The sequence below is a fragment of the Aythya marila genome (assembly GCF_965140915.1).
Source record: "Aythya marila genome assembly, chromosome: 1".
Lineage (NCBI taxonomy): Eukaryota > Metazoa > Chordata > Aves > Anseriformes > Anatidae > Aythya > Aythya marila.
Window position 1 is genome coordinate 79,684,955 of NC_139042.1, and position 72,089 is coordinate 79,757,043.

The 72,089-nt window shown below is 41.2% G+C and overlaps 1 protein-coding gene across 2 annotated transcripts; it reads left to right on the forward strand.

Annotated features, from left to right (window-relative positions):
- Nucleotides 1–6,896: 6,896 nt before the first annotated feature.
- GRPR (gastrin releasing peptide receptor) lies at nt 6,897–32,276 on the forward strand. 2 transcript variants are annotated; one of them, XM_082764670.1, is made up of 4 exons: nt 6,897–7,254; nt 7,346–7,844; nt 27,296–27,647; nt 30,870–32,276. In XM_082764670.1, exons 2-4 carry the CDS (start codon nt 7,426–7,428, stop codon nt 31,260–31,262), a joined length of 1,164 nt encoding a protein of 387 aa, XP_082620796.1. In that variant the 5' UTR covers nt 6,897–7,254; nt 7,346–7,425; the 3' UTR covers nt 31,263–32,276. The 2 variants fall into 2 exon arrangements, with proteins under 2 accessions (XP_082620796.1, XP_082620795.1); XM_082764669.1 differs by having other exon boundaries at nt 6,897–7,844.
- Nucleotides 32,277–72,089: the final 39,813 nt, after the last annotated feature.

Here is a 72,089-nt window from a genome sequence, read left to right on the forward strand (position 1 = left end):
GCCACTAGTGACTGGCCTCCAACTGGACTTGGCTCCATTCACCACGACTCTTTGGGCCCGGCTATCCAGCCAGTTTCTAACCCAACGAAGCGTGCGCCAGTCCAAGCCAAGAGCAGCCAGTTTCTTGAGGAAAATGCTATGGGAGACGGTGTCAAAAGATGTTTGCTTTCACCTTCCAGGAACTCCTGACCAAAGTGTCTGTCATGGAAATGCCCTCCAGAAATAAGAAGGGTACAGAGGACAAACATGGGGTATGTACCCTTTCTAAAGCTGCTGTCCTCATCCTTTCTAGGCCAAAAGTCTCTAACTCTTTCTTTTTTAGCCTGATGTAGCTTAAGTTGTATGCTATCCTTGGCCAATTAGCTATTTAGGATAATACGCTTCAACATACACTTAACCCAAAATCTTGGCCTTCCCTGATTTATTCAACTAACCTCTCTTCTCCTCCCTACTTTTACCCTTCTGAAGCATTTCTGATGGCTTCTTTTCATCTTGCTCAGATGTCTGTGGGGTTTCAGGGTACTCTTCCCTTGGTACTCTTCTTTTCCACTCTGAGCAGTCTATAACCACAAACTCATCTCTTCTCTTCCTGCAGGTGACTCTCAAATCTCTCCAACTTTGTCTTGGCTCCATCTGTCAGGACAGGAATCTTCCCCTGTGATGTTTCTTTGGTAGTGATCAGTTGCCAGCAGAAGCTCAGCATGCTTAGCAGAGATCTTTTTTTCTCTGCACCAAGGTCACTCTGCTGCCATCTTTCCTGATTGCTTATCAGTCAAGCCAGCTTTCTATCTGTTTGTTTCTCTGCATCTATCTCTTTTGAAGGGGGGAGGAGAGAGACTGTATATAGGATGAAGCTTTTTCTATCTCTTTTACAGCTAGGGTTTTGTATTGGGTTTACGTGCCAAGGTTTTGGTAGTGGTGGGCTTCATGTTTGGCCTCTGTGAGCAGAGGCCAACAGCTGCCCCTTGTCAGACCAGAGCAAGCTCCAAAAAGGACCCACTGCTGGTCAGAGCTGAGCCAGGGAGCAACGCTGGGAGGGCCTCTGGGAGAGCAGATTTAAGAAAAGGGAAAAAAATTGCTGTGTGACAGCAGCTGGGAGAGTAAGGAGAGAGAAGCAGCCCTGCAGGCTCCCAGGTGAGTGCAGCAGGAGGGCAGGAGGTGCTCCAGGCAGACAGCAGCAGTTCCCCTGCGGCCTGTGGAGAGGCCCCTGGTGGAGCAGGCTGTCCCCCTGCAGCCCATGGGTCCCACATGGAGCAGATCTCCATGCTGTAGCCCATAGAGAGGAGCCCACGCAGGAGCAGGGGGTCTGGGGGGAGCTGCCGCCCACCCGTGGGGGACCTGTGCTGGAGCAGTTTGCTCCTGGGGGATGGACCCCGTGGCACAGAGCCATGTGGGAGCAGTGCTTGAAGAGCTGCTGCCTGTTGGCAGCCCCCACAGGCTCAGCTGGGGAAGGACGGCATCCCGTGGGAGGGACCCCATTGGGAGCAGGGGCAGGGAGGGACCTTGAAGGGGCAGCGGAGATGAAGTGTTAGGGACTGACCACAGCCCCCATTGCCCATTCCCCTGCACCTCTGGGGGGGGAGGGGGGAAAGAGAATAGACAATAAATTATATTATCTCTTTATTCTGAGTCTGTTTTGCCCATGACAGTAATTGCTGAGTGATTCCCTTGTCCTTATCTCAACCATGAGCCCTTTTTTATTGAGTTTTCTCCCCCTTTTCTTTTGAGAAGGGGGACTGAGAGAGTGGTTGTAATAGAGCTTAGCTAGTCATCTGTCTGAAACCACCACGGGTGTTCAATATCTCATATCTTCCCAGCTACAGCATTGTTTTCACTGATCTTAAAAAATGCGGTTGTGCTCTTCCAATATATGCAGAGGGCTGATGCCAAGGTCATTTCCCTTTCTCTTCACTCACATGACACTCTTCATGCACCTTTTCCTGTTGGTCCATCCTCAAGAGCATCTCATACATGTATTCTCCAGTCCCTCCTCATCCTACATTTGCAAAGCATGGTCTAGCTCCTTCCTCTTGCTGGTCCAACACACAGCCTCTGTCTCGCTTACCGCATTAGATGCCATGACGTTTTTGCTTTATCAAGCCTGGCAGGAGATTCCTGTAAATAAGTCTCCATGCTCTCTCCTTCAAATCCTTCCTTGTCTGTGTGCACATATCCTAGGTGCTATCCAGTTCAGACATCCCCTCCAGCCGTGTCTGTTTTTGATGACTTTGTGTGATGATGTAATCCTGGGAGTGAGTACAGGATTTATGAAGTTCAATAACAAACTGAAGGAGTTCTCTAATTTAGGATGAGTAAGCTGTTTTCAAAGGCACCGTAGGAGTGCCTCACATTCTGGGATTTGCATCTTCTGCTTGATCAAGGAGCAAACCTGACAATGCTTCATTTCCCTATTTACACATGCAAGAAATCAGCATGTAGTATACACTCAAGAGACTTCTGTACCATGGGTTATATTCAGTTTCCTATGACCTCCAGTTATGCAGGTATGAGCCCAGATCATTGTTCGAAAAATATACATTTCAATGTAATTATCTGGCTGTAAAGCTCTACTGTAAAACAGATCTCTGGAATGGACTTAGTTAGAAAATTAACCTTTTGTAAACTGTTACTGTTAGCTTCAGTGACTAAAACAGAGAGGTGAACTGAGACATGGAGCATGATGTGAATGGGTCAGGGTAACAGCAGTAAAAATGAAGACCTTACTTGAACAGGTCATAGGAAGGATATTCTCCACCACTTTGTTCCCTCTAAGAGATAGTTTGCTGAAGGGAAATATTTTGGTAAATCAATGGATGAGCTCAGCAAGGAACAATCTCTTGTCACTGCTCCTAGCCCCAGTGATCCAGTTCTCAAGGATCACATAGAGCCCTAAGTCCAGAGACATCCTTTCTGACACTTCACTGTGGAAGGCAGTTTATCCTTCTTCTCCAAGGAGATGCTCAAGAGGCTGCTACAAAGGAAAGTATTACTAGTAGCAAAGTAATGAACATGACACCCTGAGCAAAGAGCCATGCTCTCCAGGGGATGACCCTCATCACCTCCTCCTCTGTGGTTTGGAGCATGTTGCTGGCTTGAGCCAGCCACAGGGTCTGTGGGGTGGCCACAGCATCATCCTTTGGCATCCATCACCAGAGCATCTCCTGTGGGACCTCACAGCATCTGAAGTCTGTGAGGTTTCTTAGCTGTTTGGAAGGTGTCCCACATCTTAATTTCTCTGGGGGAATTTCCACTCATCTTAAAACCTTGAGACTAGTTTAGTGCTGTGCTTGTTGCACTAGATTTTCAAAAAAAAAAAAAAAAAAAAAAGAAGCCAATTTAGATATGAAGAGTAAATGATCGGCGTCTTTCAAAAGATCTCAGTACACTGGGTATTTGAGCTCTTTGATAATCTGCCTGTGGCTGTCACTGTGGCAGCTGCAGCTTGCTGAGTTCCTTTGAAAAACTGGTCCCCATGTACTTCTCTCAATGTGGATTGCATTTGTTTAAAAATTTGGCTCCATTTCTGGGTGGTGAGTTCATGAACAGTGTAGAAGCCTAAAATTCATTACTTTTCAAATAGGTTTAACTGCTTTTGAAAATTTTACTCAAAGACTTTTTTTACAAATTTTGTGCACAGTTAAGGAGAAAGAAGTTTGTCTCTTTGCAGCTATCATTTAGAGGCTGGATAAAGGTTGAGAGCTCACAAAATCATTTATTGAAAGTATCTGTGGAATCTCTCATTGTCCAGCAGAAAAACATTACAATGCAGGACCAGGCTTGGGAGACCTGCATTATTCTATTCACAACTCTGCCAACAGCCTGTTAAGTAACATCGTGCCAGTCACTTTTTGTCTGCATGCGCCTGAAGGTTACCTACAGTGAAATATGGGTAATGATGTTTACCTTGCTTTGGAGAGAGGTCTGGGAGCTTGAAATGAACACTACAGAAGAGGTGCCTATGCTCATTTGAAGGCCCAAACGTTTTGTCTGCTCAGGGAAGATAAAGCTAGACAGCATTCATTTTATGATGAAAAAAAGTTTAATAATTAACAAAACTTCTCATATGCAAATTATGACAAGACAAAGTATCTCTAGGAAACACGTTCAACATTTCTAAGTTACTTATGGGGAAGTAGGCTAGGCAAGAGTGAATAGAGCCTGTGTTGGTAGCATGAATAGAGCATGTTGGTAGCAGTCATGTAACCCAAAGCAGTCTATTAAGTCTGGCATAAACAATGAATGCTTTTGTAATCTAAACTAAGTTTCAGGCTTCACATAACTCGTTTTTTGTTTGTTTGTTTGTTGGTGGTGTTTGTTTGTTTTTCTATATGTATTTTCAATTTCTCATTCTCTATGATCAAAAGAGGCTGTCCTAAAACCTGAAGCCTGGTTTTATTAAACCCCCCAAACTAGAAATCTTTTACCTTAGACTCGAAATGTGTCCTGGAATGAAATAGCTACCCTGAAATGACAAAGGTGAAGTGGATCCTCTCAGAGAACATGAAAGCCTCTTCCATCACATGTGAAAACACCTGGGACATGCTGCTCTGCCTACACTCATCTGAAAAGAACAGAAGAGTGACACAAATCAAAGTCTGGTGGAAGATAACAAGTGGTTCCAGCAGTGTTTTCCCTTTCCTGTCTTTGTTCACCCCACAAAGTTCACTATGTAACAGTATGAAAAATGTCAGCACATAGTAATTTAAACTGTGATGAATCATGACTTAGTGGCTCTACTAGTGGGTTTTTGGCAAATGAATCATATTGTTGTCCATCTGGAAGACTAAAGGCTCATGGTGAGAGCTGGAGCTGTTATGGCTCTCAGTTGTGGGTTTACAAATCCCAGAGATTCACAGAATTACAGAATGGTTTGGGTTGGAAGGGACATTAAAGTTCATTTAATTCCAGCTTCCCTGCCCTGGACAGGGACACCTCCCAGCAGACCAGGTTGCCCAAAGCCCCATCCAGCCTGGCCTTGAACACCTCCAGGGATGGGGCAGCCACAGCTTCTCTGGGCAGCCTGTGTCAGTGCCTCACCACCCTCTGAGTAAAGAATTTCTTCCTTATAGCTAATCTAAATCTACCCTCTTTTAGTTTAGAGCCACTATTACTTTTCCCATCACTATGCTTCCTGACAAGGAGTCCCTTCCCAGCTTCCCCAGTCCCCCTTTAGGCACTGGAAGGCCACTGTAGGGTCTGCCCTGAACCTTCTCTTCTCCAGGCTGAACAACCCCAACTGCCTCAGCCTGTCTTCCTAGGAGAGGAGCTCTAGTTCTTTAGTCATCCTCACGGAAGCACACATTTTTCTGTTGTGAAGCCCCTCTGACTGGACTCCCAACAAACCTGGGGGAACTCCTGGGAGAGGGGTCCCACCGCACACTGTGGACGGGCTGCTTTAGTAGCCCCATGGTGTCTCTCCATGCCTTCAACACGTGTTCTGTTGTACCAAACACCGAGCTGCTTCCAGCTGGGCTCTGCCCAACCTGGCATCCTTGCACAGGGCTGGCCCCAACGCACTGAAGCACTTTCTCTAGTGCACATGGATCCGGCGCAGTAGCTCTGTGTCCTCTTTTATTTATTTATTTATTTATTTATTAACATTGGCAACCTAAGGACTATTTTTAAAAGCAGATGAAAGGAATACCAGAAAATCTGGCTTGTTTTCCATTCCCTTGAGCTCTCAGCACAGCACTCTCTCGGGTGCTTGGTTTGAAAACATATAAGTAGCCCTACTTAAAGTTAAGGGTACACATAAGTCCTTTGTTGACTGAGAGTGAACAGCAGCAAAGCAGCTGAAAACACTGACCTGGGTCACAAGAATTAGGCAGAAAAACAGCTTCTGGAGCTTCCCTCTTATGATCCCATTCTGGGACATGGCTCCCAAGTGCCTGGATATTTTCCAGATCATGTTTTGAAATATTTCCCTTCTCAGCAAATCAATTATCACACTTTTGTTGTCCAATGTCTGATTTGAATCACCATCTCCTTCACTTCCAAGTACTTCTAGCAGTTGATAAAACATTCTTTTTGCCTGCAAAAAAATGAGCACTTGCAAGGGGAAATGTAAATTACAGCTTCATTTAATTTTGCAGGCTGGATTCCAAATTAGCTGTATTTTTCTGCAGTCCAGAAAGTCCTTGTATATAATCATAAATAGCCTATCTGTTATAAAGCCATAAGGCATCAGTGTTGGTTCTGTCTTAATTAAGCTCTAAGAAAGAGCATTTTCAGACTTTTTATAATCTGAGTCAGTCTCTCTCTGCTGCATCTAAAAGTGTGTTACCTGTAGATGCCATTATGATGGGTACCTCATAAATAGCAATGATCGCCTTGAACAGTAAACTTAGTCCCTTGCTATTGTTACCTCCAAATTAAAACATAAACAAAAAATGTGCAGAGTTCAGTCTTCCTTGGTTAACTGCAGGTGCATGGTGTTAATACGCATTTGCCTGCTTTAACTATGTTGCTGATTTTATCTTAATTGGCTTTATTCGGTTCATTTACCCTGGGGGATGAATCTGGCTCCATATCATTATACTCTTTCATTGAAACAATTGAATACTGGAGTACAAACAAAGTAAGCGTGCTCTCATTTAAGAGTGCCCAAGAGCTTTTCTGGTCACATTATTTGCAGTATAAAACAAACTTTTATTTTTATTTTTATTTTTGGCGAGGCAGTGAACCTCATCTCACGAGGTACTAACATCTAAAGAGTTAACGGAGATTTTTTTTCCCTCTTTTTTCTCCTACCCAGGCAGTGATGAGATTGTCCAGTAGGTGGCTGGCATTCCCCGGCACTAGCCGGCGGCTCCCACGGAATGACTGCGATCATTTAAAGCAATCCTGCTCTCATCATGGGAAGCCGGGGAAGAATTGACGTCCGGAAGATCCTGCCTATAGGATCCGAGCCGTCAGAGGAGCCGTGCTTTTCCCTCACTTTAAATCCAGCCGAGGAGTGCAGGTGCTGAAAGCCAGGAGATATGGGGAATGCAGCATGACAGCAACTACCAAAAGTTCTTGCTGGCTGCAATTCCCTTGTTTCAGACTCCGTTCTGCTCGGCAGACCTGGAGCTGGGAAATTAACTAGCCTTGATTTTGAAAATGCCTCCCACTGACTGGGCTTTGAATGTGAAAAATGACCTTCCAGAGCTGGGGAGCAGCTAACAGCAAGACAAGACAATGAGAAAAAGACAAGTTCCAGGATTCAAACTCTGGTAAAAGATGTACTCCATTCAACTTATAGAAGCTGTACTGGTAAGCAATGTGCAGTGGCTTTTTTGTTTTATTTATTTTAAAAATGTTTCACAAAGTGAAATGACTTTTAAACTTTTCTGACTGTTTAAAGAGAGCAAACGGCAGCAAAATCAAAGGAAGAAATTTTATTCAAGGATTCTCAAAAAGTTGTCTTCTGAGAAAAGTAGGACAATGGCATCTGGAGAGTGCCTTCTGCTGGACCTGGAAACAGAAAACTTCATCCTCTACAACATTTCTGTCAACCAGAGTGCAAACCTCTCCATCCTCAGCGATGAGTGGTTCTACCCAGCCTTCCTCTATGCCATCCCCACCATTTACGGGATCATCATTTTGATAGGCCTTATCGGCAACATCACTTTGATTAAGATCTTCTGTACTGTGAAATCCATGAGAAATGTCCCTAATTTGTTCATCTCCAGCTTGGCTTTGGGAGACCTGCTGCTCTTAGTGACTTGCGTGCCTGTGGATGCCAGTAGGTACCTTGCTGATGAGTGGCTCTTTGGCAGAATTGGATGTAAACTTATCCCCTTCATACAGCTCACTTCTGTAGGGGTGTCAGTCTTCACTCTCACTGCTCTCTCAGCTGACAGGTAAGCCTGCTGCCGTAGCTTTGAAAACTGCATATTTCCAGTTCTGTAAAATGCAAAATTATGGACATCTATTTTAAGGTCACAGATACATTGCTTGTATGTGGCATTTTTAACCTAACATTGGAAAAAGAAAGAAGTATCTTAAATTTCTGGTAGTTATGAGCACAAAACTTGAGGAAGAAACAAGCTGAATGCAGGTTACTTTTTCTGGGTTAAACTGTGCAGTTTAGCAACTAGTTAAACTTAGCTAAAAGAAAGCCAAGAACAGATCAAGCCCAGGGAGGAAAAATAGCAATTCATGAAAGATGCTCTACTAAAAGACAGCATGTCCAGATTTGCAAAAAGATAATTGATCCATACTTCATGAAGTGTGAAGGCGCTGGAACAGCAATTTAAAGTGCAGTTAGAATCAATTTTTTCTAGTGGCTTGCTTCCTTAGGGCTAACACCATATGAGGCAATATTTCATGAAATATGTTCAAAGTACTCAAATAAAGATGCCTGAAGTCAGGCATCTCAGTTCGCTGTAGTCAGTACATTTCCCTTGATTAAGTGGTTTGCCCCATAGCCAACCAAAATTGATCTGTGCTGCTGGTTTGGAAACTTTGTCTTCCAATAAAATTTGGTGAATATAACATGTAATAGCTATGCTACTTTAGACTTTATGAAAAAAAAAAAAAAAGTTTTTCTACAGATGATAAGCTTCTAATGAGCCAGCTCTGTTTTGTATTTCTGTGAGGATTTGGAAAATTATCTCAGAGCATTCAGATTTAAAATCAAAAGACCTTGAAATCGAATGTTGTTTTGAAGAATGAAGCCTTCCTTTATGAAAAGATTTTAAGTATTTATTAGACTGTTGGCCTTCATAGAAACTCTTATGCACATCATAGACGCCAGGATATCTTGTTTCTAATTTTGATGCTTCACAAAGAGACCAAGGAATACATTGTCACACAGGAAATTTCAAAGAAATAATATTTCATATGAGAAAAATCCTTATAATTTCTTCTGCTCAAAAGTAGGACCCAGAAACCATCTTTCTTGGTCACAAGGAAGTGGAAATAGCCTTGTTTTAGGTAGTGCCTTGCATGCCATGCTGTGTGTCTCTACTTTAAAATATCAGACTGTTTATGCTCAGTTTTCAGGGTTGTTCACATGCACATTTCAATATACCTTGTGGGATTTCAATAAAAGCAGATCACTCCACTGTGTTTCAGAAACAGAGAATGGTCAATATGTTTTGTATCACAGCAGTTCAACTCCTCTGCGATAGTTATGTATAAAAATAGCACTGCCTGCCCCAGTAGCAGATAACAAACATGCCTATGTGCAGACAAAAGTCTTCAGAAAATTTACTGTAAAAGCACTGGGAAAATGGGAAAACTGCACAAACTCTTTTACTAAAGGATCACCTACACTTTCACCCTTGAGTTTCTTGTGACAGCTGGAACCCTGCTCTGGAGAAAATGTTAGGAAAATAAGTATTTCTCCAGGGAATTCATCTTTCCTAAGCTCTGGCCAAAGTTGTTTTTAAAAAGTGTCAGGAAAAGAAAAATGCATCATAAAGAAGATTATCTTAGAGAGATTTCTTGCTGTCTGATCATGTCACATAAAGTAAACAAGGCAAATGTTTTTACTGAACAGCACATCAATAGTATTTTTTTGCCTGAAGTAAGTCAACATAGCAGAAAACAGCATCAGTACCAAGCTTGGGTTTTAGTGACTTTAAATTCCCAACTTTGGCATTGTCTGAATCTGCTTAACCATCATGCTGCACTGGTAATCAAATTTTGTAACACTTTTCCAAGCCACTTAGCTATTAGGGAGATGGGCACGTGTGTGCGAGAAGACTTTATGTTCCTGTCTTCAAGGGACAATTTTGTTCTCTTTGAATGCACCTCTTGTTCAGTGTAGAAGGAGATAATAATAAAACATTTATCTTTATTAGATCTATGAATCTTAAATGCTGTGCACTGGACCACAATCAGGACTTAAATATTATGTTTACTAAAGTTTTCATTTTGGTATATTAGCAGCAGTGCTAGGATAATTTTCTTATGGAATAATATGGTAATATGGTCTACAGTTTGCCAACTCACAGATCATTGGTCTATCTATATTTTCTGAGAACTGTCACCCCAAACTCTAGTACACAGTATTAATCATGTCAGAATCATTAAGAAAATAAATTGTACAGGGAAAACTTCCAAGACATTCTTTGGCTGTGAGCAGCATGGTGATGCCTGCCCGAGTCCATGGAGGGACCATCAGCCCAGAACTCTGAGGTGGCCACTAGGACAAGGAAATGCTAACCCTGTAGCCTGGAGTGGTTCCATAGCAGACTGATTCCGAGGTCAGATGTGGCCTTGCAGGAATTGTAAGCATCAGCTCAGCCCTGCAGGGAGATGTCTGAGGGTGTTGTGGTCAGAGGAGGGTAGCAGGAGGACTCAGGAGTCTGGGGGGTGATGCTGCTCAGGCACAGCTCGTCTCCCTCAGCTTTTGCTATCTGAATGGAGGAACCACTCGTAGCAAGCAAGGGACACCTAGCCAGCAAGGTGTCCCATAGTCCAGGGAGAAAGGTACCTCCAGAGGAGATAAGATAAACCACCGTGTCAGGATACCTCACTCCCTCCTTGTGTACAGACAAAGTCTGGCTGTTTAACATGAAACCAACCTGAGACTCTCACATGAAACATGCAAATTTCCCTGTTCTCATGAATCAAAGCCAAGGACCTTCACAGAGAAAAACCTCCAAACCCATCTGATGTGAATAACACTTCATAGCACTGATTCCAAGGAAAGGGAGACTTGTCAGTGCACCACAGACTTTTGTCTATAATTCATTTTTCATTTTCTGGGAAAAAGAAAAGAAAAAAGAATGCTCAATTATAGTTGGCTTCTATTAACAAAAGCTAGTAGGAACAACTGTAGGCATTGCTGATGGTGTTGTGGTAATGCCTAGAGACCTGATATCTCTGGGATCAGAAATCTGCTGTGCAAAGAAAAAGCAGTGTGATACAGTAGGGTTGTTCCTATAGAGGTGCCCATTGAAACACAGTATGAAAAGCAACAGGTGGATATGATGAGCAAATACACTGTGGCAGAGAGTGGTAAGGAAAGTCTGCTAGAAGTTACCACAATGCCACAAACCATCTCTGCTGCTTTACATCCCCTTCTAAAGACCAGGGGCCCAGTTTTAATATGTTGTGTTCAGCCCACGCCATGGATGCAGGCGTGTACCTTCCTGAGATACACTTTTATTCTCTCCATCTCCACTTCATCATGTGTTAGGCAGGGTTAATAACCTCGACTCTGTCATCTCCTGGTGACTGCAGATGCTGAGCTAAGTGCCAGCCTCCACCACAGAGCACTCAAAGTAGCTCCGTGGTTTGACCTGCCAAGACCCAGAGGTTATACGGAGGATTGGTTGCTCACTTGTAAACCTTTCTCAGAATAAAACAGAAGGACAAACTGCCAGTTTCATCTCTTCCTGCAGCAGGAGTCTCCCAGGCTGTGAAGTGCTCTGTGTGCACATGCACACGTGCAGGCTTGAACAGGTTTGGTTACATAGGACATAGCCATGGGGTCCCTAGGTGTTCAGCCTGGCTCTGTGTTCAATCATCAGATTGCATCAGGCTAAAGTTAAATTATTTGTGTGAGGTAGAGCGAAATAGATTTAACAATATTAGAAAAGTATTTTCTTCCAGACCACTCTGATGGCTGCATGGTGTCCTCATCTGTCTGGCCACATTTGCAGGAGCAGTGGGAGCTGCCTGTGAGACTTTTCCTTTGAGTCTGGCAGATTTACAGAGCAGCCAGGACAGGGTTAAGCCTGTGGTGTGCTACAGCCACCCTCCAGGAGCAATAAGGCACCAGGGCTGAGTATACAAGAGTAAGGAAACAATCAGTCGATGTGTATGTATGCGTGTTTATGTGTTTTAGAAGGGCTGCAGATGAGGCTGGCAGGGAAAGGACATCTGTCTGAGCTGCTCTTCTGCTCTGTCAGAACAGCAGATTTCTTCAGCTACTCTTCAGCTCATCCCTGCAAAGAGGGAGCTTGAGTTTGCTTGTCTGCCCTCCTCCTGCAAGGGACTCAAGGTACAGAGGCAGCCTGCACGAGCGATCACACCTGGGCTGAGAGCCCAGGCAGAAAAGCCAAAGCTGGCTCAGCAAGTGACAGAAAATTAAGGAAAATCTTTGCACAGTAAGAGGAAAAGCAGCCCATTTAATTGCCCTTGTCATGGGAGATGTCTTTATTTAATTGACTGTTTCTCCCATGACTGACAGGGTTTAGACATTTGCATTTAAATTAGGCAAGCTGTCAGGCACTGATCATACTTGCCCACTGTTTTGCTGAGACTGTAAAAAAATCAAAATGCCCTGGTGCTCATGCAGTGAAGCCTTCCTGAAGTAATGTTGCTTTTACAAGTACACAACAGAGCAAGTGTAAAGCGTAATTGGAGTTTGCAAGTGGAATCTTTACCTTAAGCACCTTGCATTATCCAGACTTTAGTGCTGGAAAACTGCAGGAATGCCTGACACCCTGAGCTGCTGCCAGCCAGTCATAGGAGGCAGTGACATTTATCGTAGAGAGACACATGGGGTGCCATTATGAATATGAGGTTAGGTGGCTTACCTTGGTGAGACCAGCTGCAGATGACAGGAATTGTAGTAACGCGGGAGCTCTGAGACCTGAAATAAGGGGATTAACAATGGCAACCACTCTTGCAAATGTTGAGCTCAGTGTTTGGATGCAAGCATGGATGCAGGGATACAGCAGTGCATCCAGCTGCCCTGGTCCCCTTGGAGTGGGTCACAGCCACAACCTTCTGATGTTGCTCTTAACTCACACATAAGTTTGTTTATGCAAGAAAGAGAGACCCACACAATCCTCTCTCTCCCCCACCCCTCCTACCCCCCAGTAAATAAATAAATAAATAAATAAAAATCAGTGGTGGAAGGAAAGAAACTAACAGAATTTCTAGAAAGATGTCTCTGAATACACGAAAAATATTTGTTTGTTGGACTTATCCCTTTTGTGCTTTAGATGTTTCCTGCTCCCACTACTAATAATACATACAATAGCAGAGAAGGAGTAACATCTACCTGTCAGTTCATCTGTTTTATTTTACAATGCCAGATTATGTCTCCACAAGAGGATTAAGTGTGCCACCTTGAAATAAAACTATGAAAAGCCAAACTGATTTCCACAGAGTTGATTTACAGAATGATGCTTTTCTTTAATACATCATTTACAAAGTGTCAGGTCCACAATTACGAATTCATTCCAGGCAGTCCAGTTACAGCATTGATGAAATCCCCTCAGGTCATTAAGGCACTATTTGGGGACAATTTACTGTAAGTTAGTGTGCAGCCTCAGGAAGGTTTTGAAAGGGTGGCTGAGAAAGCCACTCTCTGAACTACCAAGACAACCTGAGTCTGGTCAATGAAAACTGGCAGAATGCTACCCTCACATGTTCATTCTGGATCCACCAACGTGTCTCAGTAAGAATATCAGTCTTTCCAAACCAGAGAAGAAGTCCTGAGGGGCTTCAAACGCCATCCCAAAGCCTTCCTGCCCACTGAAGCACTAGGCAGGCACTACCAGGTCTGAGCTGCTGGCATGGTGGCCCTGCCGCTGCTCTTCCTGTGCTGATGGCAGAAGGTGCACTCAGGAGATACAGGTATCTCTTTCAGCCCCTGCTCCGAGTTTTAGATACTGTGTCAATACACTGTGTCAATACAATATAAACACTCTTAACACCCTTGGTTTTAGCTCTCATTTCCTAAGCTCTTGCGTCCGTCTTTACCAAGAGAAACAGATCAACAGCACAAACTTTCAGAGTATCTTGATTAGCTGGAGCAGATGGCTAAAACATGATAGATGCAGTACTATAGCCAGGAGCATTAGAGCTCCCATTCATATCAGTGGGACCAGCGCACGAATCCGAGGCTAGAGTCAGTGCTAATGTGTTGGAGACTGTCAATATTTAAGCAATCAAAAGGAAGAAAAGTTGGATTACCTGTTGTTTACATTTCAGTAAAACCTGAAAACCCCAATCAGTTGTCATGGTCTCGTGGTATGAGGTGCTGTGTGCACCGTTAGCAAGGAGAGCAATTGACTGCGGAGAATTTGCCAGTCCCATCAGCTCAGGCATTTGTACGTGGCATTCAGATATGGGCAACAGCCTGGCCAAAAAGAGGAAAATGGATTTCAGCTGAAAAAGCTGGCCTGCATGTGCAGTGAAAAACCCTATACCTGCTCTGCTGGCAGGCAGCCTCTGCAAGAACCTGTTTTCTTTTTATTTTGAGAAGTGACTCAAGGGTTAGCCCTGCAGAGACCCCTCAGGTTGCCTCTCACCAATTCTGCACCCACGCACCCAGCTCACCCATGCCATGTGAGCAGCTGGGGACCATGGAGTCCTGCCCGAGCTCCTATCAGCAGGCTCTTTGGTTTGCCCCCACACCATCTGATCAAGTAGAGAAGGGAATTTTAGTGTTCAGACACCAGCCTGTGTCCTGGACACAAACCAAAGTGATGCTTGAGCCCATTCCAGTGGTGAGGCACCAAAAGGCGTCCTAGCACCAGCCAAAATGTATGATGTAGAGAAAGGCAGAAAGCTGGATTCCCTTGCAGAAAACTGCCTTCCTGAACCCAGGCTAGTGATCAGTTTGACCAGAGTGCAGAAAACTGCCAAGAATCAAAGGGAAAAGCATTGCCAAAGCTCAGTCCACACTGTCCTCACCTGCCCTCTGGTTACAGTCTCTGTGGCTCCTTGGTAAGGCAGGATGAAAAATACTACAATGGCACTGTAAGAGTCAAAACTATTTCTTCATACCTGCAGACAGCTCTGAAGCATGAGATTTAGTGATGGCTGGTCTAGTGGCCTGGGAGAACCAGAGCTGCAGATGCTGGGCCAGAACCAATGGCTCCGGCCATTCAGTTCAGCTGCTTTTCTTGCCCGCCCCCCCACACACACAGAGGCTGCTGCGTATCTCATATCATTTGTATTAAAACAGATCATTTCAGTGACACTAGGCAACTTTAAAATATTCTAAGTAAAGGTGCCCTTTCCCTCTCATTGGTCTCCAATATTCTGTTATCCTCACTGCTTGGAAATTGTCATATTTCAATCTAAATTTGTCTGACCTCTGACCATTGCATCTGTCTATGCCTTTCTCAGCAGGATGGAAATATCCTTTACCTCTGCTTATCTACTCAATATGAAAATGCCTTCATAGAATCATAGAATCAGAATCATTAAGGTTGGAAGAGACCTTCAAGATCATCTGATCCAACTGTCACCAATGTCACCCACTAAACCTAAGTGCCATGTCCAACCGTTCCTTGAACACCCCCCGTGACACTTCCTTAGGCAATCAAGTCTCCTTAGAAGACATCATTCAACTACACTGGCTTAAAGCTGTATTCTCTGATCCCATCTCCTCTTTGCAGGCTGTTCTGGACTCTTCCTGGTATTTATTATTCTTCTTAAAAGCATATGGTACCACAGACAGATGATTCACCATGAACCTACAGTGCTGGAGGCACCACAGACACCATCACTTCCATGCTACTATTAATCGAATTAATAACAACAGTCAAGGATAGTGTTCAACTATTTTAGGCTATTTTTTATACTATTTTTTAGACTATTAGCCCCAAAATGGAGCTAAAAGTTGATATGGAGGTAATGGCCTTTTGGGAACCTGTCTTTGATGAAGCCAAAGAAAAGACATACACATCATATAAGCATCATATAACATAGCTGACAGCTTTATACTATGGTACTAGCTCAGGTACTGATTGCACTAAAGCCATGACACCATAAGAATGGCATGGGACATTTGATTGCCAGGTGTATAAGAGACACTCCGAAGTCTTGGTCTCCTTTCCTTGAAAGCTCCCCCCCCCCCTTTTTTTTTTTCTCCATAATCTGCTCGCTTGGGTCCTACATACACTGCACTCGTATGAGTTAAAATGGTTTCTGTTAGACTATGGGCATTTATCCCAATGACTCTGACATATTTTTTTGCAGTCTGCTCAGCCACTGTGCCATCTGCAGACTTTCCCAGCAGAAGCTTTATAGCTTGCCCAAGGCACCTGATAACCACAGTAAATAGTACTGCAGCTAGAGCAGGTTCCCAGGACCCAGCCTAGAAATGGTTCCACACACTGCTACAATTTTACCAGCATGTTTGGGGTTGCCATGGGGTTCGGGGTCCTCACCTGGCCCAGCTCCCCTTCTTGAGGCAGGAAATCTATTTTTAATCTATTTTTAACTCTTGTTCCACAGGAGAGGGGCAGGGATCACTTGGGCATGGATGGAGAAGGGAGGAGCATGCGTGTCTGGGCACACTCTTGGGCATGTCTACATCTAACAAGGTCACCCATGCCAGCATGCCCAAACAGGCTGCTAGCTTGTATGCCAGCAGGGCACACACCCTTCTTACATCACCTACAACCTTGTGACAACAGAGAAAAAAAGAAAAAAGAAAGAAAAAGAAAAAAAAAAAAAACAAAAAAAAAACAAAGACTAACCTTGCCATGCATTAAACAACATGAACTAATATTAATTGTCATCTGTTAGTACTATTAGCCTCTCCATTATCCTATCTACTACTGGTCTTAGGTATATATATATATATAATTCTTGCACTTTTCGCAGTCACAACTTCCACCTTTTTAAACTTCACAGTTTTGGAGCCAGTTCTCCAGTTCCTGGGAACTTCTCCAATTTTTCAAGATTTGTAAAAAAAAATAAAAAAAAATAACACTAGTTATTCCCCAGCTGGTTCCTTTAATACTCTTAGGTGCAAATTATTCAGGCCTGCTGGTGTGAAAATATTTTGGGCTTGCAGATGTTGGCTCACATCCTCTTTAATACAGCTGGTGACTTTTCTGCTACATCTAGAGCACTACACACAAGCTATGGACACCTCCTCTGCATTTGGGCTTAAATATCTAGTGATTGCCTTTCACCTTGTTTCCATCATTGTTTATATCTTCACTGTTTACGTGTATGCCTGACATAATGATTTTTTTTTGTTCCCGATGTATTTAAAAATGGACATTTGTCTGTCACACAGTGACCTTTGATATTTTGTTGGCTCCTCCAGCTTTCCTTATCAGACACCAACATTTTTAAACTCCAATATTTGCTGTCATTTACTTTTGCTTGTTTTCCCATCTGTTGCATATTGATTTTTTTTTTAATTACTTCTTTGAGGTTCTAGCACAACTCCTCATTTTCTCTCACTGAAGTTAGCTTTTTGCCCTGCATGTTTTTTTCAGGGCAAGGTGTGGCAAAGGAGGAAGCTGGTGGTCAGCTACTAATGTGTCATTAGCATTTCTCACTTTACATTTGCATTCCCAGTCCATTGTACTGGCAGCTGCTTTTAACTTCAAGAACCCTGTTTCTTTTAGGTTCCATATATATATAGTGTTTTGTCCTTTTTCCACAAAACAAAGATAAGGTGCCATGTCTGTGCACTGTAGTGTAAGTGCTACAGTGTAAGGAACTGTTAAGCTGTAGGTCAGTGATGAGCTCTTCTTTCTCTGTCAGAGCAAAGCACAATATTGATTTATTGCACATCACAGGCAGGACTTCTGGGGCTGAGAAACTGCCATTTTTAGAAACTCCAATGAATTTTTATTGCAGGCACTGTAAGATATTCAGCAGTTACCTCATGTGTTTAGGTTAACCACTGTTGCTCCTTTTGTGCACTGAAGGCTGTGCTTTCCAGAGAAATCAGGCTGACTGTCTAGTGAGATGAAGGGTCTGCATCTGAGGCCCCAGCTTTAGTTTCCCTGTTAAAATTTTAATTCCATGCCCTCAGCCCTACACCACTGACAACCCTGGAGACTTGTCCTGTTACAGCAAATCCTTAGATGGAAAGCATCACCAGCAGCCCTGGCATGAGCAAACCATGCTGGTAGTGCCTGATCCCACACCATGCAGTGTGGGCACCAGCACATACCCTTTCCCATAGCGGGTGCCGAGCACTCAGAGACCTGTGCAGCAGTTAGCTGGCACCAAGGAGCTTCTCCAGCTGGAGCATTGGCTGCGTTAGGGAGCTCACCAGATTTGAAATCAAAGGATGTATTTCAGTGCATAGGTCCCATGCCTCCCTCAGACAGGAAGCAAATGACAAGGCTGACCCAACCGAAATCTTTGACTTGAGATCAGGGTTTCATTCACAGGCTTGAATGAAGGTCACCTGCAGAAAATAAACACTCCAGGTGCTAAGGGGTCTTTCTAATAAGAACAGCATTGCCCATGGCCATCCACTGTTTACTCCAGTGACCTTTACATCTGTTGCTTCCCATATGTATAGTTAATTTTTGAAATATCTTGTGTTATGGGTAGTCATGACTAGGAATAACACAGTCATTACTAAATAGTTACTGTGTAAGCCTTCTTCCCCCCAGTGTGTATTCTCAGTGTCGACCCCAATCACTCCCGGATTGAAATTCCCATTCATCCAGATTTCAGACCAATGTAGCAGTGTGCAGGTACATGGACTGAAACTGGAAAACATGCTTCAGAAATTTAGAACTACACCACTCCATTCATTGCATCCCGTTTCTTTCTGTTTGAATGTTAATTAATGGAAAGAGAGAGAAAGTAGGCAGTACCTGCCAATGTATGTAAGACTAGCCCGTCAGAGATGTCTTTGTGCCCATGTGCAATTTACTAAAGATTTTAATAACAGATGTTCACCCAAGAGTCATGCATAATAACAATAATCTTATCTAAGTATGCAGAAAGCAGATAGACCCAAAATAGATTGTCGTAGGGTGCTGATGGCTTAGACAGTCTAACAATTTTGTGAATTTATTCAATTATTTATCTTCGGAGCTATAAATATTCATAACGTTCATGCTGGAAACAATGAGAAAGTTTTGGACGTCACATTTCTCATAAAGTTCTTCCAATATTTAGTAAGATTTTTTCATTGCTTTCAAATTCAGACTTCACACTCAACAAGGCTCCATGTGCTTCATTTATACAGTCTTTGCATAGCATCAACTTTTTCTCTGTTGCTTGAGGCTTTTTGCATAGTAATTAAGCCAGTCCTTCATATTATGTGGGCAAAAATGATAATGTGAACATAATTACAAATTTTTAATGAGAAGATTTTCATTCAGTCTATTCACAGGCCAAGGCCGGATCAAGGTGCACATGTTAAACTTAAAAATGGGGCATTTTTTCTCCCTCTTTCAGTTACAGGTTGGAGCAGAAGAAATATGTGGACATCCTGACTTAGAGGCAGCTCTTCCATCATTACAATAGGAAGTGGTTGCAATTTCAGAAGCTTACTTAATAGATCTGGGAAGAACTCAGTGTTTTCATGTCACAGCAATTTAAATGACCATTTTTGTAAGGCTTCAGTCAGTTCTAACGAATCCCTGCTTTTTATTTAAGTTTTGGGTTCACATTCGCTCAACATCTCAAAAAAAAGCTCAGTTTAAACAGATAAAAAAGTTTGTAAGTGGACTTCTACCTTCAGAGAAAAAACGGAAAGTGGGTCTGAAATATGGAAAACTTTTCTGCCAGCCTGATGCAGTCTAAGCAGTGTGGTTGGTAATGAAGCAAAGGCAGGCCAGGTTTTGCAAATTTAATTTGTTCTTGGCCACAGCGGTACTATTATTACAGCAGACACAAGTGATTTTGTCTGAAATTAAGATCTACCAACCTCCTCCTTTTAAAAATACTGCAGGAGGTGGTATCTCTGAGCATAAAATAACCTGTCTCTTCATTTGCATCCCATATCTACCAAGTATAAAATGAGGACTGTATGGAACATCTATATTACTTGTAATTACTGGCATAAGAGAAGAGGGAAAAGCATTAATACAAAGCAATCATAAAAGAGGAAAGCAAGCTAAAGCTGCCTACAGCGCAAGCTTTTCCACAGAGCATGAAGTTACCTCACAAAAAAAAAAATAATAAAATAAAATAAAAGGAAAAAAAAAAGTGAGACATATGGAGCTAAATTAATTTAAAATCCAAGGGAAGCATCAGATTTTCTTCCTGTGCTTTTGTTGGTTTAATTTAATTTTTGTGGCTGATGTAACAGGCAGCAAGTAAGTAGATGAAGGTGGCAGGAAAAGAAACATGAAGGATGCACTGGAGATGCCATTTTAGGAATAAGCCCCTTTCTCCCCCATCGTGAGTGTGAAAGCAACCTTTCGGATCTCTATGCCTAGGAACATACAGGCAATATGACTCTGAGGGCAAAGTCCATTTATACTTCAGCTGATGTGCTTTTTCTTGTCTCAGCTGTGGAGCATAAAGATGGCTAGAATATTTTGCACCAGCACAGAAACTGCATCTAGGAAGCTGACATCCATTGGGGATCTTAACTGCCTTTTTCGTGATAAAGCTACTTCTGTGTTTATATTTGAAGTTGTGCCTTTGGGGCTAAGTGTACAGTATTAACCAATGTTTGCATAAAGTTTTAGAGTACATTATGTGGTGTTATCGTTAGTAACATTATTATTAACACAAGGATAATGACACAGTTTCCCAGTTTCCCTGACTTATTAACCTCAGTGGGAAAAGTATTTACCACAGAAAAACCTTGTGTGGGTGTCACGCTTTGGTGGTTTATGGTCATTTCAGTAGTTTCAGTTGTGAGAAACAATTGCTCAATGAGCTCAATAGAGATCCTAAGAGACAGATGTAAGATATTTTCCAGAATTCAATGAGAAGTACACGCTTTGTCGACTCCTGACCATCTGTTCTTGCATATTTTTTTAGTTCTAACTGTTAAACTTACGTAAGTCACAAATTGAATCACTGGGATTAGGTTAAGAAGTGATTGTGCATTACTTGTTATTGAATTCTCGCATTGAAGATGCCATACCAGGTCCGGTTTCATTTCCAAAACATCTCTGGCCCAAAACCTTGCCAGCCCCAACTCCTAAGGTGGAGGAGTCACTTTGCAGTATGCAGGGAGAGATTTTCATGAGCCTTTTTCATGGTTTGGGTCACCATGCTGAAGCAATCCTCTGACCAGGCTCCTCTTGGTGGCCTGAAGACAGACATGGAGAAGAGGAACAGCACTGATTGCCTTGCATGTTGAGTCCTCACAGCATCTTGCAAAATGTTTTTATCTGCTAGAGCCTCACAAAGAGGTGCTTAATCTGGCCCAAACTCTGACCCACTATTTCTGGAAGACAACCCCATGTGTAATTTCTTTGTGCAGGTTCAGACCGAGACCCTGAGACACAGAGATGTGCTGGCATCCATCCTGGCCAGCAGGTCATTGGTATCTGCTGTGTGCGAGGCAGGCTGCTACCTAGCAAGCACAGTGAGAACAGAGAAGTTCAAAGACTGAGCAGTAGTAAAGGTCAGAGCCTCATTCATATTTCCTGTCAGATCAGCAACCCAGTCACTTTCATCTGGGCTGTTTGACAACTGGAGAGATTGAAGTTGACACGAATTCTTGACTGTGTCATTTTATTCAACTGAATCTTCAGAAGCATATTTTTCCTTTTAAGTTTTGGCCTTTGTTGTGAGGCATGAGTCATACCTTTGTTTTTTAATCTCTTTCAAGATTTTTTTTATTTATTTTTTTTTAAACCAGGCAGGGGAAAGACTACAACAGAAAAAGATCAGTATCATACAAAAATTAGAAAGAATGAATGTGAGAGCAAGCAGAGGTGATAAATCCATGACCATAACTGGATTTATTGCAGACAAACTGAGATTTGGATTGGATTACTCAAATGCTGGAGGTTAAATATGGGAAAGTATCTATCTATAACGAGCTATGAAACTCATGATCTCATTGCCTGAGCTCTGTCTACAGAAAGCAGAAAGAGGGGCAACTCTGGAGGACTTATCACCCCACTCCTTTCAGGCATCTATTTCTGGACTGGAGAAATTACCCCCTAATTCACCTCTTTCTCTCCATTGACACCAAGGATTATGCCCAGCCCTTGGGCAGCTGTAGTAGTAGAGATGTCTAATGCAGGCTTGGAGAAGTGGATTTGATTCATTCAGCCTCAGTCAGCCCTCGGGTGGCCATTCACACCTCAGCTACTTACCTTCAGCCTGTGCTTTTCTCAGGAGATAAAAGAGAACATGATAAGGAGTTAAAAGGCATTTGTTGGAGATGTAAATGGTGTGGATTAGATATGTCCCAAAGGGGTAGCCTACCCTAGAAAACTGGATGTGTTCCAGAGTGTGTAAGTTGCTGTGATGCTGATCACAACTGACCTGACTGTGCAGAGCAGGAAAACAGCGCAGAGCACTTAACAGAGAACTTGGCCACCACCATGTCCAAGCAGTGCAAAATGAAAGGTAACAGCCACCAGCACCAAAGCTGTCCTTTTTCTGTTTTTCTTGTTGTTGCTGTTGTTTGAGAAGTGGGCATACAACTAATCTGAAGCTGGTAGGTGAAAGGGAAAAACTGTCTCACTATAAAAGAAATGTCAGTGGACAAAGCTGTGGAAAGCTCTGTAGAGTATTTGATGCATGAGCTGGAAATACACAATCTGAAAAATAGGACAAGGCACTGCTCAAATCCAGTCTACCTTGTTGTACTCCTTAAGCAATGTCAACAATATGTTAAAATCCAAGGTTAACCCTACCATGTAAATTGTGTGAAAAAGTAAAGGAGCAAAGGAGTTTCTGAGCCCACCCCCAAAAACTAACCAGAAGGTGCAGCATTTTCACTCCCTGAGCACACATCACTGGAAGATCCATCATCCTCTCAACACCAGGCCAGCCCAGGAGGTCAATCTCAGATGCGTGCCCACCTTGTGCCCTTGGACACAGCAATCCTCTGCAGCCACTGTCCACAACCAAAGATCATGAGGGAAAGCGGAGCTGTGGAAATGCAAGCTAAGGGGACACATATCAACCCATCCATAAGGCAGATGGAAATGAAGACTCCCACCAGATCAATACTAAGCAATTAAACATTAATACTCAGGTTAACATAACTACTGGAGATTTATGCATAAGTTAGCCCACCATCAGAAAAGTCATGAAGATAGTCAGCTAAATAATTCTATATAATTGTTAGGTTCTTAAGAAAATATGCACCTGTGTTCCTGTGTGTAAGAACCTACATTTTCAAATCCTCTTTTTTCTACATTTTTCCTCTTGTTGTTGTTGTGTTGTTTTTTTTTTTCTTTCCATTTCTTTTCTGCTTTTGACCTCATGACCTCATGTTGGTACACTGAACCCACTGTGATCAAAAAGTCTCTCAGATCATCTTCTGTAACTGTTGTAGCAGGCTTTATAAAGTAAACTAAATGCCTAATAATCAGTGCCAGCATTCCTAGACATTTGCAATTACATTCTTTCAAAATTATATTGTCTGGAAATGCCATGTCTAATTAAAATGTACTAATAACCTTAAATGGATTAATTTTCTGACTCTCCTTAATCTATTAATATTAATAAAAATAAGTCAGACTCTATCTTTCTCTGTATACATTAATTCATTCATATTACTGGAAATTAATACTGGAAAATGTTCTCTCAGCTGGCTATATTATATCAAAGAAAATCCCTAAAGTAATTATGCTAACATGCCATGTTGATAAGCATACAATAAACACCTGCAGAAATAGCTTTGAATTAACTAAATTTATGAATACCTTGATATGTAATTCATTTCCTTTTCCATTTATATTCTTTAGGGTTTACTGAAGATGTTCATTTAGCTAGTGTTTAAGTAAATATCTGGTGAAACTGACTGTAAAATGAGCTTTTATAGATGCCTTTTTTTTTCAGCCTAGCTCTTCCATTTTTGTACTGTAGTATTTGTAACACCATATTTAGAATAATAGAATATAATATAATATTTTAAGAGCAATAGGATATCCTGAGTTGGGAGGGACCCACAAGGATCCAACTCCTGGGTCCCCAAAGGACCACCAAAAAAAAATCAGACCCTATGTCTGAGAATGTTGTTCAAATGCTCCTTGAACTCTTGGAGTGCTGTGACCACCGCCCTGGGGAGCCTGTCCCAGTGCCCAACCACCTCTGGGTGCAGACCCTTTCCCTAACCCCCAGCCTGACCCTCCTGTCCCAGCTCCATGCTGTTCCCTTGGGTCCTGTCGCTGTCCCCAGAGAGCAGAGCTCAGCGCCTGCCCCTCCGCTCCCCTCATGAGCGGACATTGCCTGACCTATCTTCCAGTGTCCATACACTTTCTTTTTCCATCTAAACTCTAGAAGAAAATTCCTGCTTAGCCAAGCTGACCTTCTGGTCTGCTTGCTAGACTTCCAGTATCTTGGAATTGCCTGTTCCTGTGCTCTTAAGAGATGGTACTTAAAAATTGACCTGCAGTGATGAACTCCGACATCTTCAAAAACAGAACTTACTAATTAGTTCCCTGAGCAGCCTGAAGTCTGCTCTCCCTATATCCAGGTTTGAAGTCTTGGTGGCACTTTTCCTCCTATTACCAAAGGCTTTGAACTTGACTGCCTGATGGTGACTATTTCCAAGACAGCCACAGAACACCACTTCTATGAGACCCTTTCTGTTTACAAGCAACAAATCTAACAGGGCTTCTTGTCCAGTCAGCTCCCTTTGTACTTGTACAAGAAGTCATCATCAAGGTGTTTTAGGAATCTCCTGGACCTGTTTATGTGCCTGGTGACAGGACGAGGGGGAATGGGCTTAAGTTGAGCCAGGGGAGTTTTAGGTTAGATGTTAGGAAGAACTTCTTCACTGAAAGGGTTGTGAGGCATTGGAACAGGCTGCCCAGGGAAGTGGTGGAGTCACCATCCCTGGAAGTCTTCAAAAGACGTTTAGATGTAGAGCTTAGGGAAATGGTTTAGTGGGGACTGTTAGCGTTAGGTCAGAGGTTGGACTCGATGATCTTGAGGTCTCTTCCAACCTAGAAATTCTGTGATTCTGTGATTCTGTGATTCTGTGATATCAGCTCTGTGTCACTCCAATTTATGGCTGGCAATTTGAAGTCCCCATAAGGACATGTGTGGCTGATCTAGAAGTAACTTTTAGTTCCTTAAAAATAGTTATTCTGTGCTGTCATCCTGTCTGGGTGAATTACCACAAGTAAGTAAATTACCACAACCAAATCTATTTTATTTGACTGTCCTTTAATCCTTACCCAGAGGCTCTCAACCTTGTCATCTCCAGCTGTAAGCTCTCTACAGCCCAGCTCTGCCATTACAAACAGCATCACCACCCCACCTCACCTGCCTTGCCCATCCCTTCTGAAAAGCCTGTAACCATCTACCATAACACACCAGTCACAGGCCTCTTCCCACCAGGTTTCACTTATGTCACTGATGTTATAGCTCTGAGACTGAGCCAAGGCATCTAGCTCCTCTTGCTTGTTCCTCATTCTGTGTGCACTGGAGTAGAAACATTTCAAATGTGTTTCATTGTACCCAGCACCTCATGGAGCAGACTGGAGAATCTCACTAGCATGCAGTCCCTCAGATTTTGGCATACCATCCCATAGATTATAGCTGATAAGCCTTTTATCCCTTCCCCTTCAAATCTAGTTTAAAGATCTGCCGATCAGCCCTGCTATCTCCTCTGCAAAAATCCTTTTCCCTTTCTGAAAAAGGTACATCCCATTAGGTGCCAGCAGGCCTGGTGTTGTGTAGAACATCCCATGACTGAGAAACCCAAAATTCTGCAGGTGACACCATCCTCAGAGCTACATATTGATCAGCTGGGTCTGCCTATTTCTTTCAATATTGTTCTCTGCTACTGGAAGGATAGAAAAAAAACACTAACCATGTGCCTGATCCTTTAACCAATTGCCCCAAAGCTGTTTGACTGTCCTTGGACATCAACTACTTGGACATCAACTACTCCTCTAGAAAGCACGTTCCAGTGTTTGACCACCCACAATTTAAATATAAGCATGTTTAATATAAGCATTTATGTGTGCATGTATGTTCTTATTTGTGTTTGTAGGTACATGTACATGCATAGCGTATGTACAGAAATATGTGTGTACAATATAAAATACACATACACTGTTGTAGACATACACACATAGAGGAAAATGATAGGTATGTTGAACAGGGTATTGCTTATAACTAGAAACTGAACACATTTATCCCATAAATAATGCACTTAACTAGTTAAAACAGCACAGTCTGCGCAACCCCAGAGCGTTGTACTTGCTATCTCTGCTCCTGCCATGGTGCCTGATTCAGCTGTTTGAAAGAGACAAAACCCTGGAAGGAGATTATGTAAGGACTCCGGAGCACCTACATAGGGATGTACTCTGGCATGCCAAAAGTAGGCTAGGGCTGCTGAGGACACGGGCTCTCATCAATCCGCAGAGAGCTGACAGTGACCAAGGGGCCAGAAGTATCATGTGAGGTGGATCCTGGAAAAAATGTTCAGCAGACTGTAATTGCTATGATAATGAGTTTAAATAATAATTTGTGAAATGTGTAGGTTTGGAAATTTTTCTCAATTAATTTTTTCCTTCCATTGTAGTCTTACTTGGTGAGTACAGTCCTGCCAGACCAGGGCTCTAGCAGATATGAAACTCTTCTGTTCTCTTGTCCTCTCATTCCACACATTGGATTCAAATAACTTTGCTTCTTCCATTTTCTTGGATTCTAAACTGCAGTATTCCAAAGGGCTGAAATCATGAAAGACAAAATTGCAAAACAAAAAATATTTTCTACATGCCTAGCATAGCAAGCAATAGTGGTGGGTTTTGTTTGTTGTTTTTGTTTTCTTCTGTTTATGTTTATGTTTTTTGTGTGTGTGTGTGTGTTTTTGTTTGTTTGTTTGTTTTGTTTTGTTTTTGTTTTTGTTTTGTTGTTGCTGTTTGTTTGCTTCTTTCTTTCTTTCTTTAAGAAAGCCAGTTAGCATCTCTGGCTAATTAGCCTGGGAGCATTTAGATGGACTATTGCCATCTACAGCACCAAGCAGCAATTTAAATGGGCAACACTCTTTGTAGATTTAGAAAGCATCAGATTTTGCTTCCAGAAGGTAAGCACACTCACAGCTCAAAAGGGAAATGTGCTACAAAATCTACAAATTCAGTAATCCACTCAGTTTCTTTCAACAGTATTTTGCAATGGGGTGTAAACTTCTGTATGCCTTTGAAGAGAAGTCTGTGACTGTGCTTCCTATCTTAATGCTATTTGGACACATACATATTAATGTCAGGCAGCACTGTGCTTCTTTGGGTCAGTTACAAATTAAATTAACTCAGAATCAATACACATGAAACTGAATGGATTCATAACAGGAATCTCTGGTTTAAAATGAGAAATCTTTTGAAAATGGTAAAATTTAAAATAGCAGGAAAAAAATTCAATCTTGAGTAAAATAGGATATTTTGTTTGTTTGTTTTTAAATGGAAGGGGTCTGTAAAAAATAAGCAATAATATGGTTCCTGAATTTTATAGATGACCAGTGCTGTGGTCAATAAATGATTTCTTTTTTCTTTCTTACTTTATTTATTTATTTTTTCTTTAGATATAAAGCTATAGTAAGACCAATGGAGATACAAGCGTCCCATGCGCTGATGAAGATCTGTGTGAGAGCTGCTATCATCTGGATTGTCTCCATGCTGCTTGCCATCCCTGAAGCGGTGTTTTCAGATTTGCACCCTTTCCATGACAAAGGGACTAACAAAACCTTCATCAGCTGTGCTCCTTACCCACATTCTGATGGGCTGCATCCAAAAATCCACTCAATGGCATCATTTCTGATCTTTTATATCATTCCTCTATCTGTCATATCAGTATATTATTATTTCATTGCTAAGAATTTGATCCGGAGTGCTTACAACATTCCCGTGGAAGGAAACTTACACGTGAGAAAACAGGTACAGAATTGGCTTTCTTCAAAAATCCACATTCCTGATGAATCTAATAGCAAAGAGGGCTCATACAGGGAAAATGATGTGATGGCAGACTGCATCTGTTGTGCTAATTTTATTAGACTGTGGGCTAAAAAGATTGCAATGGTTGACACAAGCTGTGGCACAACGTTAAAGACATCTCATGTTTCTAACTCTAGAGACTCTGACAGGGTGATTACCACAACAAACACGGCAGGAAACTCAGGCCAGAGCCTGGGAAGGTATTGACTAGGATGCAGGAGATGGGGCAGAGATGAGCATGGTGTTGTGAGATCAAAGCTGAGGGGTGGCATGGCAAAAAATCAAAACTTATCAATGTTCCTTTATCAGAGAGAACCTTGGATAAAGTCTTGCCTCACAAAGCAGTCCCTCTTCATGCAAAAGGAAAAAAACAACTCTAATTCAGTCCTCAGCATGGAGACATGAAAATAGGATGTCATCTGCTGGTGCTGTGCCATGCAGAGAAACCAGTACAGGCTGGAGAGAGACAAGGGGAGTGGAGACAGGAGGATAACAGTGCTGTGCACAGGGTCCCCGGGAAGGAGGACAGAGCAGGACAGTGAGGCCTCCTAACAGATGCACTGAAGTTATATATCTTGTGGATGGTGTAATCTTTGCAGTGGTGCCATCCAATCTGAAGTCTTAGGAGAAAAGGAGAGACCTGTCTTCTTTCCCTGAAACCTTTCGTTTATTCTCCATCTATCAGTGCCTCTTTTTCTACAGTCTGCAGAGGGGAATGGTGTTGCACAAAACAGCCTGCCCACTTATCTGCCCTCTAGTAGACCAGATTGGTCAATCTTCTTCTGGTCCAATAGGTCATACCCTCAAGTTTCACCTTAAGACTGATTTGATTTATATATGTAGGACATTTACTCTGGACCAATGCAGACTCTTAACCTCCCCTTTGGATCCTCAAAAGCAGAGATACCTCTGTTACTATCACTCATGTGTATATAAAATAAAATTCCCTGAGCTGTGCTACCACAGAATTCACAGCCAGGCTGGCTCAATTGGGACATATTGCAATTGAGTCTTATGCTCTAGTTGAAAATGTGTGGCTAAAAATGTGCAGGCCATGCACCTAGCTGGGGGCTTTAATCAGGATTTGTCCAACCTAATTCCAGGCTTTCAACTGCAGACTGTTTACTCTTGGCTGCTCTTTTTGTAAGCCACTAGGGAGAAAAAGTTATCTCCAGGGGTAAGTCCAAATCCTTCATGTGCAGCTGAGTGTTTCTGGTCACTGCTTAAATTGGGATGCATCTAAGCCTTGGGCTTGTCTCAGTAAGAAAGCAACAGCAAGGTAACTTCTTCCTAAACAACTTATTTCCCTTGACATATCCCCTTCCTTTCAACTGAGAGATTCTTCAACCTAAGCTAAACTGACACAAGCCATTCTTCAGCTGAACAAGCGTCCGTATAATTGCAACAAGTTGACATCTCCACCTTAGGCTGACATAACACAATCATCTCTTGTAGCCTTCTGGTACTAAGTTAAAACAACTGGGATGGAAAGTTATGTTTTCCACCCATTAAGTGATGTGCTGTCCCTGAAATCTTTACGATTCTTCTCTTCTGAATATGTATAAATCTTTCTCCACTGCAAGCCATTTTTTTTTGCAGATTCAGTGACTGTTTTTGATTAGCGGCAATAAAGTGAGTTGTAAAAGCAGTCCTTTCCCCCTTTGGTTTTGGGGATAGAGCTCTAAAGGAAAAAAAAAGTCCAGGCTACAGTCTAGCACCATCAGTCCATCATTCCTGTCCTGCTGTGCATTCAGGAGCTATAGGTCTCCATCTGAGATAACTGGTATTGATTTCTTTATTGCGTTGCTTCCTTTCTTTATAGTGCAGATGTGGCCTCAATAACCCTGTATCAAATTAAGGATACATTTAAAAAGAATATATGGTTTAGCCATGGAGAGCCCTTTCTCGAAGGATTTAATTTTCAGACCGCTCCCTGGAGACATTATCATCTGGTACATGTCAGTTCTTTCTAAGCTCAATAGCTAGTTTTCAGTTGGTGCCTTTAAAGGGGCACCAAATAAAGTCCAAATGTGCACATCAGGTCTCTCCTGCATACTCCCTCCTCTCAGCTGCCTTGAGGAAAAAACAGCCCGTGTCAGCTGCTCAGTTTCTAATCTAGCTCAGAAGTTTCTGTGTAGCTCAGAAAGTGAGGATGAGGAGGTGGCTGAAAGCCTGGCCAGGCACTGCTGCAGCACCAGCACTGGAACAAGGGCAGTGTAGCCAGGGATGGGGAAAGTTTCAGGCTATTCAGGTCATTCTCAGATACAAGGAGCAAGCAGGTGGCAGAATACACTCTAGAAGTGTCTGGGAAGAGGTGCAGAAATTACCAGGAGAATATTATGATCCCTCAAAAAGCAGCAATGTTATACCTGCTGTGCAGTATAACCCAGGGAGCAGAGCATTTCAGCAGGTCTTTCTGGGCAACTCCATTCCTCCTCAGTTTTGTGTGACTTCTGTCATGGATCTTGTCTTCATTAGGAAGAAACACGTGTTTTTCAGTGGCATTATCTTAGTGTGCAGCATTGGTGGACATAAGATAAGGTATGGGTTACCTCGGTTCCCCTCAGTTTAGCAATACTTTGGTTTGACTCCAAGCGTGTACATGTAAGGAAAACAGTGTGTGGCTTGTTTGCATGAAGGTTATACCGCGAGCTAGCTGACATCATAGTACCTTCCCCTTGGGTAGATACAGCTGTGCTGAGAGGTGTTTGGTCATCCACCTGGTCACCCCCTACAGCCACCTGCTCCTTGTGACCCCAGCTCTTTCAGCTGAAGGGTCCACCGTGCTGCTGCCTTGGTGTTTCTGTAGGCACAAAATCTCCTCTCTTGACTTCTCCAGCTCCTTCAGTCTCTGAGCACTGTGTTTGGTCTCCAAGGGCTGTAAACTCTTGGCAGCATATTTGTGTACATATACCACATGGCCCCAAGGCAGAAAGTCCTGCCTCTGAGCTCTGTGAAATATCCCAGACCTTTACTCCATAATTAATATTAATATTTATTAATATTGTGTTGTTTTTTTCTATGTATTACATAGGATTGTATGTTACATATGGGTAACTACTGCAGGTGTCATGTGCACCCTAAGGTGCAGCACTGGGAAAAACAGTTAGCTGTAGGTCCAAGCTAGGGATATCTGCTAACCTGCATTTCTCTTTCTTCTTCCAGATTGAATCCCGTAAGCGCCTGGCCAGGACAGTACTGGTCTTTGTGTGCCTCTTTGCCTTCTGCTGGCTCCCCACTCACATCATCTATTTATACCGGTCCTACCACTACTCAGAGGTGGACACCTCAGTGCTGCACTTCATTGCCAGCATCTGTGCTCGGATCCTGGCATTCACTAACTCTTGCGTCAACCCATTTGCTCTCTACCTGCTCAGCAAGAGCTTTCGGAAACAGTTCAACAACCAGCTGTTCTGCTGCAGAGCTCGCCTCCTCATCCGGTCCCAGAGCATGGCCAGGAGCACCACCCGAATGACCTCCCTAAAGAGCACCAACCACTCCCTGGCCACCTTCAGCCTTATCAATGGCAACCACATCTGCCATGAAGGCTATGTCTAAAACAAGCAGCTGAGGACCACTGCACTATGTACCTAGTGCAGCTGCTTGGATCTGCTCTGTGGGGATGCTGAGTAGCACACATGCATGCACACGTGTGTGTGAGAAAGTCTGATGCGCTCTGAGAATGAACTCAGAGGAGCTGGAAGCATCCAACATTTCATCCCAGACTGCGGCATGTCTGGATCAGCAGGTCATTTAGCACCTGCCCGCAGGAGTTCCCTGGGGTGGCCTGCATTGCTTCAAGACCCACTGCTTTTGACGAGCATGAAGTGAGCATTTTAAGATCAAGTCTAGTTTGGCTCCACCAGTTCTTCATCACTTTCTGCTCAATCCCAAACTCAGACAGACTTACAGCAATGATAAAGACTACACCAAGTGCACAAAATTCATTAGAACAGTTGCATCCAGCAGTTCATGGCTAATGTTTTTGACACCAAAATAAATCCATTTAAATAAGGTAAATACTTTTACAAAGGAGTTCAGTGTAGGTCATTTATAGACTTTTCAAGTATTTATTAAAGTTCGGAGTACAGTATTAATTCATGGTATAAAAAAATTATCAAGAGTTTACTGGGGTATGTTGGTGGCCCCATCTGAAATAAATGAGCAGTATCTTGCACTACGTCAATGTGAAAGCAGTAATGTAAATAAACGTGAGTTGGAATATGTTTACAGTTTTCAAATGTGTGAGCTTTTGCCATATTATGGAGGAGACAGAAGGGCATTTTCCAAACATTACTACTTTGCTCTTCCTGTCTTCAAGGTGGGAGATAGTGAATGTGTTTCGTCACCTGCAGAGTACCACAGAAGTTTAGTTGGGTCTGGCTAGGGGTAGATTATCTAACAGAAAATGAAGAGCAGCCACTTTTCATGCTGTAGTGCTTTGTGAAAGTTATGCAGTCACCAGTTATGCAGTAGAAGCCATCAGCAATGCAAGATCCAGTCTCTGGCCTACAGTTTTTTCCTTCTATCTTCACAGAAATCTGTGGAGACTGAGTGACAAGGCTGGCTGGCAGCCTGGTGAGGCAGGCCCCCTGTAATGTTCACTCCAGAGCAGATCTTGTGCCAGGCACCAGCTGTCCTGGAAACAGGAGCACCATGTCCTGCAGATAACAAGCTCTCGAAGCATGTGGACGTATAGGACAGGCAATGAGGCTGCACACCTGATAAAGCAAGCTGCTACAAATGAGGCCATAAACCAATCCCTGCAGTGGAATATTGAGTTTTTAATGGCCCTTGTCCTCTGTGAGGATGATCCTGTTTCTTAGCATGGCAAAAGAAAAATGAAAGCTAGTAAAACTGTGTTAGGCTTGCTGGGTGAATGTTAAAAAGGTGTGCAGCATAATCACACTCAGCCTGGCATCCATAGGTGCCCAGGGGTGTTGGCAGGACCTACTGTCTGCAGGGGCTGCAGGCTCAGAGAGTAGTGCCCCCCAGGTGAGGATCTCCTTGCCTGAAAAATTAACACAGCGGGGTCATTTTCCAGCTGAGTCCACTCTCTTTCTTGTCCAACTGTGTGGCAGTGGTGGTAATTGCAATTCACTGGGCTGTCTGAGGCCTCAGTTGCTGCCATTTTCAGCAGGATGGTGCTTTCCCTGAGCTGTAACATGAAGCTCCTGTTGACCAGCCTGGTCTGTGATCATTTCAGAAAGTTTGTTTGGGTTTTGAGCTGTTCATGGTATTTCAAAATGAGAAGAATATATCTTGCTTGAGACTTTTTTACACTAAATATTTTCTTCAGCCATGTAAGTATCTCATGGAAAGCAAGCAGGAATTGCACATTTCACCCACAGCCGCAGTGACTGTGCTGCCTTGTATGTCCTGACTGGTAATGAACAACAGATCACTGTTGCTCTACAAGAGAATTCAATAATTTCTGAATTCATGTTTCTGAGGGAAAGGGGAAAACACAGCACTGATGTGAACAAATTGTAAACATGGGGAAAAGAGCACTGGCTGTAGCTCCCTCAGGGCTGCACTGAATACGGCTACGCTGTTTTGAGCACAGCAGAATTATGAAGATGCGGCACCATGGAATTAAACAAGTGCTGTGGGTTTCACCCTTTTCTTCTTAACAAAGTTAGTGACCCCCCTGAGGACAGGAAAGAGGGGGTTTTGGCTCTCATTTGGAAAGTGCTTTCCAACAATGCAGCTGCAGGTGTTCGCATGTGTCACAACCACACCATTGCTTCATTTCCTCACTATTCCTTTTTTTTTTTCTCCATTTATTTTCAGAGCTCATAGGAAAATCTTCAGAGGCAGCTCCATGTAAAATGTAAAACTTCCATTGAAACCTAAAATGCCTTCAACTTCTTTGAGTTTTCAGCAATATGGGGCAAGCCTTTTCAGTGGAAAACTAGAGTAAATATTTTCAATGAAATTCTTCATTTTATTCAAATCCCACCCCAGTCCCAATTTAATATCTTTAAGAAAAATTGGTGCTTTTGTGAAAAGAAAAAAAAAAAAAAAAAAAAAAAAAAGTGAAAAAAAGTTCATGGTTAAAAAAAAAAAATAGTTTTTTTGAATGTATTTCACAAACTTGCATTTGTTTTTTAATACCTCAGAAAGAGCAAATCTGAGCCTGGAATTATTCCTATTTCATCCCTGTGTTAAGATAATTAAAACACTCGATGCAGCAGTTGAGGTCAGGGAAAAGAGAACCCAAGAAAGTTTTCAGAAATATCCTAGCACATCACTGCATTAGTTGTAGCTGTAATTAGTTTTCTGCCTCTTGCTTCTTGTCTCATTACCTTGGTTTCAAAAACATGATGTACTTTATACTGGTGCAACAGTCCAACTCCTTATCTAGAGCTATTTCAACGTTTGCTGGCACACCTGCAGCGCCAATTCTTTGAACCTGGAGCGTTGTCTGCAGCATTGCTTGCGCTCAATAAATTTTCAAAGAGCACAAAGATAAAGTCCCTGCCTGGCAAGCGACTGCAGAGACATGCACTCAGATGCTGCCCGCTCTTTGAAAATGCTCTGGTTTAGGATAGGGAAAACCCTGGGGACCACATTGGTTAGGAAATGCTGCGTTAAAAGGCTCTGAATACACGTTTTCCCAAAATTCTGCAGCATGTGGGTGGGGGACAAGTGGCCCCTGGGTCAGGCTGCTACATGTCACACAGTGGGGAGTGCTACTTTCTCCTATGAGGATGTGGTGCTTTCATCCTGGGTCAGAAGTGCCTCGGGGTTATTAAATACATGTAGCTGCCATTAGATGAATCAGTGTGAAATATGAAACTAATGTTTAACAGGGACATCTTGAGTTCTGTCCCTGCTTTCTCAGGACAGATTAAATAGGGCAAAAGGACAAAACATTGTTCTTCATTAGGAAATTGAATTTTCTGAAATTCCTGAATTCCCTTTGCTCCCACTGAACGTAGTGGGAGATGAAAGCAGTGAATAAATCACAGCTTTCAGCTGTTCCTGCTTTAGGATTATTAAGCACTGTTTTGGTTAAAAATGTTTTCTCATCAGTTTTGAAAATCACTGCAAAGAATCAAAGAGATTAGAATCAAAGAATGAAAAAGAACAGAAATTTTCTAAGACTGACACCAAGTAAAGGTTTCAGAGTCCTTCAGCTCTGCCTACAAAAGAGTATTTGTGTTGCTGTGTTTCAACATATTGCCTTTTAGGAAATGTTTAAGTATGAAAAACCAAATGCATGTGATTCTGCTGCATGGTAACAGTAGTTGTAAGAAGAAAAATGATGGAAAAGAAGGGTTGTATTGTTGAACACAAATATTTATTTCAGGTCGAAAAAAAGACACCAAATGTTGTATAAGATAATGAATATTTCTTTGTGTTAAACAAACAAAAAATAACTTGAAAATCCTCTATTTACCTAACAAGAAAACATATGTGTGATCCTGATTCCCCTAATTACTTTGATTTGTATGGAATGAACGTTTTAGTTGCAAAACAGAAAGATTGCATTTTTATGCATGATCTGGCAGAAATAATATACCTTCTTACTCATTTTTCTGACAAAATACATTTTTTTTTTCTTACAGCAGAAAACCATCTGTGTGTATTCAGTTGGGGAACAAAAACAGTCTTTCAGCCTTCTTTAAAGGCGAGAAGTTCAGTGCAGCTTATCTGAGCAGTAAGCAATCCCCTGAATGTTAACTGTGCAGCTCATTGTTAGTGCTAGGCACCACAATGATAAGAGGGCAGCTTACCCTCTCCATCCTGGGAAATCACAGCAGTTGATGGGCCTGTATCATTCCTCAATAAATCGGTAGAGATCTCATATATCACCATATCTCCATTTCCAAGAGAAAGAAGGCAGGAGGCAAAGGAATATTTAGATGACTTTATTCAAACCTGATAGCTTTCTGCATGTTTACTGAAATATTTGTGCTATCTTTAGCCCCCCCCCCCCCCCCTTTTTTTTTCTATGACAGCAGGTTTATACATGCTGCTATCTTTTAAAAGCACGCATGTAAAGAAACAACTGATTTGGGCCATCTATAAATTGATATTTATTTAAGATCATAGAATAGGCATTAGGGCTGTAAAATGCATTTTAGCTTGGGTAGCTACAGCCACAAGAGAGCTCAGCCATCCTGCAGGCAGCTCTCTGTTCTTGCAGCAGCCCTCCCTCATACACAGCATTTCTTGCACAAGGGCTGTACAGCTCACAAGCACAGATCTGAAAAAAACTGTTGCCCCTAAGCCAGTGGCCCTGCACCATCTGGGTTCCCATACATCTATTCTGGGAAGACCTCTTTGTTTCCCAGACCCTTTCTCTTCCCAAAGGAACTGGCAGGGTTTCACCCCTGGTCATCTGCCTGTAAGCAGCTACACGGGAGAAGCACGGGGCTGTGGGCACAGCATCCTGCAGAACCACAGAAAAGAGAGGCTCATCTCCAAATCAAACTTCAGGCATCCCAAGTGCTGTTGGCTTGGGTCAAAAACCCTAATAACTTATTCCTTCTCTCTAACAGTTTCCCTAGAAAACATGAATTTTATTTGTATGGGTCACCTTGAAAGGCTCAACACCTTGAAAGCAGTGGACTTTGATATGGGTTCACACTTAACCCAAGAGTTCTCACCCAGTTATGGCATCTGTGTAGGTCATGCCACAGAGGGGGTGAAAGTGTCACCTTTGGAAAGAGCATCCCCCCTTGGGATGTCCACCTCTGCTGTCTGGCTGGCTGGTATTTATGTCCCTACCTTGCACTTCATCATAATCCATCACTGCAATAGTAAAATCTGTTAAGAATAGAGACTAAATACCACCCCACTTTCTGCTAAGATTATCAATGAAGACTACATCTAATTTTATATTAAAATCGCATCCAAAACTCATTTTAAAAGTGCCTAATTGCTTGTTTCTGGAAATAGCTACTTCAGACAATTTCTGTGATTAGTTTGATTATTTCACCATAAGTAGATATGAATTAAAGAGAACTGATCATAGAATTCTTTTGAAATAAAGGATTTAATCTGTTTTAATGTAAATTAATTACACTTCATGGTAAAATGCCTGCCTTATGCTGAACATCTTTTAGTAAGTGCTACTGCGTGTTTTCAAGAAAAGTCAGTCCCTTACATCCTTCCAATATGATGCTTTGAAACAGATGAACCTGGGCTTTGTGCCAGCACTTCTAGCTGAAGAGTCAGACAGTGTATTATTGCTGTTCACACCACCATTCCTCTGCAGCCTCCTGTTAGTGGGAGGTGGATATGACACCAGTCCCTGCACTATGAGGCAGAGAGCACGGTCACTAGTGTGGGATGCCTCTCCTCCTTGTTGCCCTGAAAAATCTGGCTCCCAGCCCCAGTGAGCAACCATCTCCTCTCCACCATTCCTGAAGGTGGACAGGCAAATCATCCCTCTTGTTTTGGACACAACCCTTTTCATGAGACATGGTGCCCCATCTCTCACCTTTACCACCCACACCAGCTCTAGTTGATCAACATAGACTATCTACCTAATTTTTTAATGGCTGATGTCTGTCCCGATGAATCCTTCTGCACATCTCCTGTGGCAGTCAGCCCAGGTTGGCCTGTCCTGCCTCCATGCTGACCAGCAGAAGGACACACATTATTTTCATTCTTCTGTTCTCACCTTGCAGCCTTCTGTTCTTGCTTGCAGCCCTGTCACCACCACCTGATGCCACATTAAACAGGCCATTAAGATGGCCTTTTCCTCCTCATCATCAGTCACCTGAATGAGGCACGTACAAGACCCCTCCAGAAGGTGGTTCACAGCCCTTTGCTCATTTGCTCTAGGGTTGTGCAGCTCCTTGCTGGCATGATAGAGTAAAGCTGCTGTGAATACACCCTTAATGCCACAGTCATCCTTTGTGTGACCTTAGACCCTGGCGCAAATTTTGTTAGACCATAATAATAGCAGTGGCCTGTCTTCCCTCTGCCATGTAGTTACTTGCGTATTGGACTGAACAGGAGGAAAACTAAGAAGAATACCTTTATTCCCATAGGCTCATTCAGGAGATGATAATAGCAAACTGAGAAAAAGTATCTGGCCAATCTCATGCCTACAGCACTTACACTTTTGTTATCTATGCCACAGGTTGAAGGTGAAGAGCAAGAGACATGGATAATCATGACCATCAGTCTAATACACACTAATGTGATATTTACCATGAAAGAGGCAAACTGTAAACAATGTAATTTATTGATGTCCAAAAGGAAATGTGGTGCTCTTTGGAAAAATCAAGTATATTTCTCCCTGTCAGTGCTGTATTGCATTTAAGGGAAGAGGTGAGCTGTGCTGTACAATTTGAGGAATAGAGTGTAGGTTGGAAAAAAGCATACAAACAAACAAACACCACCAACAACAATAAATTACACTACTGTAAAACACTTCTCTCATTCAGTGATTAGGAGCATCAGAGGGGAACCCACCTTTGTTCCAAGAAGCAGATCCCTATGAATAGCAGGTGGACTCCAGGCAAGCATTTCTAGTTCATTTGGTTCCTCCTGGAGGAAAAATCAGTGTGTGCTTCTAATTGTTCTGGATGTGCATTCAGGGCCAGTTGCTGGCGGTTTAGAACAAGCCAAGAATCACTTCAGGAAGCATGGTGATCCATTACCATGTTATGCACTTTAAAAAATATCTTTAAGAGACCACACAGTATTTGCTTTTTGTAAAATCTATGACACAGAGAACCAGTTGCATATTATAGACCAGCTTTATCAGCAGTTCACTCTGAAGGCAGCTGAGGACAGAACCCACTTCACATCATTTTCCTAGTGCATGTGTGGAAAAGCTTGGTTATGAACTACAAGGCTGTACATATTTTATAAAGTGTAATTTTGATATCTCCTCTCAATATTACTTATTTCTTTGTAAAGTAATGTTTGTGTGCATTCAGCCATCTGTCTACAATACAAATGTCTTGAATTGCTGTGTACAGAGGCAATGCAGTTTATTTTACTAGAAACATGCTTTGCTTTCTCTTTTCCAGATGCTGTATAATCTGGTACGAAAAAAAAAAAAAAAATCTTTATCAAATGAAAATTTGCATAAAAGCTAATGTTTCAGCTCCCTTGAAGTAACATTTAGAAGGGGATTTATAAGAAAGAAATCAAACTGTGAAAGCATGTGTTCTAATTTGATTGTTTTTTTTTTGCCTTTGGATATATTTTTTAATTTTGTACACCATGCTTTCAAAAATGTGCATGAGTGACCTCTATTGAAATATGGACTCAAACTGAACACTCTATCAAAAGGTAAATATTGAATTACACAAAACTTCTAGCTAATAAAGCATGATAGATTAAATAAGAAGGCTTTTGTTGCTTTCTAGTTAGAAATCATCTCAAGCTTCGTAAGCATGTTTATTCACTTGCTTTTTTGTCAATTTACAAACACTAGAAAGAGTTATCTTCCAGCAGCCAAACAGACAAAGACAGAGGTGGTATCACAAAAGAAAACAGGCATTCTCTTTACCCACTGGGCATCCTCATCCCAGGTCCAGTTTTCTCCTTCAGGCAATGCTGCACAGACAACAGATTTGCAGACACTAGGGACTTGGCAGAGGTTTTCAAAATCTTCAGTGTTCCCATTTCTGCTGCCACAGATGTGTGAGGGGCTGTGGATGGAGCATGGCTTGCAGAAGGCCACTGCCAGTGAAACACTGAAGAAAGCACTGCCTATGAAAACAAAAGGCTCAGAGCAATTGCATTGCAATTACTGAATGTGCCTAACAGCATTGGGCTTTGAAACTCAGCTGCTCTGGGTTGATTAATTAAAGAAAATATACAGAGGCAAGTTATGGAAGCTGACTGGTGCTACATTGACATCAGTGGCCTTTGCATCTGTCTCATTAGAAAGAAAAAGTGAGTGGTCTTTGCTTTCATACCACTTTGCACATTTGTTACACAACATCTTTGGCCCTCCAAGAATCAATTGCAGCTCTCAGCTTGAAGGAGACTGTGCTCTTGTTGGGCTTTATTGCGTTTTAGGCATCAATCTGTTCTACCAAGCCTTTAACATCCTCCCCATCTTTACTGCAAACACCGTGAGCTGGACACAGGCTTTAGGTGTATGTTTGCTGCAGGAGGAAGAAAACAGAACAGAAGAGAACAAAACAGAACAGAACAGAACAGAATGGTTCAGTTGGAAGAGACCTTCAAAGACCATCTGTTCGAACTGCCCTAGCACTTCAGGGCTGACCAGCAGCTAGGGCACATCACTGAGGGCATTGCCCAAATGCCCCTTAGGCACTGATGGGCACGGGGCAGCACCCAACTCCCCAGGAAGCCTGTTGCAGTGTGTGACCACCCTCACAGCAAAGAAATGTTTCCTGATGTCCAGCCTGAACTCCCCAGCACAGCTCTGTGGTGTTCCCTTACGTCCTGTCATTATCATCATCTCTGTATCACCAAGGAGAAGAGACGAGTGCTTCCCTCTCCTTCATACTTCAGTTTCTTCTCCTTGGCATTTTTTGATTCATAATTATATTGGTGCTCATGTTGTATTCCATATTTGACAGAATATTAATAATATTACATAAAGCTTAAACTGTTTTCCTGTTGCATGGTGTCCACTGCTAACATTAATTACCAGTTCATGGTATTTCTGTCAGTGTGGGAGGTCTTATGGGCTCTCTACTGATAAAACTTATTTTTTGTATGTTAAAATGTTTTCTGCCACAGATTTCAGTATTTACTGATATATTAATTAATAATAATAATAATAATAAAAAAAAAATATCTTGAAATCTCTACCTTGTAGCTCCTCAGATTATTGATTTTTATTAAGTTTTCTGCCACAGGTTTAAAGGAGTCTCTTACCAGGCAGTGGAGCTAATGAAGCCTATTTTCCCATACATTTATATTAGTAGGATTAGCTGCACTCTCATTCAGAGCTGTTCAAATGTGGCTAGGATATTTTTACTGAGAGTTATTTTAGGATCCTTCAGACTACTTAATCAATTGAGTTTAATTAATATGATTTAGAAGTGATCCCTATGCTTTCCCCTTAATGTAAGGCACAGTCCTGCGAAGTATTATGCAACCTCAGCTGCTTTCTAATCCTGTTAGAGAAGAAATTATTGTGATTTAGATAGACCGTGATTTAGATAGATTGCTATTTTCTTTATTATCAGTTTGAATTTATTAGTAGGAACTGTTCTAAATACTTTAAAATTCCAGGAAAGTTGGGAGCGCAGCTTTTACCTAAGAAGGGAATGGATAAGAAATGACTATACAGTCACACACACAAATAAATCTTTGAAAACGCTAAAAAGTTCAAATTAAGGGGGAGTATCTACAAATACATCCTCTTGCACAGAAGAAGGAAATATAGCATATTGTGTTGGTAGAAGGAAATAAATATTTACTTTAAAAAAAAAAAAAAAAGTGTTTCCACTGCTGTTTCTTGAGCCCAGTATGGCATTCCAGGTTGGCATTCTCCAAAGCCTTGCCAATACACAGAACATTTACAGAACCAAAACAAGTTTCTGCAGGAATGACTAAGTGAAGCTTTGTTACAGCTGAGTTGTGGTGTGTCAGCAACTAAGAAATTTCAGCTGAAACATTTCCATTGTTGGAGATAAAGTATTCACTATGAGAAGGAAACATTTCCTATTTGTTCAATCTAATCTTGTTTATTATATCTTATTAACAAGCCTCTCTGAGTCTGTAATGACAGAATAATCTTAAAAAGACTCCTGAATCAATGATCAATGCACTTAAGACTTTTTTCAGCTCCACATAAATGAGTGTAGGGGCAACTCATTAAAAGCATAGGTCCACCTGCACAAACCTGTGCCACTTTGCCGCTCACACAGCTAACAGGGAGAGCTGAACCAACACGCGCTCTTGTTGTGAGACCCTATAATGCACCATTATTCATTAAATGTGGTATCTTCTGCTTGCTTTCTGGAGCAGGGCCTGGCTGCTTTATGCTTAGTGTGTGTGTATGGGCAGATATGGATCCAAGCATTACAATGGGTGAGCTACCTATGCATCAGCAATCAGGAAGGAAGATCAGAGGACAGGCTGTGAGCACTCTGGGTGTAGCACACAAAGGTGATGGAAAGTTCCAGTATAATACCCCCTTGTCAGCTCTTTCCCAAAGCACTGACTGCTTAGCATATTTCTGCTAGAGTCCATGTGAAAATAAGGCTTCAAAGAAAACTGCATAGAAGGACAGGTTGAATCTTTTCAAGCAATGTGAGATGTTTTATTGAGAAAAGCAGGCCAAGTTACTGTCCTTGGGGAAATGGGCAGGGAGACAACTATTTAAAAAAAAAAAAAAAAAAAAAAAGTGATAGAGAAATTCAGGAGGAAGGCTGAAGTTTGCAAAAGCCAGCATTATTCTTAGTGAAAAAGCCAGGGTTACCCCGGCTCTCTTTTTCAGAGTCAAAACCCTGACTCTCTTTTTCCGAGTCAAAACATCTGATATTCCTCCTCAGGATGCTTCTCAAAGCAGAGCAACCCCCACCATTACCTCCAATGGGGACACCATGGTGAGCTAAAGCTGTGCCTTACCTAGCCTTGGCTGAACCTTGCTCACTGAACAGAGGGAGTCACACTGATTTCATTCCCACCAGACATTTAAATCCTTCTGATTACACTGTTTGAATGTGCATAATTGCTATGCTGACTTCCTCTATGAGGACAGGACCAGATTCTCAGCAGAACACATCTGTTGGCAGTATATGGAGGATGTTAAGGTGGGTCTAAAGACCATTTCCAAAGAAAAGCAAAGACACGTGACTAAAGATAAAAATACAGTTCTTTGTTTTTAGAGTTTGCTTTTCATTGCACTGAATTTGATTATTTACAAGATAGATAAAATGCATATATCAGGAAAACAATGTTTCTGTGTTTTCAGAATAACAGTTATTATAAGATCTGTCTCCCTGGATATCAGAGAAGGCTTGGCTTTCTACCAAGATGAAAACAAAAAGCTAATGCCAATGTTTCTAATGTTCATGTTTCTAAATTATGAGCTGTAGGAAACCTTGACAACTCCTTATAAATTAGTCTTTTTGATTAAGCATGTGCCAGTCTTGTCAGTCAGTCTAAGCTACAGTGCTAGTGTTCATCTTCTCCCTGTGTGCTACAGTGATTATAAGCTGGACACATCACAGAGCACAGCATCATCTCTAACTCGCTTTTGGGATGGATTCTATGTCAGCTTCAAGGATACCATGCGAATCCATTAGATTCTTCTTACAGAAAGATACAGGGAATCAGATATTGTCTCAAACTGAATATAGCCTTCAGCACTTTCCAAAGCAACATGAGCCTCCTAAACCCTTAAATGGCGCCTTCTCCTAGATGAGTCTGTATGGCCCTTGTCTACCAATAGTTGATCTCATATTTGTCTGGCACTGTTTGAAGTGCGGAGATACAGCATTCAAAATCTGCAGATCTGTTTGCATTTAGCTCCTTCAGATCCCTTTACTTCCCAAAGTTGTCCCTGCAGGATCCTGTCAGGACACTTTTCCACAAAAGGTGAAGGGCCGATGGGAAAGCTAGCCAGGGTGGTGTGGGTTTAGAGATGTTAAAAAGAAAAGGTTCACAGAATCACAGGATTGCAGCAAGGCTGAGGCTGCCAGCGCCCTCTGGCCTCACCTGCCCCAAGCGCTGCCCAAGCAGGGACACCCAGAGAAGGCTGCACAGGGCCAGGCCCAGGCAGCTTTTGAAGATCTCCAAGGAGGAGACCCCACAGCCTCTCTGAGCAGCTTGTGCCAGGGCTCTGTCAACTGCACAGCACAGAAATGCTGCCTGGAGCCTTCTGTGCTCCAGTTTGTGCCTCTTGTCCTGGCACTCACATCTAACTATGGAGACAGAGGAGGTATATGCTCTACTCTGTCAGAGCTCTGAAAACTCAGACCAAGTTACCTTCCAGTAACTTGCTTGCATGAAAAGAAAACAGTAAATACCAGTCACACAGAGACTTCAAGGGCACTTTTCAATGGGGATATGCTTGCATTTAAGATTCATAGTACCCTGCATAAAAACATGACTTATTGCTTATACCATGGAAATTTCAGTTCCCATCATAATCCAATCTTCAAACCTTGTTAAGGGATGCTTTATTATACTCCTTCAAGTGGACCACAATGCTTGAAATTCCCATTAGATTAATTAAGCTACACTTTGAAGGTACACTTCTAACACACTTTGTGAGAGCCCAAGATGAGAAATAAATTTAATTATGACACCTGCTCTGGTACCACCTTCCAAAATGCCAAGCCTTTCAGGGTGACTCATCACTCAAGTGCCATGAGTGAAACATTATAATATATTCCACATCTGCCCTTCATGTCTTTTCAGCATATTTATTGAATCTCTCTAAGCACAATTTCTGTTAATATTTCTATTTTATTTCAGAACTTCTTAACATTTTGGATTTTTCAGCAATTGTGTAAACTTCTGTGTTGTTTGAAATATTAGTTGTGTTATAGATATATATAAAAAAAAAATAATGTGTGCTTTAATAGGGAATTATTATTATCAGCAGGATATGAGGATGTCATCCAGTATAATATTCAGGAAACTAGGATATGAGAAACAGCAGTGAACAGAATCCTCATATAACTGTGAGAGAAATATTTGGCGTATGTATTGCTTGTTATCATGGTTATTTGCCGTGGTGGTATCTCTGAAGGTGCTGGAAAGAAGTGAGAGAAAAATCTATTCTGCCATGGTTTTGTCTGCCAACTCCTGCTGTCATTCAAAGTGACCCGCAGCAGATGGAAGGGTATGCTCAACTTCCCACTATTGTGATGTACTGCCAAGCCAGAAATACATATTACTTCTGTCCCCCTAGTGGATGTTTGTATTTGTGGAATCAGAGGACTTCTCAAATGGTCAAGGATGGTGAGGCAGAGCTTAATTCTTTTATATGTGTCAGATCAACAAGATCAGACACTGTAAAAAGCTTCTAGGGCTTTCAACTTGGGAGGTGCAATTTCTTTTCCCCAAAAGCTGGAAGAAAGAATAAAAACTTTTTTTTTTTTTTTTTTAAGTTTGGCTTTTTATATTTGGACAGCTTCCCTTTGGACAGTTTATGAATCATTTGGTGTTACCTCTCTGTCTTGGAAATGTTTCCCAGAAAAAAAAAAAAAAAAAAAAGCTAGCTGGCAATATGTGACCCCAGTTTCTGTAGCTGTGCACACCCCACTCATGCCCTGCTCCAGCCCTCCCTCAGGTCAGCTGTACTCATAGCCCTCTCCAAAGGGAATTGGTTGTGACTGCTGCATCCAAAGGCTTTTCAAGTAGAACAGAACAGAATAGTTCAGTTGTAAGGGACCACCAAAGACCATCGAGTCCAACTGCCCTAGCACTTCAGGGCTGAACAATAGTTAGGGCACATTACTGAGGGCATTGCCTAAATGCCCCTTGAGCACTCATGGGCACGGGGCAGCACCCAGCTCCCCAGGAAGCCTGTTGCTGTGCTGTGGAGCCCAGAACTGCACATAGTGCTCAGGGTGAGGCCTCATCAACACTAAATACAGCAGGAGAAGCACTACTTTTGATCAGCTGGCTGTGCTGTGTGTAATGCACCCCAAAAAGTGGTTTGCCCTCTGTCTACCAGGGCATAGTTTTCAGGGTTGGTGCTGAGCCTGCTGCTGACCAGCACCCTCAGGGCCCTTTCTGTCGAGCTGTTCCCCAGCCACCTGGCTTCCAGCCTGTGCCTGTGTCCGGCTTTACTCTGTCCCAGGGGCAGAACCCAGCATTTACCTTTGTTGAACTTCTTGCCTTTGCTGATTGACCAATTTACTAATGTATCTAAGTCCCTCAGCAAAGAGAGATTTTGCAGCTAATGAAAAAAAAAAAAAGGGAGGGGGAAGGGGAGAGGGATCTTGGTGACCCATAGTTATAGTTCATGCTCTGATTCCTTGCAAGGTCTAGTAATAAGTTTTGCAACTTCACACAATGATGTGCAGTGAGTAGTGTTCTCAGAGCTAAGTCAGATTTTCATTAAAATTTCATTATTCTGGTTCACCAGGTCAAAAGACTCAGGAAAAGAGACTTTTAGGGGGCAGTGACAGAAAGCTGTGAATGGGCAGGAAATGAAAAGGGCTTCTTCCCTGCAGCAGTTCCCACAGCATTGACTCACAAAGACAGCTGAGAAGGGACTCAAATTGTTCTGATGTCTCGATTACCCGGGAGAGACATGGTTTCTCCACTGCAGCACCTCATCTAGGAAGCACAGCCAGAGCCCTCAGGACTGTGTGGTCAAAGGAAATAAAGTATGTCAAGAAGTCTTAACACACTGGCATGACCACTCATATAGACATGATCAACATGTGTCTGCTGCTCTTCCTTCCTGTTCTGGGTATTTTACTTCTCCTTTCTTCTCCTACAGTCCTGGTTACAAGAAAATGCTACCATCAGAAAGTATTAAGTTTTTGGTGATATTTATGCAAGCTGTACTGGAGTTGTACATACTACATTGTAAAAAAATAAATGATGTTCAGTTGTCTTGTGCACATTTTAAAGGTATATAAACCTTCTATGCTACATTTTGGTTGCCTGATTATTCCAGCAGTTTAAAGATGTTTTCTGACCCAAATATATCAGAGACGGACAAAGATGGTGAGGCAGAGCTTAGCTCATTCCCTATATCTGTGTCAGATGAACAAGAATGGACACTGTAAAAAGCTCTCTAGTGCTCTCTTGACCTAGAAGATGTAATTTCTTTCCCCAAAGAACTAGAATGAAGTATAAAAGTCTTTTTTTTTTTTTTTTTAACTTTGCTTTTTATATTTTTGGCATCTCTTTGGACAGTTTATGAATCATTCGATATTACCTCCCTTCCTTGGAAATATTTCCCATCTAAAAACCAGCCAGCTGGCAATGCATGACACCAGTTTCTGTAGCTGTGCACACCCCATTCATAAAAGTGCATGGAGAATGGAGACAGCGCTTTGCTGCACTTGACTGCAGGTGAGAGCAAGGAAGACAGCAAACCTGCCTAACGGGGTACAGAACCTCATAGTCTTAAATAAGCTGCAAACTGTGAAGCAGAGGTGAGCAGGGGAGACGGAGCATGGGGATGTTTCAAGGGGTAAAGTCCTACGCAAGGAGTTTGCTGGCTGCAGATAGTGGTTTGGCTCAGTGATAGTGTTTAGGAGTAGTAAATGAAGCTTCCTCACTTTCATTTTGCCTGTGTAGCGTTTACTCCCTTCTCTCTAAGTAGGCAAAAACACCAAATAAATTACTTTAGCTACTTTTTAATTTTCCTACTAGTCAAGAGGACCCACAGGTTTCAAGTATCACAGCTTTGCTGGGGCAGTCCCACACATATGGGGCAAACATGCAGTAGATTTTGGTTGTTCATGCAGTAACCATGCTACATGTCCCATTAACTATTATTAAAGATTTTCAGCTGCTGTCACAGTCACTGGCTCAACTAAGTATAGAAACCAGGATAAACTTCAGAGAAATGTGTTAAGGGGTCTAAGTAGCTTCTCCTCTACCACAGGCATGAATCAGTGCAGTGCTTCCAGACACGGCTAAATAGAGATTTTGCCAGACCTCTTCCTGAAATGCTCTTTTGTTTCTAGCAGTAAATATCACCTTGTGATTTACTTCTCAGGTAGTTTCACTCAGTGAATGGTTTCTGTTCAATCCACACTTCAATCTATTCTACTTTACAACACCATCCTACTCCTATTCTGGAAGAGAGAGAGAGGCGGCTGTGTGTTCAGAAATACAGCTCATCACACAGCTCCAAACACAATGAATACCAGTTCTCTCCCTGAATCCATTTGGGACCCTCACATCATCTTTGGTTTGTCAGGGAAGAAGGCTCCATCCCATATGAGTGCCTTCAACAGATTTCTTATCCCAAGAACACACCACAAATCAGCTCAGCTCCCTTCCTCCTTTTCCCTTCCAAGCTTAACACCTTCAGTTTAATACCTTGCTTCTTGACCTGAGCCCATATCTCCTCTGTGGTAAGCAGATGGAGTATACTCCATCTTCTGAGTGATGCAAGTGCTGAATTTAAAGAGTTTGGTGGGTAATTAATGATGATAAATAATACAAATTCCCAAAGTTTCACAGAGGGAATTAAAAGGAGCACAGGACTGACACAGGGCAGTGCCGATGCAAGGACTCAGTCAATTGTGTGCAGACTCTGGAGGCCACATAGTGACCCTCATTTTCTCCAGTGTCCTCTTTTCTCATTGTGTCCCCAGGAGGCATCAGCATGCTGCTACGTAGGGTCCTAGCTGCCCCGATGTGTGCCCAGGCACCATTGTAGCTGGAGAGCAGTAATGAGGACAGGGTACAGACCATGCTGCATCCTATAGCCAGATTCCTGGCTCTAATGAAGTTTTGTTCCCGCACCATTTAATGGGATAGGGAAAATCCTGCAGGCAAGGATCTTCATAAGAATACAGTCATTCTTAATCTGTAAATACCAGAAGAATGGTAACAGAGGAGGAATGAAACCATGTATATCCTCCTCCAGACCCTCCAAGGAGAATGAAAAACGAGTGTTCTTGTGGCTAGGAGTTCCCACTGAGTGCATCCTCTTCTCTGCGTTGTGAGGGTCTTAGAGGTCTAATGAGGCACGTCACTTCTTGACGGTGCAGCTGGGGCCATGTCTGGGAAATGGCATCATGTCTGGGAAAAAATGTAATTGCTGAGGTCTGGACCCAAATGTTGGTGAAAAGAAAGGAACAGCATATGGGTAAGTCTCAAAGCAGATATTATAACTGAGATATGGTTGATAGCACACCAGATCCCTTGATTAAACATAAAGATACTGTGCACAATGTAAGAAGCTTGGGAAAGGGAAAAAACTTCTGACTACTAATTAGCTGTAAAAAAAAGCTATCAACAGGTTCTTTCTGAAAAAAATGTTTATTATTCAGCCCTTTTCTGTATTTAGAAGAAAGGTCTGACTTGCATCCTGGGCAGTGGTGGGGATGGAGAAATTCTCATCTGTGCTATAGCTGATCTAATGGAGCAAACAGAAGACATGATGTGAAAGCACAACTGATTTTGCAATGCTCTTTTGAAACACACTATGGGAAGGCATGACTTAAAGACTTCTCATTCTGTGATAATTACAAGTGGAGAGTATAGGATGAATAGCAAAAATAATTGTCTAAGGATCAGATGATGAGAAAGCCTGAGGATGATATGGCATGAAAGACCAGAAGTTCCCCATTGAGTGGTAAACAAGATCTTGCTTTGATACAGAGCAGAGCAGATTATTATGCAAAAATAGCAGCTATGCAGCAGTCATTAAAGTAAAAGGCATTTAGAACATTAGAAGTATTCAGTGTTTCTCTGCAGATATTCTTCCATCTGAGTCTCCTGAGGACAAGTAAAAAATAATAAAAAAAATAAAAATTAAAAAATATACAATCACAAGGAAAAGAACAGAGACCATCTACTGTTTGCTTATTAAGAATTTTCTTTTCCTCATTGCATATTTTAAATCATTAAGTTAATAGATAGCCTTTGCACTTTGTAGCTCTTTGAAAGTATCCATGCTAGAACTCATGTTATCCCACATGTTCATAAGTCTTATGGAAAAATGAGGTAATGAAATTTGTTGATGATGCTCTATTATTTCAGGCAATAAAATAGAATTCAACTGTGAAGAGTTGCAGATGGCTCACAATACTGAGTGACTGGGCAAAAAATAGCAGATGAGATGCTGATAAATATTGCACACGGGTAAAACCGTTCTTAACCATGTATAACAGTGATGGGCTCTAAATGAGCTATCAGCATGCAGAAAAAGCAATGTTTGAGTTACTGTTGACAGTTCCATTAAAATCTCAATGCCATGTTCAGGGTCCATCAAAAAGGTAAATAAAGCATTAGGAATTCTGAAGAAAGGAACAGAGAACAAGCAGAATAATAATCCTCTGCCAATCCTTTTACCAGCTCATAAAGTATGTTTGTGTTGTGAATATTATGTGCTGTCCTGACTCTTTCATCCTCCAAGGGGTTAGAAGAAGAAAATATACAAAGAAAGGCAAGAGCAAATGAAGGTATGGAATTACTTTTATATAAGGAAAGGTTAAAGAGCTCAAAATATTTTCATTGCTGTGAAAGGGCTAAGAGAAGATATGATGTGTACAGTTGTGAATGATGTGTAGAAACAAACAGGAACTCACATTCACTATTTCTTGCAACAAAATATTTGAAGGTCCACTGATGAAATTCTCAGGTAGTATGATTAAAACTTTAAAGATGGGCATGGAGGTAAGAGACGTAAAGTGAATAATTAAACATGGATTAATCACCACAGGATCTCATGGCTGCCTGAAGTTTAGATTGATTCAGAAACTGATTAGATGAGTTTGTGAGGAGAAGGCCCATGCAAGACTACTAAGTAAGCTTTATTTTATCTCTGGCTCAGGAAATATATCTTCATATGTTCACTATTTTTATAAATCTTCCAGATACAGAATTAGATGGGACTTTTTTAGACTGAATGTGGGCTCTATGGTGTTGATTTTTAAAAAGTGTGTTTAAAAAATATATATATTAAAAAAAAAAAAAAATGCAGACAGGGCTTCTTTCTCTTTTTGAAGGCACTGTGGTCAAATCCTCCCAGCATTTCTTGTTAGACCAGTTCTTGGTTTAACTTAACTTGGGCTAGTTAGTACTCTCCTGCAGAACTGTAAGGCATACCTGATAAGTCAGCGCAGGCCAACAAACTCTCTGCCAACAGCCAGTTTTACAGGGTAAAGGAGTTCAGCAGTATGGACACACTCATTCTTCTTTTGACACTCTTCAGTTGGCCTCCATTTTCCTTGACATACAGTGCCCAAAGCTGGACAAGGGATTCTTTCTGAGGACTTACTGATGCATTAGGTGTTTTGCCAACTCCAACAGTACACGTTGTGTTCTGCGGGCAATAATGTGCAATCCCACAGATCCTTTTCTGAAGAGCAACCCAACTAGCTAGTACCTATACAACTGAAAAATCTTTTCTTCAGCCATTCCCTTGCAGTTGTCCTCGCTGATTTTTTTTCATGCCTTTTCTCTAATTTGTCAAGACAACTTTGAAACCTAAACCTGTTTCTCAACCCTGCCCTGGCTCATCTCTAAATCATAAAATCACAGAATGGTTTGGGTTGGAAGGGACCATAAAGACCACCTAGTTCCAAACCTCCTGCCATGGGCAGGGACACCTCCCACTACACCAGGCTGTTCAAAGCCCCATTCCACCTGGTCTTGAACACTTCCAGGGATGGATCATTCACAGCTTCTCTGGGTAACCTGTCCCAGTGCCTCGCCACCTTCTTAGTAAATAATTTCTTCTGAATATCTAATCTAAATATCCCCTTTTTTATTTAAAAGCCATTACTCCTTGTCCTATCCCTACAGTCCCAGACAAAGTGTCCCTCTCCAGCTTTCTTGTAGGCCCCCTTTAGGTACTGCAAAACTGGTATAAGGTTTCCCTGGAGCCTTCTCTTTTCCAATGTGAAAGAAACAACTCTCTCATTCTGTCTTTGTAGGAAAGGTGTTCCAGTCCTTCAGTCATCCTCATGGCTCTCCTCTGGACTTGCTGTAATAGGTCCATGTCCTTCATATATTGGGAGCCCCAGAGATGAATGCAGTACTCCAGTTGGGGCCTCACAGGAGTAGAGCTTGGGAGAATCACCTCCCTTGACTTGTTGCTCATGCTTCTTTTGATGCACATTGCAAGCACACATTGCCAGTTCACGTTGAGTTTCTCATCAACCAACACTCCCAAGTCCTTCTCCTTAGATCTGCCCTCAATCTGTTTTCCACTGAGCCTGTATTTGTACTTGGGATTTCCCTGACTCAGGTGCAGAACCTTGCACTTGGTCTTGTTGAACTTCATGAGGTTCTCACAATCTCACTGCTCAAGCCTGCCCAGGTCCCTCTGGATGACATTCCTTCCCTTCAGCCTATCAGCCCCACCACATAGCTTGGTATTGTCTGCAGACTTGCTGAGGGTTCACTCCCACTGTCCATATCACCAACAAAGATGTTAAACAGCACCAGTTGCAATCCCAGCTCCTGAGAAACATAACTCATCACTGACCTCCACTTGGACATTGAGCAATTCTTTGAGTGCAGTCATCCAGACAATAAATTATGAGCAGCTTCACTGATGCAAACACTGAGCCGAGTCAGAGCAGAAGGAACTCTGTAAGATCCCTTACTACCTTTTTATATTTTGACAATAAGCTAATTCTTAATATAGATACAGACCTTGTTGTATACACACTGTCCAGTAATTTCATCCCGACTGTATTTCTTCTGCTGGTTTATAAGAATATCATGTAAGATCAAATCAAAAGAGTTCCTAATATGAAGTTCTATGGATTAGTTCCACATCTCCTTTTTTACCACAGAGGAAAATTAGATTATTTTTATACAATTTGTTCTTTATGAAATCCTACAGCCTGCTTCTCAACTATTTCTTTATCTCACAGGTGCATTCTAAATAGTTCATTATTTGATCTGAATTATTTCTCAGAGCTCAGGTTAAGCTCACTGATGATACGTTCTCCATATCCTCTTCTTTTCACACAGAGAGACACTACCACTGACCTACAAAAATGAGAAGGCTCTTCCTTTAAGAAGTAGAGGGAAAGAAAATGATTGCTATGGAGAGCATAAGCTAGGCCAATTGACCAGGTGTAGTGTAAGTGCTGAAAACACCCACTGTTCATGGTGGATAGGCAAGATGCCTCATGGCAGCCTGCAGCTTCCTCACAAGGAGAGTGGAGGGGCAGACGCTGAGCTCTGCGCCTCTCTGGGGACAGTGACAGGACCTGAGAGAACAGCATGGATCTGGGACAGGTGAGGGTCAGGCTGGGTGTTAGGGAAAAGGTGGTTGGGCACTGGGACAGGCTCCCCAGTGCAGTGGTCACAGCATCGAGCCTGCAAGAGTTCAAGGAATATTTGGGTAATGCTCTCAGACACATGGTCTGATTTTTGCGTGGTGCCGTGTCAAGCCAGGAGTTTTCCAGCTCGGGATATCTTTGATTGTATAGATGTCTTATCAAAAGAAATTTTTACTTAAAGGTGGAAGAGCCAAGAGGTCCATGAATGCCCAGAGCCCTTGCTTTGAAAAAAAGCAGGCCAACAGAGTTCTTGAATGAGTGTGAACTGTGTAACATATATATTTGACTGAAAGTAGGACCTCTTCCCAGAAATTCTGCTGTAATAGTACTTCTAAATAAATGAGTCAAAATAAATATATAGAAATAAATATTATTCATTAATTATTCCATTATGGAGTTTTCTTTGCAATTTTCTAATAGAATCGATCCAGAATTTTATCAATTCCATTGCCTGTACTTCATCTGAAGAAGAAAAAAAAAAAAAAAGAAGATAAATTTATTCTTCCACCTATCTTGCCTACTTTTGGTGAAGTATTTTTTACATTATTGCTAATCAATATTTCAAAATTCCTAAGTCCTTATAAATGGGATTGGGACCACAAAGGACAGCACTTGTGCAGAACAAACTGCCTAATGATGGGTGGGACCATCCATGGAGCATTTTTTCATGGCCCAGACTGACATAATTCGCAGGTAAAATACCATAAAAGCTAATGTAAGGATTTTATTTAAAAATAATAATAATAATTAAATTATGGAAATATAGTTCATGTTGCTCAGCACAATTTTCTGGATAACAAAAACCTTGTCAAGCAAATATGATTTCATTCTTCAATAAGATGACATTTAATGATTAAATGTAAGTACACTGACATAATAGATTTACAGAGTGTAAAGGTATTTGATTTAGTAACTCATGACACTGATTAAAAACATAGAATTATAGGAAGGAAAAAAGCACAGGCTGAAGAGAAAAATCATTATCTCATAGACAGATTTCAAGTTTCTTCCAACAGGGAAATGACTGAAGAAGGATTTATCTTCCTTGTAGATCTTCCCCATTACTCAGTAATCTCATCAGTGATCTGCAAGTAGATATACAGTCACTTCTGGCAGATCACAGACAGAAGTTAGTGAGGTGGTCAACAAACACTAAAGACTAGGGAAACATAACACGGGTTATTCAGTAAATTCCCACATTGAGGAAAGTCCATTGGGTTGTAAGAGAGATGGGCATTCCTCTCCAAGAGAGACCTGCACATGGAAAACCAGGGTGTCTGATAGATGTGTTGATCTTTCAGAAGAGAATCAAATCAATACAATCTTTATGGAAAATACTGTGGCAAAAAGGATGAATAAAATTGGTCATCCTGCATAATGAACTGAGAAAAACCAATATTCAAGTGCTCCTTAGTACCATTAAATTGGTACTTACCAACTGGTAACAAAAATTAAAATGAGAACAGGGCTGGAAGGTGGCATTGAAAGCATGTTTTCAGATGCTCTGAAGCATCTGAAAAAAAGTATGTTTCAGCTTCAGTGCAATACCAACACCAGGAGAGTGCAATTGGACTGCTGCTGATGCTGAGCCACCTAGGTACCAAACTACCTATAAAGCACATATATACTCTTTAAAGTGAAGTTCTCTTGTGAGTAAGAGTGAATGTCATATGTAAGTGTTCTACCATCTCCACACAGAAAAAGGTGTGATGGTGCAGCCTTCTGCTTGAAACAAAGACTAGATGTCCACGTTTCATTTTTATATATTTTAACTAATCTAAGTTAGTCATGAAAAAATAAGTCTAACGAAAAGGTATGATGGGTTGCATGGACTGACTTCAGACAGTGTCTTAATTTTTTCTTGACATTTTTTCCTTGTAAATGCTTGCAATCTGGCAAGTGTTAGGCTACGTGTCACTACTGTTTGTCTTCTGAATTTAAATGTGATTTGCTGAAATGTTTTGTAAGGTTCGGGCATAATAAAGATCTATGAAATTTCATAGACCAGCTAAAGAGAACTCATGCTGAGACCTTCTCTTACACTGGAACTTCATTTTATTTATTACTGCTACAGATGTAATGGGCTCATGCTATACAGAGGGAAAGAAAGGCTGTAAATAGGAGTGGTAAACATTTATGCAATGGCCAGAAAAGTGTAACACTGATTTGTTATTTTATTGTTGAAAACGTGATTGTGCTTTTTAAATCTGTGTCTGATTACTAATTCATTCAGTGTCCTTGTCTTCATAACAGTTATCATGAATGATTTGTGAAGGTGGATTGGATGACAGAGGAAGTGCTCTTGGCAGTGGTGATGATGTGAAGGCGCTTGTCATCCAGGCGTCATTAATGGCCTGACACTGCAAGTGGTGAGCAACTGCAATGCTTGCTGACTTCAGTGTAAGGCTTAAGCTTTCTGAAATTCAGGCTGTAAGTTACTGTGCAATGAACCGAACCTGCCAAGACAAACAATTAAGTCCATGTGTCTGAATTAATTATAGGGGCACAGGGTATTGTTAGCTGTGATTGATATTACCTGGAATTGATTGGAAATAAAGCTTTAACATTCTTTGTTAGTGGGAAATGTTCACACAGTGCAGGAGGAAACAGACGCAGCATTACCTCTTTCATCCAGGCAGCCAGAGCACCGGGAAGAGCAGTCTGTCATTTCTTTGAAGTTAATGGCATTAATTATGCTGTCTGAAGATGCACTAATATGGAGGTATGTTTTGAAGGCAGAGACACTGTGGTCCTGATCCTCACTGCATCCACTTGTGAACTCACATGGGGGTGGGATGTTTCTGAGTTGCACCAGCTCAGAGTGGCCTTCCTCCAGTTCCCAGATGTGAACAGCTTCCCCTCCAGGTTGTTTCCACAACCCTGTTGTGGACAATATCTCTTGCAGGAGAGACAAGCAGGTTCTCTTTACTTACAAGAGACAGAATATCCAAAATGGCTGTATTTATAGGTAGAAAGCGAGACCTAAATGAAGACACAATAGTAGTTGGATCAGAGACAACAGGTGAGTAAAATCATTCGTTGACAGATGTAGGAAGTTGAGCGTCTTATGAAAAGCTCCCTTATATGCTTCATTTGCCTTTCCTTCCACCACTTTTTACCTGCAAATCACAGCAACAACTCCATGTCACATATAATTCCTGCTACAGATCTTCTACTTCTGGCCTAGGGGGTAATTTTCATGTCACCAAACAGGCTGTTCTTGTTGGTAAGTAACACATGTGATAGACAAAGAAATATTTTCCCTTCATCTTTTAAATTCTACTTTTTTTTTTTTTTTCCCTAATGTCTTGCCTTGGTGTGTGTTCCTAACTCTCATTTTAAATTCTGTAACCAGCAACATCCTAAAATTGCTGATACAAAACTCCATAGTGCAATCTGACACATGACCACTGGGGAGTGGGAAGAAACAATTTGAAGAGTTAATATCTTTGAATTAATTGGCCCAGCAGAAGCAGATGGAATAAGACGGTGGAAAAAGAGGTGTGGGCTTTTTTTGTTGTTGGTGGTGGTGGTTTTTTTTTTTGTTACTGATGATGATTTTATATTAAAAAAAAAAAAAAAAAGAGAGAGAGAGAGAGAGAAAAAGGGGGTTTATTGAGTGTGGGAATTTCAGCACGGAGACTGTAAGAGTAAATGACAATATTTTGGATGAGATCTGAAGCCTCAGTGTTCACTAGACTTTTGAATGGCATCTACTGTGTCATTTTAGATTTTCCCTTCTTGAAAATGACCAAAGGATGTGTTGCTTGGAGACATAGAAATGCAAATTATCCTTACTAGAAGTTATCACATCTTCGTAACTTCTTTTTAAATGACTCCCAAAAATTAAGTTTTCAAATGTATGTTTAGCCCCATAAATAACTGCAACAAAATTTACAAATATGCATTTTGAGCCAATTGCAATTTATGTTACCTTTAACTCAGTCCAAATGCAGTTATTTTTACCACCTATCTTTAGTGTTTACTTACCGGAGCATGCTTAGTCTTCCTGTGTAAAATCCCTCAATGAAGGTCAAGCCTCTTTGCATGTAAATTTTCAAAATTTAAGAGGAGAGATGTATGGATTAAGCAGCTTCTTCTTTGGCAAAACCAACAGGCAAAACTCTAAGTTAGAATGTCCATTAATTTTCCTGAAAAGCAGCAATAAATTAAGTTTTCTAAACACCCACTTCTGAAAAAAAAAATATATATATATATATTTTTTTTAATGGTATTTGGATAGCAAAAGATTCCTGACCATATGAATACACCTTCAAATCTAAGCTGAGAGTGTTCTCATTCCTGATTTGAAAATTTTGCTTCTTCCTTTGCTAGCTATTAGAAGTAAAGGCATTCCTTATTACAAAAGTGGGAATATAGATCGGCCTTCTAAAGTAAAGAACACAGTGAGAATACTGTGTGCACAGTAAAGAATTGTGCGCATTTGACTATATGCAACTCAACACAATCGACATAGACATCTTAATTTATTGTGCAAAATGCTATGAAGTAAGTGATGACACTTATAAGGTGGGGGGCAACCAACTCCAAAGTTACGGTGAAAATGGCAGATTAGCAACATAAACAATTTGCAGGAGAAAACAAACAAACAAACAAAAGCTTCTTTTGACAGTCACAGGCAGAAAGAAAACAACTCACACAGCAGTTCTCTTGAGTTGCAATAGAAGTCAGACTGGGTTTCAACATTTCATGGAAGCCCTTAACAGATCAACAAAGAAAAAGAAAGGAGAACACTGAAGGGCATACCTACAGCACCTGAGACTGTTTGAGGAAAAAATGACAGACATATGGCATGAGCTTCCTTTGAGTTTGCATTCTGTATGAAGCAAAAGAGCAGCATTGACTACAAATGCATTGAGCCCCTCAGAACAGCTACTCATCCACTTTTAGGTACAGCGTATCTTAGAAATGCATGTGCAGACCATTAAGAATAATGATGATACAGACAGGCAGAGTACAAGACTATTATTCCTCTCCACTGGCCCTGCAAATTTGCTCTGTGTATTTTTTGTTGAATAAATTCCCTCAAAATCCCATTGGAGCCCTCAAGACAGAATAATTTTAATCCATCTTTTTCCCCAGTGTAATCCTCATACAGTCATTTAACAACTCTGAGGGGGGAAAAAAGAGCTTGAAAATAACAATGACAGCTTAGAAGTGGTTAGAGTTAAGTGGTATAAAATTTCACAACAACCTGTTAGATTTTCAATATAAAATATTTACCTTTCCCTTCTTTTCCAAGGATAGTAAAAGCAGAGGGGTAGATCTTGCAGAATACTGTGTTTAGCTTAATTCTTTACCAGCAATCTAAGCTTCCTCCAGGGGAGGTTAAATGGACCAAACTGGAAAGCAACTCTTGTATTTGCTATTGACTGATTCACTCAAAATCTTACTGTCCACCAATTTCATATGGAGCACACTGCAGCTAGAGTGCTTGAGTGATAATTTCTTGATAAATATTTGACGGTTTTCAGCCCAAGACTGCAGTCTTGCAAGAATACATAACTAAGAACAGAACTACAGAAACATAGTTCAACCTCAACAATAAATTCTAATCTAACAAAATGCTCTAGTTAATGAGATATACAGGTAAAATTTAATCAATTTCTGTACACGCCTCTACTCCCCATTTCCAAAGCACATGCTAGTGGTCTAAATATTTGAGTTTCTATTTTTCAACCTTCCCAAAAAGACTCATGGAAAACAAGACTGACATGTCGAAGGATTGTGAAAATCGCACCCTTCCTCCCCTGAACACCTCCAGGATACTGAGTGTTCACCTATTCCCAGTGCTTACACACCCTCCAAGATGCATCAGACATTAATGTGGAAAGCATTAAGCTTTTCTGAAGTCCTTAGTCTTGGTTAGTTTGACTCATTATGGAGTCTGTTAGTCTTCAGCTGTGCCTGGCAAATATAACCTCTTCTAGTTTCATGAGGAAAGGAAGCCCCTTTTCACTCTCACATTTGTCAGAACTCCTGGTCAGCTCTTGCACCTTGGCTAGTCTTGAACTTGGAGATGGTGAGCCAACCTAAAATGTCATACGTACATACATATGTTATCTGTAGTCTTTTAAACAATTCTGGGAACACTGACCTGCTCTCCTTACAAGCTGTCTGTGGGCTTTGTTGTGCCAGTAATTTCTTACATCCAGTGGGTTTCTGGGCAGGTTTTCTGTGCTGGCAGGCCCCTGAATGAATGAGTTACTAAACAGTAGATTTCTTGTACTGAAAGAGTCACCACCACAACCATGTTAACTGGCACAATGTATTTAATTGGATGGTTCAGGGGGGTGATGGTAGCCCAAAAGCAATGTTTTACATGCCATCAGGAGGACCATATCGCAGCACATTCTGAATAATATCAAAGAAATCAGTAGCAATGAAGCTCTTTCATTATTCATAAGCTATGACAGTAAAATGGAAAATGAGCAAAGATGATCATTTGGTTTGAAGTTTAATAAAGTTATGAAAAGCCAGCTAGTTCTGCTGTCTGAAATGCAGTTAGGAACAAAGAAGGAGGCAATAATGTGCAGTAGAGCAAAACTGTGTTTTAACATACCATCAGTGCAAACAGAGATGGAGATTCTCAGCTTTGTCTTCCAGAAAGGGCCTACAGCTCCATAATAAGAAACTTCGGTGAATCCCGCATCCAGAAAAAGAATACAGCGAGGCACAGACAACCCAACTGCTCTCTGTTGGTTACAGGTTTAACAACTTTTGGATGCAGAAAGCTGAGAAAAGAGCGGAAAAGAAGACACTGCAAGAAACACTAACATTGGGACTAGAATGGGGAGGCAAAGAGCAACTGAGGATAGTGTGGGCATGCAATGACAGAATTCACATTTCTTAAGAAAGGAAGAAAGGAAAAAACAAAGCAAAATCAGCTGGCTTCAGAAAGTCAGCCTTCCAGAAAATCATCTGAGATCCAAATCTGGAAGGGGGAAAGGAAGTTAAAGGGAGCTAGCATGTCCTCAAAAGAACAGATCGCATGGTGTCTTTTGTGGAGCAGCTGGCTAATCAGACACTGGGCAGAATGAAAGAGAACCTAAGCAAAAAAAAAAAAAAAAAAAAAAAAAGATAATTATTTCCTCTTCTTGGGAAGCACAGTATCAGATCTCTCTGACTAGGGGCCTGAGGAGCTGGCCCCAAACAGGGATAATCATGAGGCAGGTTTTGGTTTAATGCTTACTTCTAGTGAAGTTCAGTGTGTCTGTCCCATAAGTTAATATCTAACCGCTTGTCCCTTCAGAACAAAGTCCACATCAAGTCAATCAGAAAAGAAAATATATAAATAAATGAAATGAAACCTTTCAAAACCTCTTATAGGTACTTTTCTACTTCAGCCTCCATACTGCTCTCTTCACTTCACCATGCATTTCTTCCAGGCAAACTCTTGCCCTCCTCTTTCATCTTCTACTGCCTCTTCAGGATTTCTGATGCCAGTTTCAAATCTCTATACCTTTTATTGTACGCATCTTTTTGGCATGTATTTGACACAGCAGAAGTGATAGTATTTTATGAAGAAGTCGTATTTTATACATCTTTCCTTTAAGCTGCAGATCTAAAAAAAACTGTCTTGTTCATTCCAATACACTAAATAAGAGTTAGATAAAAATAATAGCAGCAGTTTCTTCTGGCCATTGCAATGCCTCTTCCTTAGCAAGTTTTCAATCAATCAATAATAATAATAATAATTTAAAAGAAAATTAGAAAGAGTAAAGTCAACCACAAAGTTCAGGTGTGAAATAGTGGGTACAATGCTACCTATGTGGTAGTCAATGTGAGTTTTGTTATTGTTTACAGCAATCTACTTAGGGCTGTAAAGTACCCCACACATTACAGTAGACACTAACATGTACACCAGATTGATTTATCCTGCATTTCCTGTAAAATCTTATTTCTTCCCTGATCTTATTATAGACATTGCAGCCATGGAGTAGAATTAAACTTCCTGGTCACTTTCACAGATGAGAAATTTTTGGGTTCTGTTCCTGGATTTGGGAGTAAAAATGTGTAAAATATTTATCAGAAGTTGTCAGCACAACTAGAAAGGAACACCTACCTTCCACACAGGGCAGAAAAGGTGAGCAGTTTTAAGGGAGCAGTTCAGTTGCCTCCAACTCTCTATATCTTTCCCCTAAGTATTCTATTTTATAGTGTTAATACAGAAAATCTCAAGATCAAAACATTGCTCTTTTCCAAACTGTAGAAACTGAGCCACAAAGCCTTTAATAAAAAAAAGCTGCAGTTCAAGAATCAAAGTTAACTGAGACTGATGTATCATGCTCTTGCAGAAAAAGGTAATTGAAAAAGTGGGTCTGGAGGAGAATCAGGTGTTGGGGAGGAGTTTTGAATAAGTGGAATCAGCAAACAAAAAGCAAGGGTAGATGAGGCAGCAGTGGATTAGGGTCAATCTCCAGCCTCCAAGCTAAATAGGGACTGAGCTATGATGCCATCATGGATTTCAAAGGGATTATCATCAGAAAGTGGGAGAGAGTGCCCAGAACCAGCAGAGGTTGTCTGAATGAACCCAAGCAGCTGGTTCATCTTGCTAAAGGAACTGAAGTTCCCACAGCTGAGATGGCCAATGCAGAAATGAAGATAAGAAACCCAGGGGGAAAAAAAAAAAAAAAAAAAAGAGAGAGAGAAAAAAAAAAAAAAGGCAGTTAGGAAAGAAGTTGTAACAAAATTAGCATGCAGTCAAGGCACATAGATTGGAAGAAACAAGTGTTTAACTACTTTAAAAAAATCAAGGAGAGGAATATGCTAAGCCTTAAAAACATTGCTTTTTCTGTCTGTTTTCTTCAGACATTGCCTTTCTACTCCTCTTTGCAAGTTTAGTACACTGGAGCTGTGTGCAGTTTATATGCTGCCTTCTACTACCACACAGTTACTGTTTCCTTATATTTCTTAGGGAAAGATCTGATCCTCCCAGCACCAGTTCTGATTAGAAGACGTAGAGTTCTTGTAACAAGAAAAAGTCTATTAGTATTAATTGCAGCTTCTTCACATAGGCAAATAATGTTTTGCACATGTCAAAAGCTGTATTAAACAGCCACATTAAAAACTCTCAGCAAAGAAATATTCACAGAGGAAAGATTGTGCAGATGCAGACTGCAGCACTTACAAACTTTGCAACATCCTACGTGAGCCCAGAAGCCAATAATGTTAGTAATTACTTCCATGAATATTGGCCAGTACCTTGCTTCATTTTATTTTGGGAATACCTGATAAAACTCTCTGTTTTCGAGATGGCATTAATGTTATTTTATTACCACTGTCTCCAGTAATTTCCCCTTTTTCCAATCTTCCATCACTCCCATGCACAGTATGATGACAATGCTACTTTTTTTTCAGCAAGAACCTGCCTCAGCATGTCATGATGAAGAATGATATCCAGATCCTCAAAAAGTTCATACGTGCTCTTCTAAGAGAGCATTATCAAAGCCTCAAAATATGACCTTGATGAGCTTCAGTTTCTATTTGTATCACACCACAAGCACCTGAAGACTGTCACTTTTTTGACCACAGTTTCAACATTGTGCTTGTGCCTGACCATACTGATCCCACCTTCCTGGAGACACTGTTAAATTCCTCCCTTGTAGCTGTCATTTGCCTTTCTTTCTGGCTCTAGCTAAAGTGCAGCATACCCTCTGTTTTATCCCCAGGTTGTTCACTTACTTATGTAATAGTGCAGTGATTAGCACCAGTACACAGGCAGGGGGAGAGCAGTGCATTATTTCCTCCTTTACCTAATACTGTATGCCTTCCTGAAAACCTTTTAGAGAGCAAATGGAGTGGTTTCTGATGGTGCACAATAAGACTATTTTGCCAAGAATTACATTCTTAATGAATAGCAAAGGATCAGGTGACAATGTTTTTACTAAAAACTTCGTACTTTTCAATAGCTCAAAATGAAACTCCAGCCAGAAAAACAATCTGGAGCTACTAATGGTCTTCCTTAACTGGTGTGAGTAGCAGCACTGACACTTTTTTGTACTGAAAGCAGCACAGATTGTGATGCAGGTGAACCAACATCTAATCCTTGCTCACCTAGTCACTAAGCATAGTTAATCAGCATCTGATTATTGTGTCTTTGAAAATATACCTGTTGAAGAGTAACAATGCTCAAAGACATTTTTCCTTTTCATGTTTAGACTATAAATCATGTTCAGCATCAGCTCAGTGCAAATGTTTGCTGCTACACTTGGCCTTAGAAAATGGTTCAACTCAGGAATCAAAGCTGGCTAATTTGTGATTAATCACAGTTCATCTGTTTCTTATTTCCCATTCCTGTTTTGGTTTGTTTTAAATAACAAAAATCTCTATACCTTTCATAGCCCTCTCCTTGCTGGCAAATACCTGGTCCAGAATAAATAATGAAAAGTTCAATAGATTTCTGTTTCTTGTCTTTCCTTACTATGTTCTCCTCAACTACAGTCTCAGTGCAACTCTTTGTAGGAATACCTCCCTGGTCATCTCACCAAACATGACTTAACAAGGTTACCACAGACATACAAAGAAGGAAAGTCTCATCTTGGAAATCATTGAGTATTTTTCTCTTTTAAGCCACTTTCTCCTCTTTAAGTACTGGGAACTGACAGTAACTGAGATTCATTTCACTAGAGGTGGGTATTCACATTATAGATATTTGCACTGGAATTGTCACCCTGGGTTCCCAGTGTGGTCAATGAAGACAGTGAGATCTCTACAGCATGGTTCACCTCTGATCAACGAATGAATCCAGCCTGGAAATGTTTGTTTCTTTCCACTACCCAGTGAAGGAGTCTGGATTGAGTCATTCATACATCATTCCAGTTTTTGACTGCTGAAACTCCATCAGCAAGATGAATCTCTAAGCTTTAATACTAATTCATACTGCCCAGATAGCCAGAATGGTTTTGACTTGTGGGCAAGAAGTATCCCACCCCTTTCTCCATGTCAGTTTTGTCTACTACCTACATCTCATGCAAGGCATCCTCTGTGCTCTGGCTCTTGATACTCCAAGGCAGGGAGGGAAGTGCCTGAGCACATCCATTGCTCTTAGCTGGACCCAGACTCTCACTCTTATATACTCACACAACACAGTATGTCCAGAAATCAGCTTCTAAGTGGTGTAGGTGCCTCACCAGGTCTCAGCTGAGTTACTGGAAGCAAAAGCATGATCCAAGCATGCAGACATGGCCCCAGGAGGCTGAGAGACTGACCCTTGAGCTTCCCTCTTAATAGCATGCTTGTTTATTTGTATTGCCCACAGCACTTTCACTGAGCTGTGTCGGTTGAAATGGCTCTTTATTCAGCACGCACCGTATTAACACAAGGAGAGTAACACCTGAAACAAACTCTTGTTTCTCTAACAAAAAGAGACAGCATATATTCACTCTGGCCCCATGCTAGTTTAATTCCTTCAGACTCAGTGGTTAGATTAAATTGACATTGGAATGATACGTGGGTGAATTGGGACCAAAAAAGAAGAGTTGTTACACATGCGAACTTGACTTCTCAAGTACTCAATGCCTGATGAGCTCAGAGCTCTTCTGAATAACAGCCTGTATAACAGCTGAGCTCTTTTGGGAAGCCCTGACTCCAGTTGTAAGTGATGCACACACCGGAAAACTCACCCCTATGTGACAACAACGGGTGCGGCTTAGAGCATCTGTCATTTTCTCTTCCTTCCCCCATAAAAATCTGTCAGGCAGCTTCATCTGCAGTGCAAAGGGCATGTAAATCAACATGTTCAGCTGCTGTTGACTGGTGGAGAAGGTGCTTGTCATTACAATAGGAAGTTATGCCAACTGGCACTCATCCATCTTGCTAAAATCTCATACATAATAGAGGCTGTTTATCAAAGAGATGGGATGTAAAACAGGACAGTCTTTTTGTGGTTGAAGGGGTGCCAGAACACAATAATAAATAAATAAATAAATAAACAAACCAAACCCTTAGTTACAGCTATATTTTTACAATCCAAGTGCAGGACTACCTGATCAACTGGCATGATGTCTGTCATGAGCTTGTAGAAAACAGGAGGGACTGTTTACATTTGCACATGTTCTATGCAGATGTTAAAAAAAAAAAAAAAAAAAAAGCATTGCTTTTTTTTGAGCAAAAAGCAATTTTGCTCAAGTGCTGTAATGTTTCTCAGTAGGTCTGTTAGTTGGGAAAATTTCTTCCAGGCATATGCACAGCTGGTTCCTCTGCTTGTGTATGGTCTTCTTAGTCATGTAACAGACAGGATGACTGTGAGAACTGGCAGATACTTTTTATTGAAAAGAGAGACCTAAGAGTGAAATAACCTATCAAGAGTTGCACAGTATTTCAAGAGCTGAGGGGTGAGGTTTGCTGGTTGTCTTTGCTGCCTCTAGACAGATACATTAATCCTCTACTTCAATAACTATCGAACACACTCTAAATTTACAGCAAAGCAAATTACTTTTAGGAGGAACATTGACTTTCAGGGAGAGAGAATGAGGGTGAAAAAGAAGGAAATGCGTCCATTGTAAAAGTAGGGCTTTTGTATTCTGCAAATACAAATAAGTAAATAGAAGCTCTGGGGTTCATTCGATGAACTGATGGGATGAGGGTTAGGAAAAATAAGTTTCTTGCAAAGAGAACTTCCTCCCTTACATACAACAATGAAAAGTTGTTAATGAAGTGTCTGCCAAATCAAGAACATGTATGTATTTCACACCTGTAACAGTGAGACACCCTAAAACTCACACAAGCTGCAACTTTTCCACATATTGCTTCTGAACAACTTCTGAAAATCACCCTGGCATGGGAGGGAACGTCTCTTATCAGCTGGCAGCTAGTGCCAGAAAAGTACCTTGTTGCAGGCATCATGTACAACCCTGGTCAAAGCATTTCAAGGTTCATGCAGTTTTCTTGCAGCACTGGGAGAAGGGAGGAGAAGGTTGCCTGCAGGCACGGGGAGCACCCAGGAGCACAGGCTGTTAACAGGCAGGTGGGAAACATGGGTCTGCACAAGCTGTGGCTGTGGATGGACTCAGGTGGCTTTCTAGGGAAGAGCCAAATGTTTAGGCACCACCAGGGCTCTCAGAGATTTTGTTAAAAAGCACTATTGTCCAGATTCACATATGTAAATGAGATAATTGTGCCATCTTATTAATCAGAAGCTTACAAACACTGTGGCAGTGTCACATTAAACAGCACACGCCTGGCCACATCCAACTGAGTATTTCAATTTATGTTTGCATCTGACCTCTAGCTTTAACATAATTCAGGAATGGGAGAATTTGTTTTGTTTCATTTCTCAACAATTTAATGAGAGGCATTAGCCCAACAGAGTAGTGGCACCTCCATCAGGGAAGAGGTTTCAGAGTCTGAGAGCATCTTCCTCCCTCCCTCTGCCCCAGCACATCAGGCAGAAGGCCTGTCCTCATTGTATTTGACAGGTGAAAAGCTGAATATCCATGCTGATATCAAAACCAGGAAATCTAATACCCTTTTCTTCTGTGTTTTAGAAGTTTTATTTTTTAAGACTTCCTTGACTTTCAGTCATTAAAGCTATCTGATTCTATAACCATGTGTTCATTTGGCAGAGGGGCAATTTATAACAGTAGACAAGAGCTGATTTTGCTGTCATCATGGGCAAAGAGGGAGGGAGAAAGGAAAGCAATTAATTGAGCATTTGGGGATATGAAGTAAACACAAATCCTTTCTCTTCTCTACCTCCTCCACTACACCCACACACGACCATACAGCTCTCTAATTTGCTCTTTTGCATGAGACAGGATTTCAGAGAAGCTGTAAGACTGGATACATTCTGTTTAGAATAAGCAAGAACTAACCTAGAAATTGGATTTTAGGCTAACAATATGTGCCAGCCCAGTCATTTGTTCCAGAACAAACTTCAAAATACTGTGGGTGATGTAATGTCTAACCTGAAGAATAAAGGAGCATATTGCAATTTAGGCTATATTTTGACCTCATAACCTTTATGGGACTAGAAGTTCTTTCCTATTTTCTGCTAACAAAGTGCCTCATTTTTTCATTTGTTGCCTCTCTGCTGAGATGTCTTGACACCTCTACCAATAAGAAATAATCCCTGCCCCCAAAAACTTGAAATCTTTAGTGGTCAAAATTGGGAGAATAAAGGTACTGAGGGAAAGATGAGAAAAGCACATCAGTTTTCAAGCTTGACAAAGCTAACAAGACAAATTGATTTGCTACCTGTAGCAAGTTTTTCATCTCCATCCAGCTTTCTACCTTATGCTGCTTGCCTTTGCTGTGGAGCAGAGAGCTTGGATGTGCTCAGACACAGAGCACCAGTGCAAGTTTGTCAGAGATTGGAACAGGAAAGACCCACTGTATTTGCAGAAATCGCCTGCTGAAGGTGCAACCTGACGGCAGTGCAGTGCTCCCACTGGTTCCTTGCTTTGCTGCTGCAAGTACAGGTCATTTTGGTCCCAGGCGTGCGACACAAAACTAACACAAGGGTGAACTAATGCACCAAAAATGTTGGAGTCTAAAGTAACAAGAAATGTGCAAGTTATAGCAATGAACTACATTCAGATATTTAAGAAATGTTTATCTCCATGTCTTTCCCCATGCAAGAGTATCTTAGGGATTTTGGAAGGGGAAGAGATTTGTCTCTCAATACAGGTGTTTTAAATGACCAAATGAATTACTCTAAATGTCACAAAATCAGTGTTAAATAGAGCTTTCACTTGGTGAAAATAGTACCATTTCAAATCAAAGTTTCCATAAGATCAGAGAAAATTGGTTTGTTTTCCACATACGTATTGAATATGTTAAAAAGTATAGCTCAGGTCATTCCAAAACTCACCACAGTTTTTGGCTGAGTTTCACTGCACCCACAAAGCAGCCACAATAGGGCATGCCCATTCAGTCAGCCCGTCAGCAGTTACAGCACAGATCTGGGTTTAGGGCAGTTCAATTTTTTCTTCTGGCCACATGAGACTGCCATGTGTCCCCTCTGCTCTCCACCAAACCCCTTCCTCTGCCTGAAGCATCCTGATACAGGAGCAGTACTGGGGTTGTTTGTTATCTTCTGTAGGCAGTATTTTCCTTTGTTTTTATTTAAAAACCTGAGTTTTTATTTAAAATTGTTTTGAGTGCTTTTTCACAGACACTTCCTCCTGTGCATCTATCCCTCCCTGGCTACCCCAACAATTTGAAAATTTCTCCTTAGTTCCAGCTAAAATGTACTAATACCTCATTTGGGGCATTTTTGTCTTCTTATTTAGAACCGTAAAGAGTACTTTTCTTGTCCTGATATTTACTCCTACAAAGTTTTTAGAGGCAATAATCTTAGCTAAGCCTTTGTAGTGCTAGGCTGAACAAGAGAAAAGCTCTTTCATTTTCCTTCTGTAAAGGTTCATCCATGATCCTTCAGATAGGTCATGTATACATGTCTTAGCTTTAGTCTATCATTTTTTCATATCAGAGAATGGAGCTCCACATAAGATCTCATCTTGTAGCTCATATTCCTATATCCTGTATCCCAGTATCTTATTTAACTTAACATGGAGGTCTAGTTATTCTGTTAGCTAATATGCCCATATCTTGCTCCACTTTATTTATTCCCAACTGAACAATACTTATGTGAAACATTTATCATTTATTCAGAACCCCTCCTTTTGCAATGAAAATTGATTTTAATTGAATTTTTAGAGCTAAACAAAACCATTCAGCCATGGCATTCAATCTCCATCATGCTTTCTTATTATCATGAGGAGAAAGTTTGAAAAATCAGTTGTGCCAAAAGCTTTCCTCCTTTCCTTCTTCCCCCACCCCTGGCCAAGTTTAAATGGTTTTCATTTTTTATATCTGAGACAATGTAGTGAAAACAACTTTGAATCTGAAACTAAAATCAAGAATGGATGAGAGCAGCTGATGAAGCAAATAAAAAAGTATGCATCCATCAGGTAACATCAGTTGAGATTATTATATTATTAATGTAATGGGGTTCTAGTACATAATAATAAAAATCACAGACAAAGATCTAAAACTATAAAATTATGTTAGGATCCATCTTTTAAAGCATCATTGTATCAAGGGATAATTGACTATATCCAAGAAGAATAAAAAGAAGTAAAAAACAAAGGGTAGCTAAAAGTGATTCTGCAGTTCTGTGGTGGAGGATCAGTAACTTGGATCCGCAACAGTGGATAGATCAGGCAGCCAGGTGAGTCTCATAGCTGTCACTGTTTTTTCTTTACCACAAGCTCTTCTGCAGATGTTGCCATCCAGGTACAAAGCTTTTTAATTCTCAAGACAGAGCTTTTCATTGGTTTGTTCTGTTCCACCAAAAGATGACTCTTCAGCAAAATAAACAACATAGAATTGTAGAAACAGAATCAGAAGACGGTTTGGATTGGAAAGGACTTTAAAGACCACCTGGTTCCAAACTCCTGTGATGGGTAGGGACACCTTCCACTAGACCAGGTTGCTCAAAGCTCCATCCAATGTGAGCTACCTGAAGTCTCCAAAGTCTTTGTGTTTAAAGCTCTTTTTACGGAGTATGAATTTAAAAAATAAATAAAATCGTGGAGAAGTCCCTTTCAGGATAGGCTTCTAAAAGGTTCCAGATGTTCAGCTCATGGTAACACCAGTTACCATGTGAGATACCACTTTTCATCTTGCTAGCTCACTATAGACCCATGCAGGAGGCAAAAGCTGAGGAGGGAAACAGCAAATAGCTATTTACATATATATTTATTTTTTTAATTATATAAATTAGAAGAATTACAAGGGTTTGTTTGGGCAATACAATAAAAGAGCATGTAAAACATTTCACAAAGAAATACTTCCTTGCAGCACCTGATTCCACAGCAAGTCTTGCCACTTCAGATTGAAAATCAGCTGAACTAACAGGTGGCTGCTGCATACAGACTACGTCAAGAAGGAGCATAGCCTTTAGTCTGCTGACACTGGAGGACTGTAGGTAACATTATAATGACATTGAAGAGGGAAAAATATTGACAACATGGCTTAGTTCTGCAGAAGAGATAAAAACGTGCTTACTATATGGTTTACTAGATGTTGAGAAGGTTTAGAACGTGTTATCTAGAATGAGGTTTTTGTATGCAAGCAGTAAGTTGCCCCCATTTGCTGATTAGTCACACCATGAAAGCAAAGCCAAGTGTATCTTAACTTTTCTTTATCAACTACTGGTTTTTATTCATGTGGGGAAAAGTGGAGGGTGGAGCGCTGAGCTTTTTTTCCGGTTCTTAAAACAGTAAACCAGCTGGAAAACTGCCCTAATGGATAACAGCGAAAGATGCAAGAGAAGTATGGCTTCCACTCTCCATTGCTGCCCTCAGAAGTATGCCTGAACACTCAGCAGCCCAAGTGGCCAAGGACAAGACAGGACAGGAGGCAGCTTTCAGAAAGGCTTTGCCATCCCTCAGCTCAATTGCACTGAACATCAATCTTCCAGATGAATTATTGACAATAGCTGTGTTATCCTCTGCCTTCTGCAGTTACTTAGAGAGGAACTACATGCCAAGTTTGTTTTTTCTTTCAGCATTTCCAAGGCAAGTTCTCTCCAAGGGCAAAAGTAACACTGCTGCTGCTGCTTGATGAGATTTGCAACACAGGCACAGGCCATGCAAGTATACAAGGCTTGAAGTGCAAATGGGAGGGCCTGTTCTGAACTGCTATTTTGGTGCTTCTTTGTTTTCAGATTAACGTCATTTTAAATGATGTCTCACTTCCCTGTGCAGAGATCTGAGCTCTGATTATTGGCAAGCAAATGCTGTGTTGAAAATCATCCATGGGTCTGGATTATGATTAGGCCATCATGAAGCAGAGAAAATATCAAAAAATGAAATGTCTTGTGGAGATTTTTTACACAGGGAAATAATTTTTAAAGTGTTCACCTAAGAATTAACCTCCCTTCATCTGCTATCTACTAAATTCTACATAAAACTATAAAGGATAGTATTTACATTTCTAATTAGCACTTACCTGAGCCAATCCTGAGGGAACAGTTTTTACTTTTGGCTCTTCTGTCTTTGTCTTGCACAGGTATCAAGAGTGGAAATCTCAGAAATATGGAGAGCATGAAATAAAAACAGCAAGCAGAGGTGTGATTTAAACCTGTCAAGCTCTAGTAAAAGGAACTTGTACTAGTGAATCATAATGCTGAGCATATATTAAGTTCTGTTTTGCCAAATGCAGTTTTATATATCCCCAAGTAAACCATCAGTGTAATAATGTGAATTGTTCTATTGAGTAGACGTTTATGTAATTCTCCCAGAAAACACAGTTTAACTCTCAGTGCTCATGCAAGCAGTACATCCCCGTACTTGCAGAAGGACAGACACCACTCTTGCAGGGTGTCCCAGCCTGGCAAACAACGGTCAAGTCCTTTTCCCTGCATTTGTTGGGGACTACGTCCCCCTAAATGTATAGCATTAGGGCAAGTCAATAGAAAAATGAAAGTGTGGGACCTCACTGTCTGAAGGAACATACTTCTAAATTCATAATTATGAAATCAGGTCTCACTGGCCACTATTTTAGTATGTTTAAAAAAAAAAAAAAGACTTCCTAGCATTCAAGCTAACCTACTATGGAGTAAGAACTCCTCCCCATGTTGCCATAATCCTCAGCACACTATCTCTCAGCAAGGAAAAGTGGCAGTTTTTTCACTAATCTAAATCTCCCTCTCTCTCTCTCTCTCTCTCTCTTATTTTTATTTTTTATTTTTTTTACCACCTGAGGAAGTGCTTTCATTCCTGACAATGACAGCTCAAGATCCACGGTGGTTTTGCTGGAGATATCCAGAACATATGTGAATACTAATAACTTAGCCATGAACAAATGACCAAGTGTTGCATTTCTAGGACCAACAGCCAGGCTGCAAAAGACCATGCACTGAGTGAAGCCGTGCTTAGACCATAGATTCTGAGTTCAAATGAAGACCTATGCAATAAGACAATCAAGGCACATTATCTTTTCTTTTGTGCAATAGTTTCATGGTAGCACAAGACTTAAGCAATAGCTCATACCCCTTAGTTTTGAATTTGTTGTGGATGTGTAATGCCATGTTAATAGCTACATTATACCTTGGGATTTAGTTTGAGAACAACAAATATATGACTTCTGATCTATAAACACATTCACAAACTAGAGTTGCACCAGAATTTTATCTTTTATTTATTTAACTGGGGAATGTATGTTGCCCCTGTTTGTTACTGAGAGCTTTTCAGTCTTACCAATGAGAATCATCACTCATCTAGGATTGTTCAATTTATTCTCATACATTGGCTGCAGAGCTTCTGTTGTAATTTATTTCCACAACAGTAATATACTGTGATGTCACCGGAGGCTTCTGTGTGACTCTTTCTCTTTCAGTCTCTTTTTATTCATGAAGGTCTGTCTTGGGCTGATTCTTCTCTTTTCTTATGGTTTCTCTAGATAATCTCACCCCTCGTTTCACATCAGCAAATGCAAACATATTTGTAGATCTGCTCCATGTTTACCTCCCACACTCAGAACAGAGCTCCTGTGGCTG

What these genes read in the sequence shown, in the direction of transcription:
- GRPR (XM_082764669.1), top strand. Translation starts at nt 7,426, where the DNA reads ATGGCATCTGGAGAGTGCCTTCTGCTGGACCTGGAAACAGAAAACTTC. An exon ending in ACTGCTCTCTCAGCTGACAG is followed by an intron (nt 7,845 to 27,295) that starts GTAAGCCTGCTG and finishes TTTTTTCTTTAG; the next exon opens with ATATAAAGCTATAGTAAGAC. An exon ending in ACTTACACGTGAGAAAACAG is followed by an intron (nt 27,648 to 30,869) that starts GTACAGAATTGG and finishes TTCTTCTTCCAG; the next exon opens with ATTGAATCCCGTAAGCGCCT.